Below are 72,089 nucleotides of genomic sequence, written 5' to 3' on the forward strand. Positions count from 1 at the left end.
ATTCACCTAAGCGAAGATGAAAACTTACCAGCAGCAAAGGGAAAAATGAAACTGCCTATATGTGAGATTAAGATGGACAGAACTATCTGCTGTTTACATAATTAAATGAGGCATAGGTGATCATCTCCATGGCAACAGGTCATAGGAAGACATTCAGAGTAGGGGGAGATCAAAGGTTTGGATTAATAGAAGGTTTGCATATGGAGATATTAAAGGATTGAACAAAATTGTAATGTCTATAACATAAAGGATGACCGCTAACACATATCCAGAGTAGTATTAGCATGGCTCTAATAGTGCTTATCAACTGAAACCTGCACTTTTCTTGAAATACACGGTTGAGACAAGTGCAGAAGGATCCTGGCAGGAAGTGCCAGGAAGCAGGAAGTTATAGGAAGTGCCTGAAAGATTGAAGAACTACTTTAAAGCCTGGTGTTTCATGTCAAGTTCACTTGTCAACTCTGGCTCAATTGTATCCATCCTCACTGTACTATGATTCATATGGACAGCCATATTTTACTGCTTTGTACCCAGCTATAACCTTCTGCAGCATTAGAGTGCCAAATTCAAGTTCACCTCACCCCAAGTTAGGAAAGCGCAGTGGATATTTATTGAGTACAATGGAACTCCACTTTTCATAAGTGAATCAGTGGAGCTGCGTAGACAGTGGAGACAGAAAGTTATGACTGGCCATCTCCACGGACACAGTGACTCACTGATTCAAGTCAACAAATATTCAGTGAGGGTCCTCAAGGTGTCAGGCACTATTCTAGGCACTGGGACTTGTCGATTAAAACAAAACAGATTTCAAGATTCCCACCCTATGAGAAGATTATAGTCTAGTAAGGGGAGATTGGGCTTCCCATGTGGTGCAGTGTAAACGAATCTGCCTGCAATGTAGGAGACACGGGTTCAATCCCCGGGTCAGTAAGATACCCTGGAGGAGGGCACAGGAACCCACTCCAGTATTCTTGCCTGGGATATCCCATGCACAGAGGAGCCGGGTGGGCTACAGTCCATAGGGTCACAAAAGAGTTGGACATAACTTAGCGATTAAACAATAACAATAAAAGGAAGATTAACAATCAACAAACAAAAGCAAATATTCATTGAGTCCTTGTGTGCCAGGCACTACTGTAGACAATGGGACATGGTAATAAACAAAACAGACAATGATCCTTGTTTCAAGGAACTTGCATTATAGTTGTAGGAGCCAGACAATAAACAAATTAGTAAATTATATATTAGGAGATGATACACACTAAGGGAAATTATAGAGCAGGATAAGGGGAAAAGAGAAATTTGGGGAAGTTTGGGTGACCAGATGTTCAAGCTGGATTTAGAAAAGGCAGGGGAACCAGAGATCAAATTGCCAACATCTGTTGGATCATAGAAAAAGCAAGAGAATTCCAGAAAAACATTTACTTCTGCTTCACTGACTATGCTAAAGCCTTTGATTGTGTGGATCACTACAAACTGGAAAATTCTTAAAGAGATGGGAATACCAGATCACTTTACCTGCCTCCTGAGAAATCTGTACGCCAGTCAAGAAGCAAGTTAGAACTGAACATGGGACAACAGACTGGTTCCAAATTGGGAAAGGAGTACGTCAAGGACGTATATTGTCACCTAGCTTATTAACTTATATGCAGAGTATATCATGCAAAATGCTGGACTAGATGCAACACAAACCGGAATCAAGATTGCAGGCAGAAATATCAATAACCTCAGATATGCAGATGACACCACCTTATGTCAGGAAGCAAAGAGGAACTAAAGAGCTTCTTGATGAAAGTGAAAAAGGAGAGTGAAAAAGCTGACTTAAAACTCAGCATTCAAGAAATGAAGATCATGGCATCAAGTCCCATCACTTCATGGCAAATAGATGGGGAAACAATGGAAACAGTGACCGACTTTTTATCGGGCTCCAAAATCACTGCAGATGGTGACTGCAGCCATGAAATTAAAAGACACTTGCTCCTTGGAAGAAAAGCTATGACCAACCTAGACAGCATATTAAAAAGCAGAGACGTTACTTTGCTGACAAAGCTTCATCTAGTCAAAGCTATGGTCTTTCCAGTAGTCATGTGTGGATGTGAGTTGGACCAGAAAGAAGGCTGAGTGCCAAAGAATTGATGCTTTTGAACTGTGGTGCTGGAGAAGACTCTTGAGAGTCGCTTGAACAGCAAGGATATCAAACCAGTCCATCCTAAAGGAAATCAGTTCTAAATATTCATTGGAAAGAGTGATGCTGAAGCTTAAGCTCCAATACTTTGGCCATCTGATGTGAAGAACTGGCTCAATGGAAAAGAACCTGATGCTGGGAAACACTGAAGGCAGGAGGAGAAGGGGATAACAGAGGATGAGATGGTTGGATGGCATCACCGACTCAATGGACATGAGTTTGAGCAAGCGCTGGGAGCTGGTGATGGACAGGGAAGCCTGGCGTTCTGCAGTCCTTGGGGTCGCAGAGTCGGACATAACCAAGCAACTGAACAGAACTGAACTGGGTAATGAGGAGCACAATTTTAGATGGAGTAGCCAGGTATGGCCTCACTAACAAAGCAGCTTTTGAGTAGAGACCTTAGGGAGGCAGGGAGGGAGCCATGAGGCTCTGTGGCACTCACTCAAACGTCTTTATTGGGGCAGGCATGTAATCCACAGTAAGCTGAGCACAGTGTCCCTCTGGGGCTCTCTGACCAGAGCTGACCAAAACCTACCATTTTTGCTCTATTTCCAAAGCTGTAGAGAGGGAAGCCTGGAGCTGCTAAAAGCCCTCGAGTTAATGAGGAAATAATGACGGAATACAGAGAAAGTGGGGCAAGAAACGGAGAAGGTAATCCCACAGGGTTGGAGACCCTCTCTCGTATGAACCCTGAGGCCAGCCCCTTCCTGTCCCTGCAACAGCTAGAATTTGTGAGCCAATGTTTCCCTTCTTTGGCTTAGGCTAACTCCAGTCTGGTTTCTGTGGCTATGAGCAAACAATGTGACCACAGGGAAGGGAGCCAAGTGGCCATCCTGGAGCGGAGTGCCAGGGGTACCATCAGCATTTGCTGGAGGTAAATCACCTGAGAGCACCGACTCTGGATGGCAGGTGCCTTGTGCAGGAAAGCTGAGCTATCACAAGCCCTTCTCGGAGTAATGCATCCCAGATGTTTACTCTTTCAGTTCAATTCAGTCGCTCAGTTGTGTCCGACTCTTTGCGACCCCATGAATCGCAGGACACCAGGCCTCCCTGTCCATCACTAACTCCCGGAGTTTACTCAAACTCATGCCCATCGAGTCGGTGATACCATCTAGCCTTCTCATCCTCTGTCGTCCCCTTCTCCTCCTGCCCCCAATCCCTCCCAGCATCAGGGTCTTTTCCAATGAGTCAACTCTTCGCATCAGGTGGCCAAAGTATTGGAGTTTCAGCTTCAGCATCAGTCCTTCCAATGAACACCCAGGACTGATCTCCTTTAGGATGGACTGGTTGGATCTTCTTGCAGTCCAAGGGACTCTCAAGAGTCTTCTCCAACACCACAGTTCAAAAGCATCAATTTTCAGCACTCAGCTTTCTTCACAGTCCAACTCTCACATCCATACATGACCACTGGAAAAACCATAGCCTTGACCAGACGGACCCTTGTTGGCAAAGTAATGTCTCTGCTTTTTAATATGCTATCTAGGTTGGTCATAACTTTCCTTCCAAGGAGTAAGCGTCTTTTAATTTCATGGCTGCAGTCACCATCTGCAGTGATTTTGGAGCCCAAAAAAATAAAGTCTGACACTGTTTCCACTGTCTCCCCATCTATTTCCCATGAGGTGATGGGACCAGATGCCATGATCTTAGTTTTCTGAATGTTAAGCTTTAAGCCAACTTTTTCACTCTCCTCTTTCACTTTCATCAAGAGGCTTTTTAGTTCCTCTTCACTCTGCCATAAGGGTGGTGTCATCTGCATATCTGAGGTTTTTGATGTTTCTCCTGTCAATCTTGATTCCAGCTTGTGCTTCATCCAGCCCAGCGTTTCTCATGATGTACTCTGCATATAAGTTAAATAAGCAGGGCGACAATATACAGCCTTGACGTACTCCTTTTCCTATTTGGAACCAGTCTGTTGTTCCATGTCCAGTTCTAACTGTTGCTTCCTGACCTGCATACAGGTTTCTCAAGAGGCAGGTCAGGTGATCTGGTATTCCCATCTCCTTCAGAATTTTCCACAGTTTATTGTGATCCACACAGTCAAAGACTCTTTAGGGTTTGTAAATTTTCAGGAAAATTTTTAAAATGTAAGTTGGGTTGCCAACTTTTTTTTTGGTCAAATGAGGGCACGAGAGAATAAATAAATAAGCCAGCTACCAACCACTTTCACCATCAGTTCATACAGGATAGGGACATCTTCAAACCCCAAAGAGGGAGCACAGAGTCTGGAATAAAGGACACATTGTGAAAGCTATGAAAGACCTGCTTTATTTTCCCTGTTTCATGAGGGACTGGAGAAAGCGCTTCAGAGACAAGCCCCAGTGATTGGGAACTACTGCCCTAGAGCACTTGGGAGTTAAATCCATGGCTGATTAAATCAATGTATGACAAAACCCACCGGAAAAAAAAAATAATAAAAAAAAATAAATAAATAAAATAAAATAAATAAAAAAAAAAATTTCAAGGAAGAAACCAAGACAAAAGGGCCGGATTACTCTTTCCCCTGAGGTGATTTGTTATTAGACACTAAATCCCATGAGTGAAAAGGTTTTGTTGCTGATCTTGTCTTGGCCTATCTTTGGAGAGACAGAGAGAACACAGGGTTTTGCTGCTGGGATACTTGTTCCCCACGGCTGGCCTTTTAGGAGTTTGTTCAGCCTGCTTGAGGAGAGAGCCCAAACCTGGTGAACTTCTCATAAGCTTTTACACTGGTCTGCAGGCCTTGGATAATTTCTAACAGCTATGCTGTGTTACTTCCTCAGAATTTTCCTTCTCCTTTTCCAGCTGTTTTTCTGAGCGCCACCTTGTGCGAGCCCAGATGTTGGCAAACCTCTTCTGTAAAGGATCACATAGTAAATGTTTTAGGGTTTGTGGGTCACCGGGTCTTTACTGCAACTACTCAGCTCTGTTGGTATTGTGTAAAAGCAGCCATAGAGGATATGTAAACAAAGGGACAGGGCTATGTTTCAATAAAACTTTATTTACAAAAATAGATGGAGGGCCAGATTTGGCCTTGAACCCCAACTCTGCTTATTAATTGTATGGAGTTGGACAAATTGCTTAACCTCCTTGTGCCTCAATTTACTCATCTGTAAAGTGGAAATGAAATAATATTTTTCTTAGAGGTTGTTACAAAAATTAAATGAGGCAATGTATATAGACCTGCTATTTGTTGGGTACTGGGTAGTGGTGACTCTTATTGATATTATTATCATCTCTCTGTTAGAAACTGACTAATAAATCAAGTATGTGTACTCTAAAGCTCATGGGAAAATGTCTCTTCTAATACTCTTAATGATTTCAGTTTGCTTCTGAAGTCTATCATTATTTTCAACTGTGTTGGTTTCTATCACTAGAGAGAAATTTGAGGGCATAATCTCTGTCCCCAAACATTATAATCCATTTGGACAGAAAATAGATGACACTTTGCTTGATGAAAGGCTGGACTTGGAGTCAGGAAACCTGTTGTAATCTCAGCTCTACCATTAACAAATTATGTAATATTGAGCAAGTTGTTATTGGATTTGCTTCAGCTTTCTCAGCTATCATAGAGGTAGCTGGACTAGATATTCTCTAGAGAATTTTCCAGCAGCAACAATTATTCATAGATCCAAACAATAGGTTTATCTGGGTGGAAAAAAGTGAACAAAATAGACAAAGCCCTGACCCCACGGAGGTTACATTTCAGTGTAACAGACAGCAGGTAAATACAACATGTAAGGAAACATCTAGTATGTCAAATGGTGATAAAGGCAGAGGAGAAAACACAGCTGGAATGGGGGAAGTCTAGTGCAGGTTGGGGAGTTGACTATTATATTGAATAGTGAAGACCTCACAGAGAAGAGGACGCTTCATCAAGTCCTTAAGAGACTGAAAGGAATCCAGCCATGTATTTATTCATGTTCCAGGTAACTCCCAGCCCTGTTGCAGGTAAAGAACAGGAAGCTGTTGTGTGAGGAGCACCCCTGGCAGGAGTTAAAGAATAGACAGAAGGTTAGTGTCACTGGAGCACAGTGAAGGAAGGGGAGAGGAGAGGAAGTTGGAGAAGTGATGGTGGGGGGCCCAGACCATAGTGTCTTGAGGTCATTCTACAGATTCTGGCCTTTGTTCTCAGTGAAATGGTAGCCACTGATGGGCAGAGCAGAGGAGTGATGTGGGCTGGCTAATGTTCTAAAAGAATCTCTCTGGCCACTATGTGGAGGAGAGTAGTCTCTAGGAGAGCAAAGACAGCAAAAGTCAAGATGAGACGTGGTGGCTTGGGCCAGGGCCGGGGCTGTGGTGAGAAGGAGTAAGTCCCAGGATTATATTCTAAAGGTGGAGTTGGTGGGATTTGCTGTTGGATTGGGAGTTGGGTGTGAAACAAAGAAATGAGTCAACAATGGATCCAAGACCTCCCTGCCGGTACAGTGGACAGGAATCTGCCTACCAATGCAGGCAGCACCGGTTTGATCCCTGGCCTAGCAAGATTCCATGTGCCATGTGCTTAGAAGCCCATCCACCTTGAGCCACAACTACTGAGCCCACGTGAGGCAACTACTGTAGCCTGAAATCTAGATCCTGAGCTCCGCAACAAGAGAAGCCACAGCAGTAGGAAGCCCACGCACCACAACAAAGAGTAGCTCCCACTCGCCTCAACTAGAGAAAGGCTGCCCACAGCAACAAAGACCCAGAGCAGCCAAAAATAAATAAAAGTTTTTAAAAATAGAATAGATCACGAGTTCTTGGCCTTGGCCTGAGCAACAGGAAGGATTTAGTTGACACTGAGTGAGATGGGGAATACTGTAGATGGAGCAAGTTTGTGGGAGAAGATCAGCAGTAGTCTGATTTTGGGAAAGTTACATTTCAGATGCCTGTTGAGCGTCTCAGTAAGCAGCTTGACATATGAGTCTGGAGTCCTGGAGAGACAGCACTAAATCTTGAAATTGTCAGTTTATAGCTGATATTTATGACTGTGAGACTGGATGGAAGCACCAAGGGAATGATTGTCAACAGATAAGGAAAGAAGCTGAATTCCAGGTCCTTCGGTATCTGATGATAAAGGGTCAGGAAGATGAGAAACCAGCAAAAGTCCGGAGCAGTGGTGACCCATGTGGTAGAAGGAAATTCAGGGGAGTGGTGGTGTCCTCTTAGAAGTCAGGTACACAAAGTATGAATCTATAATTTTAGGACATAAAACCTTCTGAAGAAATGAGTCAATGGCCATCACAGGTTCATGCACAGGCAATTAGAATCCATTGTTCCCCGGAGTTCCTGAGAGCCCAGGGCCATGCTGGTATTAGTCTGCAGTGGGTGGGGACTTGAGGATCTGGGTAGAAGTTGTTTATGGGTTTATCCTTCAGCCTGTTCTAAACAGGTTATATTGATACCTGGGACTGACAGACTGTGGTCTTACCATGAGGTATGTATGAGTCAGGCAGCAGAACAGAATTTGATGAAAGAAAAAAAAAATTCCTTTTGGATCAAAATTCATCTCTGATACAAGGTACTAATTTTTATTCCTGTGCTCTTTTATCCACACTGTTAATTATTTCTTGGTTGAAACATGCTTCTGGGATTGTACCTAGGAGGGTCAGCTATTCCCCAAATTCTTTTGAAATGCTGAGTTTCGAGTTCTGAAAGTTGTGCCTCATAGAAGGACATCTGAAGATTAAAGTCAGCCTCTCTCTCCCCCTCAGCAGTGAATTATGTGGGCCTCTCTTATTATCCCCTCATTTTTAAGAAATGGAAACTCTTTCACAATGTTTAATGGGCTCTTCACATGTTATTTCACGCACCATTAACATAACTGGATAATAAAATTGATGTTTAAAATAACCCTACTTATTTCGTGTAAGGTGAGACTATGCAGTGACTGTGATTAACCCAAGACAGAAGAGGAGGGCAGGAGCAAAGCCATCTGGTGGGAAACAAGGACAGTTCCGAAGCTCAGGATGTGGGTACGCTGCCTGCCCATTTGGGGGAAGACAGTAGGGAGAACAGATGTCATTCGTGGTCCATGTCCATCCCCTCGTCAGTCTCCACATGAATCCTATGAGGCAATGCTGTCCCATTTTCTTGAAGAGGAACCTCAGATTAAGCAGATCACTTGGATTCCCTGTCGGAAGGGGTATGTTATGCACTGATCTGTGTTCCCCCCCAATTCATATGTTGAAGCTTTAACCCCCAGTGCCTTTCAGGCATGCCTGTATTTGGAGGTGCAGTTTGCAGAGCAACTTGGCCATCCATGCAACAGCAGAAAAGACAGGCAGGAAGAGAGGGTGCCTGGTTTCTCCAGACCAGGGCGATGAACGACAAACACTACCCTGTGATGTCTGTTCTCCGGAGGCTCTGCTCTGCTTCCTGCCCTTGGATTCAGGGACGGTCTCTGTATCCTTCTCACAAGTCCCCTTCATTCTGCCTGGATTGAGTGGATTTGCCTTCCTTATAAACAGAGAATTGCTCACCGAATCAGTCGCCAAGGTCATGCTCTTTGCGGTAGGTGTAGCATGTCAGAGGCCCAGCGACATTCCTGAATGTACAGGATCGCTCTTTTTCACTGCAGCTTTATTCATCTTACAAATGTGTATTAGATGCTGCATTGGTCAGGGTTCTCCAGAGAAACAGAACCAGGAGGAGATCAGGGCGGGGCTGGAGGGAACTGTTGGCAGTCTATGGTTTGGGATTAGGTGTGACACAGCCTGAGCTATGAGGATGGTGGTGGGACTGAAGAGGAGGAGGCCTGGGCTGAACACACGCCTGAATGGAATGTACTCCACTGGTGACTAGGGGAGGAGCCCATGTGACTGGGGGCAGGGGGAGTGGGCTCTGAGGCCAGACTGAGTGATGAATACCAGGGCTGGTCACAGACCTGCACGATGGAGAAGAGAAATACCCGGTTCTGAGGGGAGCACAGTGCATTCTGAACTGTGTCCACCTGGTATGTCACACTGAGCTTCTTTCTTCACCAACATCATCACTACCAACCAACACACTCAGGTCTTCCATAATACACCACGGGCAGATCTGTGCAAATTGAAGCTTATACAAACTGAGGGGCCCTTTTTGAGAAAAAGAACCTGTCTGCAGTTCCTTGCAGGAAACCACCCTCAGCAGGAAACCCCATTCATTTCTTGTCACTTTAGCAAAGCTATGTTGTACCCTGACTTTTCAACCAGACCTCCCCACGCTCTACTCATCTCTGGCCCAAGCACACCTTTCAAATCTTTTAATCACACAATACCTTGCCTAACTTGTCAGTTCCTCCCGCAGATCAAATAAATGAAGAATAAGTAATTAATAGATAACCAGATCTCTGCCCTAGCTTCCCCTTCATCATCTCCTAAACAAACTCTGTGACCAAACTGTGGACAAGATAACTGGAGGACGGTCAAGAGGAGTTGACAAGCCTACACACAGTAGGGGGTGGTGACGACTCTGACCGGTGCCCCCCATCTTAGTGATTAGCTGAGATGACTTCCCTGTCTCCCTTTAAAGCTTCCATCGCCGAGCAGAATCTTCAGAGGTGGTTTTTGCGGGACACCGAGTCCACCATCTCCCCAGATTGCCAGCATTTTGACTAAAGGCACCTTTCTTTTGCTACCAACATTTGTGTGTATTGATTTTGTAAGGGGTGAACAGTGGGACCCCCGATTTGATAATTAAAGCAGATTAGGAACAGGGTCTTGAAAGGGGGCTGGTGCAAGCGAGAAGCTCTAAAGCTTTGAGTTTCTTATTTATTCTGTTCAGTCTGCCTTTAAATACCATGTCAACTGCTAAATATGTTCACTCACCTAGGCTCACATTATTTGGAAACTCTGTTTTTCTCTTAACGAGAAGTTCCTGTAAAGCAAGCAGGCCCCCCCCTGTGCTATATTTCAGGTTCATGGCTAATATTTTGTTCTAATCACCCCCAGACTTCCGTGCTTGAATCCGGACCTTGGTGCAGGCTTTCAGACCTTGAAAGTACTTGGCCCTTACAAAGGGGCTATGAAATCACAAAAGGACCCCTGGGCATAGTCCGGATCAAAAGGAGGAATGAAGATGACGAATGGCAGTGGTGACAGAGGCGGTGAATGCCAGTGAGGAAAGTTGACAAGGGGAGACAGAGGCAGAGGGAAAATCCTAAAGTGTCACAGAAACCCGGAAGTAATTGGGTTTACCTAAATTTGGTCAAGATAATATTTTTTTTTTTTTTTTTGGTCAAGATAATATTTTATTCAATCAGGCAGAAGGCAGAGATTGACGTTATAATTAAATTCAGGTGGCACTAGCAGTAAAAAAACCTGCCTGCCAATGCAGGAGATTTAAGAGACGCAGGTTCAATCCTTGGGTCGGGAAGATCCCCTGGAGAAGGGCATGGCAACCCACTCCAGCATTCTTGCCCGGAAAATCTCATGGACAGAGGAACCTGGTGGGCTACAGTCCACAGCGTTGCAAAGAGTCGGACACTACTGAAGCGAATTAGCACACACGCATGCTTGCACATGATTAAATTCAGTTATGAGAATGAAAACCAGGCTCCATTTCTTGCTCATCCAAGTATAAGGCTTGACAGTTTGTACCTGCTCTGTGTACTGAAACAATGCCCACTTCTCACAGGTACCACAAACGGGGTGGTGGTGAGGAGGATGCCTTGAATTGGCACTTTTGCCCGAGGCTGTGCTTCTCTCACTGGAGATTGCTCTGAGCTGTCTCAAATGACTTGTTCACCAACTCTCAAAATGCTCTAGAATGCCTTTTCTGCTAAGCAACAGGTGCAGCATGTTGAGGGGACAGATGCATGTCAGATATGATTCTTTCCTTCAGGAGTTCACAATCTGGGAAGTTAAAACTAATCTTCATGAAATGGAAACAAGACAAGACTGAAATGCTAGAGAACAGAGTGTAAATTTCCACTGGAATTTAGAAGATGGTGATGAACTGAGGGCTGGAATAATCCAGACCCTTGCCTAGTATCCCTGAACCAACAGCATCAGTATGACCAGAAATTGTTAGAAATGCAATCTCGGGCACTATTCCAAACTTGATCCACCAGATGTGGGGTACATGTTAACAAGATCTTCAGTCTACCTTAAAGATTCAGAAGCATAGCTCTGGAAGAGTTGATTCATGAGCTGAGCCTTAAAGAATGGATAAGATTTGTAGAAGTTTAATAAATTTATCGGTGTTTGATTTCTTTAGGGCTTCATATAAGGAATCCTCTCTGCAGCGTTGATATCAAAAGCCCTTTTGATTAGTAAGAGGAAGTTGGGATAAAAGTGGGAAGGGGGTATTCACACAGAAAGAAGATGGAAGTGCAAAGAGTAAGGTCGTTTGGAACAAGAAATTAGCTACCTATGAAGATGGAAAGTACATGAATGAAACCCTACTTGCTCTGCTGAGTGTAGACCCTTGTGAAAAAATTTATATTTGTAACCGTCCTGCTCTGCATTTGGTAACCTCCAAAGTATTCTTGCTTCGATGTGTATAGTAAGCCCTCTTGGAAACATCCAGACTTCTCACATTGTTTTATTTCTTACTGGATGTAACAGTTCATCTCAAATACTTGCATAAGAAGTGCCTCTCCTGGGTAACTAACTGGCATCTCTAACTCCTGAAGTTTTATAGAGCCTGGTAGAAGAACTTAAAGTTTTTATCTGTCTTATCTGCCTTTGGCCAAAGGGAAATAAAAGCATTAGTGATTATAAACTTGAAGGTTTAGAGAGGTTTTCTTCTTTGTCAGATTGTATCCTGTCTTAGTTTGACCCCAACCTCTTCCTTCCCCTTCCCCTCTCCCCTCCCCCTCCTCTACAATCTCCCTCCTTCCATCTGATTCTCCACTGTGGCTTCTTAAAGCATCTCTACTGCAGTCACACTGTCTTACACACACACACACACACACACACACACACACACAACTTGCGTGCTAATGGTCTCCCAGGCTGTAGTTGTTTTTTCACCCAGGTTGCCATTGCCTTTGCTTCCCTGAAGCTCAAATGTCACATTCCTGGCTGTTAGGAATTATCCCACATCTGGACCCTAAAGCATTTCTTTGTGCCTCACAGGACTTTCAAATCTGAAATACTCTGATGTGTGTCTCTGTCTTAAATGTCTCCTTAGACTATAAACTCCTTGAAAGAAAGGATTTTGCCTTATTTATATTTTGCCACAACATCTGGCAAGAATAGGTACTTAGCAAAGAGCAGATTTTTAACAAATTATTGTTGAATAAATGAATAATAATAGAAAGATAGCAAAAGAGATTCTTGACAGTAAAAGAATGACCATAGGTATGAATGCTGAGCGAGGTGAGAGGGATGACGATGTATATTTAAAACAGAGTTCCCCAGATGACTTCTGTAAAGGGCCAAATAATAAATATTTCAGCCGTTGTGGGTCATACAGTCTGTCTCAATTATTCAGCTCTGCCATTGTATTAATATGAAAGCAGCCACAGGCAATGTGTCAATGAATGGGTGTTGTTTGTTCCAATGAACTTTATTTATGGACCCTGAATTTTGAACTTGATATAATTTTCAAGTGTCACAAAATATTATCCTTTAAAGAAATTTTTCTCCAGACATTTAAATCTTTAAAGACTATCATTAGCCTTCAGGCAGTACAAAAGCAGGGTGGGTGGATCTGGCTCTTAGGCCACAGTTTGTTGACCTTGATTTAGAACAATAATTAAAACATTGCAATTAAAGAAGATTCACATCAAGGTTTTTATGTTGGTCAAAAGGATAATGATTGAGTAAATTATAGTACAATCACTTATGAAATTCTTTGCAGCCAATTAAAAGAATAAAGACTATGTAGCAACATGGAAAATGCTATGATAAATTGCAAGTTGAATAAGGCAGACTCAAAAATTATGTCTGATTATAACTGTGTTGAATGAATCAATCTTGAATAAGCTATCTGCAAATTATGTATGCACAAGGATTGAAAGGGAAAATGAAGGCTGTTTGATTTGTATAAAGCTGGGACTATGGGTAATTTGTTTTTCCCTACATGTGAGTATCAAGCTTTCTTCCAATTCTCAGGTTCTGTGATACCATTAGCATAGACATTTAGCTCAAATTAGTTCATCAAGCAAGTTCTCTTTGTAGACAAAGAAGGAAGAGGACATAATTTAGAGTGGTTCGAGGTCAGGAGAGGTTTCAACAGCGTTCCAGCTAATCACCGCTTCATTGCAAAGAGCCCCACACTTAGTGGCTTAAAACAATGACTGCTTATTGCGCTCATGGATCCCGTGGGTCAGAAAGTCAGTGAGGACACAGTAGCAATGGCATGTCTCTACCCCTAATGTCTGTAGTCTGTGGCCTAAGCTGGAAAGACCAGAAGGGCTGCAGGTGACTTGGATGTCTGGGGGCTGGAGGATCCACATCTGAGTGGTCCCTTTACTCCCCACCTGGACCAGAGGGAGGAATGACTCCAAGGATGCTGTGCTAGTCTTCTGAGGCTGCTGTTTAAAGTTCCACTAATAGAATGGTTTTGACAATAGAAACGTATTGTCTCACAGTCCTGGAGGCTGGAAGTCCAAGGTCAGGGTGTCGGCAGGGCTGGTTCCTTCTGAAGTTATGAAGCAGAATCTGTCTCAGGCCTCTCTCCTCATTTCTGGTAGTTCCCTGGCATCTTTGGCACTCCTTGGTGCATCACAGTGATCTCTGCGTTCACATTCGCATGGAGTTCTCTCACACACCTGTCTTTGTGTCCAAATTCCCACTGTTTATATGAACATGGGGCGTATTGGATTAGGCTCCACCCTACTGACCTCATTTTAACTGAATCATCCACAAAGACTCTATTTCCAAGCAAGGCCACACTCACCAGTACTGTTAGGATTGCAACATCCTTTGAAGTATGCAGTTCAACCCATTATAGCTGAGCTCAGCAGGGACTGTTCACAGCACCTACACATGGCCTGACCACACGGCCTGGAGCTTTCTGAGAAGGAGTACCCCCAAGCAGAGCACCCTAGGTGAGCTAGGTAGAAGGTGCATAGCCTTTTATGAACTGACTTTGGAAGCCATATTTTATTGGAAGGTGCAGTCAAAGCTTTCCTAGATTCAAGAGGAGGGCTGAGAGTTTGCCTCCAGATGAGAGGAGCAGCAAGGAATCTGAAGACATTTTTAAAACCCACTACTAGGAATGGTTTTTAGCCTAGGATTTAGGGACCCAGTGGAAATCCTCAGATGGCTTCCAAAGGGTCTGAAAAACCACAGAAGCTACACAACGTATTGCATGAGCTCAGTTGCATTTTTTCTGAGGCATGGGTCCACCGCGCGCTCTATGCTAGAGAGGGTGTATGACCTACAAAACGATCAGGAAGTACAGGAATATTGGGTCCATCTGCTGCTTCTAAACAGAAAAGGACACTCTTCCCTTTCTCTAACTCAGAGAAAATGTTTTCTCTCTGGCTTGGCAGCAGAGCCAGCCTTTCTCCTTCCCCCAGGCAGCTTCTGCCATCTGCCAAATGGCATTGTTCTGCAACCCTGGTGTCCTTGAAGTGGCTCGGTGGCCTTAGAGGGAGGGCCCCTTTGATCCCAGAACGCTGGGTCTCCTCAGTACACACGGATGGACTGAAGAGCTGCCCGTGGGCGCCATCCCCGTCCCCCTGGGAGGCTCTGCAGCACAGGAGACCCAGTGCGGGGGTGGGCTCCTGCCCCAGCACTGGCCCTTCCTGTCGTGCTAACCTTGATCATGCCTCTGTGCTCTTTGTGTACCTGCCTGTCTCCTCCACTAGCTAACAAACTCCTCTGGGAACTCATACTTCTCGTTTCTCTATCAGAAAATATTTAAGACCATGTTTTGCATATGATAATACTCAAAATGGTTGGCAGTTTAAAAACATCAAAGCTGAGCTTTGGAAAGTTAGACCAGGCCCCCAAGGACTCTGGAAGGCAGAGCTTCTCTGCCTCACGGCTCCCCATGCTCAGGAAAGTCTCATTTGGGGAAGGATGTCAGCTGCAAAGAGGAGGTAAGGAGATGGGAGAGGGGGCTGTGGGGAGTGAAACGTAGAGCTGCTCTGGGTCCTAATCCTGGTTCTGGGACTGACAACCCAAGGGCCCTGGAGAGGCATTTCTAGGCGGCATGGTGGAACTGCAGGGTGACCCTTGCCTCTCCACGTGTCGGCTGTGAGAGAGGCAGCCGGTGTACTGGGTCGTGTCCAGTCCCTAAAGCCAGACTCCCTGGGTTTGTGTCCTGGCTCCTCCTCTGTTGCCTTTGACTTTGGGCAGTCGTGAGCTTGGCGCAGCCTCCGTTGCCTTGTCTGTAAAACACCTGCTTCCTGAGCTCACCAGCCTCCGCGGAGTGGCCTCCGCGAGATAAGCACTGCACCAAGGATGTCACACGTATTCACTCCTTTCCCCCCAGTGCAGCCAAAGGGCCAGGTGCTGTCTCACCCATTTATCAGTGGTGCAGCTGAAGCACAGAGCAGGTAATCCCCCACCATCACACCTTGCCAAGGGGCATAGCTGGCAATTGAACCGGGCAGTCGGGCTCGCTGGGCCTGTTCCCACAACTGCTCTGTTACCATATGTTGTCCTGATGAGCCTAAGCTGCTTAGCATGTAAATGCTCAAGAAATGTTTGTGGTTCATGTTGATCATTCCGAATTTCAGTCTCATCTTTTAAGTTGGGGGTGATGGCACCTGATTCATCGGAGACAACAGAGATAAAATATTACACTGTGTGCCGGAGGCTGGGGTACCTGGCTTGTCATCTCTGGTGTCGGCTGCATGGTAAGTGGACGGGCCCCTGACCCCAAGGACATGGACTCAGGGACTTTCTAGCTTGCATAGAGCTTTGCTCAAGACAGATGCTCAAAAATAGTTTACTCCACTCTCCAAGAACTAAAGAATTCCCAACTGTCTTGTAGAGGCTGTTTTAGAAGAAGGTGTGAAAGAAAGGATACTAAGTATTGGGGCAGAAATCACAATCAATTCCACCCCCGGTTTCAGTCTCAACTCCAGAAAGAAACTCCCTCCATATGAGCTTTCCAGCAACCTGCTTCATGCTGGTTTCACTGAATCTGTGCATGGATGTCACTGCCTTTGTTCACGCATGACAGCTGTTGCCCTGTTCTCACTTTGCATGTTCAGGTCAATATTTTCTGTCTTTGCCTGCTGGCTGTCCACAGACTGGGGACCTTGTCTATTTACTAACTATCAATGGTGCAATGCCAAGTAGCAGGCTCGAAGTGGTTCTTGGCTGATTTAGCAGCTTGGATCCTGCTGGAGTTAGAGGCTAGTCCTGGTTATTTATCGTCTTGATTTCTTCTCTCTCTGCCCCTGTCTGGGGTGAGGCAGCAATTCTGGGTAATTGTGTCTGCTCTGCAGACCAGTCTTTTCTTTCATGTGGGCTGCCCAGGGTCTAGACGGGGATGTAGGATAGGTACTGGTATGATTGAAAGCATTCAGAGGCCCCTCGGTCACTGAACATAGCCACAAACTCCAACTGGGACTTCAGCAGGAGAAAGCTCACATTTTGATCTCCATCCATCTGATGCTATGTAGTTCTCAACTGATTCTGAATTGGGGTACCGAAGAGAGGGGTGTTATTGACTAATCCACTTAAAAGCCCCAACAAAATGCATGGGAAATGGGTCTGTGGTCTGGTTGGAGAGAGAAAGCCCCTTTTCAGACAGGAGGTGGTTTCCCAGGGCCCCTGCCAGAGGAAAAGGGAGGAGTGAATTGATAAGCAGGGGAAACAGGGGAATGGAGGGTGTTGGGGGTGGGGAACGCTGGTGGGTCTCTGGCACAAGACCACCCACGTTCGGATCTGAGCTCTGACCTTTCCGGCTGTGCAGCTGTGAGCAGATGAGTTTTTCCTCCCACTCAGTTCTCTCATCTGTAAAACAGGACAGACGAGAGCCCCCTCCCTCACAGGTGGGAGGCTTACACAAATTAATTCATATAAAGCGCTAGAAAGCACTGTAAACAGCTTAGACACTGAGACTCCTAGGGAGCCCCGGTAGATGTGAGCTATTATTTTCTAGAAAAACAATACAGAGAAATGGAGAAAACGAGGTTGCTATCAGACACAGATGTAAATTCTCTTCCTCTAGATGAACGTGGGTAAAACTCGGCAGCATTTAAGAGTCTGGCCTGACACTGCTTAGACGCCCAGTAATGACTCAAGGCCTGAGGAGGGTGAGGACAAAGGGAAGGACAAGGGACCTGCAGGAGGGAGCCTGAAAGATAAGATTGGAGATCTCATTCCAGCCGTTCAGGGAAACAGCTCAGCTTCCGCATGTGGCATTCCTCGGCTTCTGCTCCTGCTCTCACCTCTTCCTGGAGTGACATCCAACCCAAAGCCCGAGATGCAACATTGAGAAGCGACAGGCAGTGATCCCACTAGGAGACTGATGAAAACACAGTTTCCAGCGTGGAGGGCATCTCAGGCCCGCCCCCTCACCCTGCTGCCCCTCCACCGTCCTGCGGGTCTGCATGTGTGTGCTTCCTGTCTTGGTGCTGTGTTGGTAATTGTTTTGATGGACGTAAAAATAAGACCACCTTGAATAAAGTTGCTGTTTTCTTCTGAAGTCTGTTTGCAGCCTGTTCATTCCTCCAGAGACATGCTGAGCCTGATTCCAAGAATAACTTTGGGAAGTTAATAAAAGACTTCCCAAAAAACACTGGCAGAGAGAAACTGCCACAATAGCACACAACTGTATGGGACCGGTAGAATCCTGGCTCGAAGTGAAATCTTGGGTGGTGAGACAAAGATTCCAGAGGAAAACCACTCTGGGAGGAGAGTGTTTTACAGAGGAAGCACTAAATAAATTCTCACTCACGCAGTGCAAGTTTTGACCTGGAAGTTTGTGTTTATAGGGGATCAGGGCCCATAGGAAGGCCCTGTAGGTTTCCATTAGGCTGCAAGAAAGTGGATGTTAAATGAGAAGAAAGGGATGGGAGAGAGAAGAGAGGCCAAGTGGAATGAAAACAACCAAACAATAAGAGTAAGAAGAGAAGGATAGAAGAGAATGAGTGCTAGAGCATGAGAAAATAGAGTGGCAAGAAGGAATATTTGATCCTCCACCTTCCTCAAACTTTTTTTAAATCACAGTATATGCATCTTTAAGAGGCAACTTTTTCTTGAAAGACTGATTTCAAACAGCAAGGATACTCAGGTTGCTAACACAGCTAACTGACTAACACATTATATCGTTCAACACTGTGCTTCTCTTGTTGAGTTACTGCTTATGACCAGGCAGAAAGAAACCTTGTTAATTACCCCATGAGGATGGGATTGTGTGCCTGGAGGAAGGCAACATCTTTTGCCTTAGAGAAAATAATATGCCCTGTGTGCTGGGCACTGTGCAAAGTTCTGGGGATGCAGATGGCCAGCACTTGCCTTCATGGTGATTACCAGCTGGAGCAGATGACACATATTAAATGAACCACTGTGGTTTTTAAAGAGCAAAGTCTCCTGTTCATATGTATATTTTACTAAGATTTCTCTGGCTATATTGTGGAGAATGCATTAGAAAAAAGCAGAGTTGGATGCAGAGAGACTGGTTAGGGAGTTAGGAGGCTGTTACAGTAGGTCAGGTGACAGATGATGGAGGCCTGGGAGAGACAGTAGTAAGTGGAGCTAAAAGATATTTGGGGTAGAATGGAATAAATTGGGTATGGATCAGAGGACAGTGGGGCAGGGGTATTACTGCCAGTTTCAGACTTGACCAGGGAGTAAATTTACAGAAATATGGGACCTTAGGAGAGCAGCAGTCTGTTGGGAAACAAGGAACTCTTTGTTGTGAGGGACAGGGTGGATTGAATCAGGTGACCTCTATTCTACACTCTTTGTAGTGGCCCAGCCTGTACTCCAGAGTCTAGACAGCCAAAAGCTCCATGGTTCAGGTCCATCAATTGGTTAGACCCACTCGTGAGTTGTGAATTCAGAGTATAGGCTGCAGAACCCAAAGCATCTACCTGGCTAATGCAAATTCAGCAGCTGTAAGAGCCTCTGAAATAAGTGATTTTGGCCATGGCTGCCTGACAGATGCAGCAGAAGTAAGCTCGTATTTGGGACAGCAGGATTCTAACTCCTCAGCCTCTTGCTGCAGCAAAGATAGCATTTCTCCTAGAGGGTTAAATCTGCAGTATTATTCTGGTGTCATTCCCGGACACCTCTCCTGTCCTGGAGCCTTTGCTAGTCTTTCCAACAATTTTAAAGCATGCAATTTCCTGTAGAAACCCCTTGCTGCTTAAAATGTGTGGAATGCTTCTGCTAGCAGCAACTAAAATTTAACAGATACAGAAGCAGTGAGCATGTAGAACCTGCAAGTTATGTAGGTGTAAATACATGGATAACACGCAGATACATGGGTCTGGGGGCTTCCGTGGTGGCTCAGACAGTTAAGAACCTGCCTGCAATGCAGGAGACATGGGTTCAATCCCTGGGCCGGGAAGATTCCCTGGAGTAGAGAATGACTACCCACTCCAGTATTCTTGCCTGGAGAATTCCATGGACAGAGAAGCCTGGAGGCCTACAGTCCATGGGGTCACAAAAAGTTGGACATGACTGATCAACTAAGCATGCATGTGTGGACATAGGTCTGGAGTTTAGGAGAGAAAACTGGTCTGGTAATTGTGTGTTGTTGGCATACAGATAGTAATGGGTGAGATCACCTGCAGAAGTATCGCCAAGAAAGGATTTGAAAGATGAGAAGAAAGGAGGGCCTAGGACAGAAACTTTGGAAATACCAGTTTTAAAGAGTTGGTTAGAAATGTAAGTTGGTCATCGGAGGGAGATGTCCAAAAGGCAGGAAGACCAGGAGGTGTTAGTATCTCAGAAGCCAGGGGTGGAAAGTGGGTCTACAGAATGGCAGATGCTGGAGGTCAGGCAAGGTGAGGGCTGGGATGTGTACTGAATCTGCTTCTTGGTAACCTTGGCAACAATTTGATTACAGTGTTGGGAATAGGGTTCAAATTAAAAGGACTTGGGGATGTGGGAGAGAGAAGGAAATTGATACTGTTGCAATAGGCAGTCTTTTAAAAGAGGGTTGATGGGTTGACTTTCCCTAGGGGTGATGTGGGATCAAGGGAGGGAGTTTTTTTTTAATCTTTAGTCAAACTAAGTCACCTTTCCATGATGAAGCATCAATGAGTTTTGTGAAATTGCGACTCATTTCACCTAAGCAATGGGTCTTTCATGTTGGAGAAAGAAGTACATGTTTGGTGGTGATGAGATAAAGTTAGGAGAGAATTAGTGAGGAATAAAGAAGAGAATGCCTTCGAACTGTGGTACTGGAGAAGACTCCTGAAAGCCCCTTGGGCAGCAAGGAAACCAAACCAAATCTTAAGGGAGATCAACCCTGAACACTCATTGGAAGGACTGATTCTGAAGTTGAAGCTCCAGTATTTTGGACATCTGATGTGAACAGACGACTCATTAGAAAAGTCCCTGAAGCCGGGAAAGATTGAGGGCAGAGAAGAAGAGGGCATCAGAGGATGAGATACCTGGACAGCATCACTGATGCAATGGACATGAACTTGGGCAAACTCTGGGAGATGGTGAGGGACAGGGAGGCCTGGCGTGCTGCAGTCCATGGGGCTGCAAAGAGTTAGATACGATTGGGTGACTCAACAACAACAACAACAAAAGAAGAGGAGGGGTTTTCCCAGGTGGTGCTAGTGATAAAGAACCCGCCTGCCAATGCAGGAGACATAAGAGGCTCAGGTTCAATCCCTGGGCCGGGAAGATACCCTGGAGGAGGGCTTGGCAACCCATCCCAGTATTCTTGCCTGGATAATCCCTGTGGACAGAAAAGCCTGGCAGGCTACAGTCCATAGGGTTGCCAAGAGTTGGACACAACTGAATGCAACTTGGCATGCATGTACACATACACAAAGAAGATAAGATACATATGTACTTTAATAGCTGTGCAAATATAGGAGTGGGTAGGCTTCCCAGGAGGCGCTAGTGGTAAAGAACCTGACTGCCAATGCAGAAGACATAAGAGGCACAGGTTCAATCCCTGGGTCGGGAAGAACCCCTGGAGGAGGGCATCTTGCCTGGAGAATCCCATGGACAGAGGAGCCTGGTGGGCCACAGTCCAAAGGGTCGCAAAGAGTCGAACACAACATAGTGACTTAGCACACACGCACACCATCCTGATGCTTGGATGGTTTTAAGCAGAGAAAGGGGTGCAGGTTGGGGGAGGGCCTCAGACAGAGGAAAGAAGGGACAGAGGGAGGAGGTACATCAGGAATTAGCTGTTGTGAGCAGGAAGCCCAGGACTTGCGTTGATGGCATTTACTCCCTTTGTGCAATAATAGACAACGTTCTCTTTGGGGGGATTTATGGGGTGCTGAGGACTGGAGATTTCTAGAGAGTCAATAAGGCCTTAATGGTCATCCTGTAGAATGAAAGAGCAAGCTCACTAGCTTTCCATCACTGTCAGGAGACTGCTTGGATTTAATAACAAGGAGCTGATGAATCAATCCATCTAGGCGAGATCGGTTCTAAATATTGTCCTTCTGTCCATGATACAGACAGAATCAGGGGGAAGCGAGGGGAGAGTCACCCAGCAGACAGGGTCAGATGCTCTACTAAATGGGTTGTTGGGTAGGGGAGCAGGAATGTGGGTGGATCACGGCTGGAGCAGGATGAATTTCACCAGAGTGAAATCTCACCCTGGAGTCATGTCTTGTCTGCCAGGAGGAGAAAGCCGCTTGCTTTTCCTAGTGAACAAAGGCTGAGCTTGCATGAACGTCTCTGGAGAGAAATGTGTTTGTACATTAGGCTGGTAATTAAAGGCTTCTAATAAACCAAGTCTCATTACTCAGCTTAAGGAGCTGCCTAGAGAGCGTCTGACATGGTGTCAAGTGTCGGCTCGGCACAGTGCTGAGCTGGAGGTGGCCCAGCCCTGGGGGAGGGCATGGGCTGGGAGCTCGCCTGCTAGGGTGCCCCGCACCAGGTTGCACTGATGGGGAACAAGCAGATCCTTACGCTGCTCAGGCTTCCTTGTTCTCTTTTCCAAATATTGAAACAGGCTGTAAAGCACAGGGCCGTGTCAGCTGCCTGATTCAGTGAACATTACAATGGTTAATTGTTGAGACCTCAATTGTTGTTGGGAACCCCATGCAGGTTACACTCTCTCAGCTGTGAGGAAGGCTGCTGCCAGCCATTCTTCACTAGCTGGCAGGAGAGCCTTGTTAGCATCAAAGTTCAGATAAGGTAACACCATCAGTTCCTTCTCCACAAAATAGAGCCTGTGGTTCGCACTTCACAAATGTTTGTGTAATTATACTTTCACTGGGGCACAGGGATAATAATACCTTGGTTCTGAAAAATACTTTCTAGTTTGCAAAGCACTTTTCACTCCTATTATCTAATCCCCTCTTTGCTGTCGAGTGTTATTTCTTATCTAGAGTAGAGATAGTATTAATATTATCCTCCACCACCACAACAATAGCTGCTAGCTTTTCTGGACAGTTTTCTAAGTACCGGGCACTGTTTTATATGCATTACAAGCTGCATGGTCAGTGGCAATAGGGAAGCCAAAGAAGGAAAAAAGACTGACTTTGTTGTGCATAGATGACGTTTTATATGTTAGCCAGGGGACCCAAGGGTGGCATGCATTTTCACACAGTTCCTTGCTAGGAAAAACCTTGCTTCCTACAACCTTGCTTCCTACAACTAACCTCATCATTCATTCTTTCTATAGCTTTGAAGATGGTCCATGACGTAGGTCCTTCTCCATATTATTCTGAACGAGTCAACTCATTCTAATGAATAAGAAGAACTAACACTTACAGGACACATCTCTGTGCTGGGCTCTGATGTAAGCAGTTTCCAGGCATCCTTTTATCTCATCCTCATAAGTACCCCATGGGGTGGGTAGAATGACTAGCCTTGTTTTCAGATTAGACAACCAAGGCATCAAGAGGTTACCTGACGCGCCCTAGGTCACTCAGAGAGCGGCAGGCCGGGAAACTGAAACTGGGTGGTCTGGCTGCAGCACCCACACTCTTGGTCCCCACACTGACCACACGGTTGATGGACCAGTGTGTTCCTTTCAGTCAAGCTTGACCCCAACTTGAGGAACAGGGCTTGCTGAGCCAAGACGAAACTTATTTGCTCTTAGCAGAGGTCAGGCGACTGCCTGAGGAAGCTACTTCTCAGTCTTCAATGTCCAAGTCCATTGCTGTTCTCGCTGGATCATGTTGTCACACGTCTCAGAAAAACTAGAACACCAAAATGTATTTATTGCAAGAGGCAGGGGGCAAGAGGTTTTTGTTTTTGTTTTAAATTAGGCTTTTGCAATTTGGATGGCCACCAATTAAAACTCTTTTTTTTTTTTTTTTCCACTTTCCTCCAAAGAAATGCGTATTTCTCTGATCTAGAAAGGAAGAAACCACAAGAAGTTGTAATCTGCTCGGCCCTCCTGCCCTACATGTCAGCCAGCTGTCCTTTTATGTGAGTGTCCTGACTCCTGGGGGCAGGGCCCTCTTTTCCACGCTCTACTCCACCGCCTGCCCATAGCCCCACCTTCTTGAGCTTCCTGGGGTGCTGGTTTGGGGTGTGGATGGACCCAGAATTGAGGTCAGGCACCTGCTCCTAGGCCTTCACCTGGGGGCCCTCCTTACCACCCGAACCATTCATCAGCAAGGGCAGGGCCCCTTTTATTCAGAACAATGGAATGAGACGCACTATCACACGTGTAGTACATACAACGGGGTGAATGTTTTCCCTTTGCCAGCAGAGCATGAGACAGTTCTTCCACTGTGAAAATGTTGCTCAGCCTGAGAACTCCTGGCTGGCACCCCTGGACATGGAATTAGTGGCTTGTAAAAGCAGAACATTCCTGAAATCACCCCTGAAAGAGCATCACTCACCATCTTATGGGCTACATCTTTCATCTTGCCTGCCTGCCTCTCTTTAGCTTTATATGTTCTTTGTTGTTATTTATTTTTTTTTAGTCACAGCTTCTCACCAGTTTTAAAACATGCCTAGAAGGGGAAAAGGGCTTTGCCTTATAAGAGACTGTCAGCATCACCAAAGGTGACCGTCACTGTCCCTGCAAACAGAACTGAAACAGCGGGCCACAGTCACTTCTCAGCGCTTTTTAGGGCTTAGTAAGTTAGGCCACAGTAACCCCTTGGTGCCATACTCCACAAATGCTAAGCATTTTCAGATGATCATACATGATGTGGTTGCTAAAGACACAGCTTCTCTGAGACTTGAAATGTCACAATTGTTTAAACAGTCCTGAGAAAATGACCCTGAAATCACAGGTACTGAGAAGAACTCCATTTCTCCTCCACTTTGTAAACCTCCCAGTATGTACACACACACACACACACACACACATGCATACGTGTGCTAAGCCGCTTCAGTCGTGTCTGACTGTTTGCGATCTCATGAACTGCAGCACGCCAGGCTTCCCTGTCCATCACTATCTCCCTGAGTGTGCTCAAACTCATGTCCATTGAGTCAGTGATGCCATCCAACCATCTCATCCTCTATTACCCCCTTAAATCCAGATGCCCAGGCCCATCCCCAGACCACTTAAGTCAGAATCTCAGGGACTTGGGAAGTAGGCAGTACTTTCTGAAAGCCCCCTCAAGTGATTGTAATGTGAAGCCAGAGGTAAGAGTCACTGCTTTGATTCTCAAAGTGTGGGCCCCAAACTAACTGCATTAGCATCACTGGAGAACTTAATTAGAAATGCAGATTCCCAGGCCCCACCGTGAACCTACTGAATCAGAAACTGTGGAGATGGGCCCCAGCAATCAGTTTTAATGAGCCTTCTAGGTGTCCATCCTATAGGAAATCAGTCCTGAATATTCACTGGAAGGACTGATGCTGAAGTGAAACTCCAATACTTTGGCCACCTGATGTGAAGAAAGAGCTGACTCATTTGAAAAGACCCTGATGCTGGGAAAGGTGGAAGGCAGGAGAAGGGGACGACAGAGGTTGAGATGGTTGGATGGCATCACCGACTCAATGGACATGAGTTTGAGTAAACTCTGGGAGTTGGTGATGGACAGGGAGGTCTGGTGTGCTGCAGTCCATGGGGTCGCAAAGCGTTAGACGCAACTGAACTGAACTGAACTAGGTGATTCTCTGCATGGTACAGTTTGAGAACCAGTTTAGACGATAAGGTAGTATTTTTGCAAAATCCACTGAGATACTTAAGCTGTTAACTGTTGCCTCTAATTTCCTTGTCTGCAGCAAAACCCAATTCCCTCTTTCTGATGATTCTCATCTTGGCTCATCTGGAATGAAAAAACACAAAAGATACACCTGAGGCCCGACTGTTATTTCTGGATTGGAACTAACAAAGCAAAATAATCTTACGCATGGAGACAAATTCTTTGTTCTCCTATAATTAAGGCATCTGTTTTAGTATTGTTTTATAAGGAGCAGGTTTCTAGTCTTTACTTATTGTTTATCTATCAAGCTTGGTGCAGCCAGAAAAAATTATGCCCCAAACAGGTTTAATTAGAGAGATATGCGGTTGGAGTTCCCTAGGGAAATCTATGATATTGTAGGAAGATGTGTTTGTGGTGCAGCGCAGAGAGCTTAAAATCACTCTGAGAGGGCCTAGTTGAGGCAGCCACCAGAGGAGGGAGTAGAGGGAAGGAGGAGAGAAGGGGGCGATCAGTAGTAATTTGAGTCAAGAGTTATGAAAGCAAAGATGACTTGTTCTCCAATCTTGAGAGTTACTGAAATTTCAGGATCTGAGACCTTCTGCCTCAAGAGTTACTGAGGGGCACAAACGAGTGATTTTGAATTGGGGAAGTTCAAAGACCTTCTCTTACTCCTGACTCATCCACTCTCATTTATAGAACTAAACCACAGAATCAGCATTTATAAGTTCCTACAGTTTGGATATCCAGAATGTTATGTTTTTCTTTGCAGTAAAAATCAAAGACTACTAGGTGGTGAATTGATACTTACCCAATTATATCTATTATGTATGAGAAAAGTGAAAGTGAAAGTGTTAGTCACTCAGTTGTGTCCGACTCTTTGTGACCCCATGGACCGTAGCCCACACCAGGCTCCTCTGCCATGGGATTCTCCAGGCAAGAATATTGGAGTGGGTTGCCGTACCCTCCTCCAGGGGACCTTCCCGACCCAGGGATCGAACCTAGGTCTCTTATATTCTCCTGCATTGGTAGGCAGGTTCTTTACCACTAGCGCCACCTGGGAAGCTCATCTATTACATATTTTAAGGCTCAAAACAACACTTATGTGAATATCGTTGGCTCATTTTTCCAAATTAGAAAACTGAGAGAGACCCTAAGCAAGTAACCTAGTCATTAAATGATAGAGCCAAGATTCTAATCCAGGTCTGTCCAACCCTAAGACCTTTGTTTGCTTCCTTGGTCTGGAAGGATATTAATTGGAGCCTAGAGCTGTGCCCCTACCTGACAGGTCTACATTCAACTGCAAACAAAAAGATGAGCCCAGAGTTTCACTCTTACAGGTGGACATTATTGAGGGCAACTCTGTATGGTGTTTCTATACATCTTGTGACCTTTTCTATCCCAGAAGGATGCTGGCTTAGCAAAGATCTCTTTAGCCTGGTTCTATTTCTCACACACACCCTGACCTTACAAGCCTCCCGCTCTCCCAGGAGCGGAGTTCAGTCACCGGAGCTGGCAAGGCTGTGATTACACCAGCCTCACCCTCCTCTCAGCTCCATCCTTTTCAGATCCTCTTGGGCCCCGAGGGAACCCATGAGCACCAGACTCTTGCTCAACCAGTTGGACTGGGCTAGACGGTTATGTAAGATTTCCCACCTGAGCTCATTGCTGCTGGCTCAATATGGATCTTGATTGTTTTTCTTAGGAAAAATCCTTGGAGGCAAAGGCAAAGGGGAGGAGGGTGAGCACGCTAAAGGAAGAAGAGGAGTGAGGCAGTGGGGATACAGTTACCCTGGACTTTTTCATCTTGACTCCTCCAACTCAACAGCCAGGAAGTTCCCTCCCCATCACCCACAGAGTGAGAAAGTCTGGGCCCTTCTGAGATCTAGGAATGGGGTATGTGCGTAGGGGGGTGTGTGGCTAGCTGTTTGCAAACTAATCTGCTAAAATTTCTAAGGATTAGAAGAGTTATTAGAATTAAGGAAAGTCTATTACAGCACTTCACATGCATTAATGCACATATTTACTAATTACCTGGGATCTTGTTAAAATGCAGACTCTGGTTCAGTCCCTTTGGTTGGGTTGAGACCCAACATTTTGCATTTCCAGCAAGCTTCCAGGGGACGTGGCACTGCTGGTCCGTGAACCACACTGCTAGTTGCCAGGGCGTATCATATCTGAGTAAGCTATGATTGCTGAAGCCACTGTGAGGGCCATGGCCACTACTATGGACTAAATGTTTGTGTCCCCCCCACCAAATTCATACATCTAACTGCAGATGTGGCTGCAGATGGGGCCACTAGGGAAGTAACTAAGATGAAATGAATAAATAAATCATTTTTCTGTATACCTGAAACTAACACAATATTATAAATCAACTGTACTCCAATATAAAATGAAAATTTAAAAAAAAAGATGAAATTAATCATAAGGGGCCCTGATCCAATAGGATTGGTGTCCTTTTGTGAAGAGATTAGTGTTCTCCCCCTCTCTCTTTCTTCCTCTTCTCTTTTCTCTCCCTCCCATGTCCTCCCCTGCCCCGCACCCAACTCCAGAGGAAAGGCCGACTGAGAACACGACAGGAAGGCAGCCATCGACAAATGAGTAAGAGCACTCTCACCAGAAACTGGCCATGCCAGCGCCCTGACCTTGAACTCTCTGCCTCTAGAGCTGTGAGGAAATAAATGTGTATTGTCTCAGCCCCTTAGTCTGTAGTATGTTGTTACAGTGATTGGAGTGGATGAATACAGCCGCTATGGTGTCTGCTCCAGACATTCAGGAGTTCAGGAGAACCAGATACTCTTGTGCCCTAGGATTTGCTGTGTTTAGTTGCTCAGTCGTGTCTGACTCTTTGTGACCCCATGGACTGTAGCCCGCCAGGCTCCTCTGTCCTTGGGGATTCTCCAGACAAGAATACTGGAGTTGGTTGCCATGCCCTCCTCCAGGGGGATCTTCCCAACCCAGGGATCAAACCCAGGTTTCCTGCATTGCAGGCGTATTCTTCACCATCTGAGCCACCAGGAAAGCTCTAGGAATTCACAAGGGACAATCTCTAAACCCAGACAACCTGGATGCTCCCTCCTCTATACTTTTCTACACTCTGATGCTTCAATTCACAATTTCATCAGTCAGTGTATATCAACCTTAGCTCCACGTGGGTATAATCTGAGAGCATTAAAACACTAGCCATGCCTGAGCCTTACCCACCCAGGATGCCAGTTTAATTGGTCTGGAGTGTGGCCTGGGCATCAGGATTTTTTAAAGCTCCTCAACAGATTCATTCTGAGATCGAGAGCCACTGTTCCAAGTAAACACTTCAGGTCCAAGAAAGGGGTTGATATCAGCCTCAGCTCTAGGGGAGAAGAGTGAAGCCCTCTCTGTGTGGGTGGGTATGTGAAGGGATTGGCAACAGCAGGAGAGAGCACAGGAATAGAAGCCGTCACTCCTGAGCTGCAAAGGGAACAGGAAATGGTCAAGTTAATTTCCTGCAAAAGTTTTGATCTGCTGCAGGGGTCCTACCCCCTCTATGATGAAAGGTTAAAGAATCTTCAGAACCAGTCTGTGGAATGAACTGAATTTCAGTTCAGTGAGAAGTGAAGCCCTGCTGGGTAATTTCAAACCCTGTTCCTTCAAGAAGGCTCCCCAGATGTCAGTGCCAGCCTCCTGATCAACACAAATCTCCTCTTCTGCTTTCTTCTGGCATAAGCTTCAATGTCCCCTAAAAGTGCAAAGCTGTACTTAAGCTATTTCAGTAGACAGGGTCTCGCAAAGGCTAAGACTTCTATTCTACTTCTCCTTGGAGCTCTCTGAGTTCCCTCTCCTATCCTGAGTCGCCACAGTCAGACGGCCCTCCAAGAGCAATTTTGAACTGAGACACTAAAGGGAAAACAGGAACAAATGATGTATCTCTTCTTCCTTCATTTGTTCATTTAGTTTGTGTTTACATTTACCAGTGTTGAGTTATATTGCTTCTACTGTATCACACTGCACTTCACTGATTTCTGGAAAGAAGTTAACTGCTCTGTGGCTGGGCTGCATTTTCATCCATAACCCGAGGATGGATGATTCAGGTTATGGATGGTGAATCACCCACTGGTGATTCAGTCCCCATCTACTTGTGGATTTAACTGATCCTACTTGACAATCTCAGAGGCATCACACCTGTGTTTACTGTGCTGGATGAAGCAGTACATCTAGGTAGTAGGCATGTCTAGGAGTTGGATCAAAGACTTAACGAAGGCAAACGTCTCTAATTTAGAGGTGCTTTATCTTGTATGTGGTGGGAAAGAACATTGCATATCCTATATCAGATACAGAGAAAACATTAAACACATTGTATCTTTTTAAATTCTCACAGCAACCCTATGAGAGTAGACATTATTACAATTTCATTTATAGATGAGGGAACTGAGGTTCTAAGACATTCAGTAGTTTCTTTGCCCAAGGTCTTGGCAGTATTAGAACTGGAATTTATGGTCTGGGCATTACATTCCACTACTCCCAGGAAGTCTGATCATCTCCATTTTATTGGGGAAGGAATTACACTCTGAGTCTAGTTAAGCTGCGGGAGGTTTCCAAACAGGAAGCTTATAGCTTGCTCAGCTGCCATACATCTTTCCACTGTCTTTTTTTTTCTCTCCAAGACAGTCATGAGCCTCATCATTGCTGGAAAGTATCTTATCGTTTATGGGATCCGATAGGGCTGATGGGTTGGTTACTGGAATTTCTAGTCATTATTGGGCTCTAGGATAGAAACTTTTCTTTTATTCCTTCAAAGATCTTTTTAGGAAGCAGTTAAGCAAGCCTGAAATTATATGTGAAATCAGAAGACTTAAAAAAATTTTTAAGCTTTTATTTTTACATTTTACATTTATTTTTACATTTTCTTGGCAGTGCCATGCACAACTTGCAGGATCTTTTTCCCCTGACTAGGGGTCAAACCCAGGCCCCCTATAGTGGAAGTGCAGAGCCCTAACCACTGGACATCCAGGGAATTCCACCCACCTCTCTCTTTTAGCAGAAAAATATAAATGCCAGTCCTTTTCCCTTTCCTGAGGTTTACTGCACCTTCTCATTAACTTCTGGTGACAGCTTCACAGTGATTCATCTTAACACGTGGATGGTTAGAATTCTACAGCAGCGGTCCCCAAGCTTTCTGGCACCAGGGACCAGATTCATGGAAGACAAATTTTCCAAGGAACGGGGTAGATGGTGGAGATGGTTTCAGGATGATTCAAGTGCATTACATTTATTGTGCACTTTATGTCTATTATTATTATATCAACTCCAACTCAGAAAGTGAAGTCGCTCAGTCATGTCCGACTGTGACCTCATGGACTGTAGCCTGCCAGGCTCCTCTGTCCATGGAGATTCTCCGGGTAAGAACACTGGAGTGGGTTGCTATTTCCTTCTCCAGGGGATCTTCCTGACCCAGGGGTCGAACTCCGGTCTCCTGCTTTGCAGGCAGACTCTTTACCCTCTGAGCCACCAGAGAAGCTCCTTATTTCTCTTATTGTATCAATTCCAACTCAGATCATGAGGCATTAGATCCCAGAGGCTGGGGATCCCTGTTCTATAGTATCTCATCATCATTTCTATTTAAGAACACAATGAAAGTGCAGCTATCTTAAAGTTACACAGATTAAAATAGGATGGGATCTTTTATCACTATGGAGGCCTCTGTGACCCAATTCACTGAAAGATTCTTGGCTGGGTTTATCCAGTGGGTGGGATGGGTTTCTCACTGGCCTCTCTGACAGGTCCTCCCTGGACCATTGTTCTTGTTATCTCTGTGACAAAGTGGCTGAGGGTTAGGCTTGTAGGTTGGATCAAGTTGTTCTGAATTAAGATCAAATTTTAGCCTCATCAGTGATACTATCTGTTCCATCAGTAGAGATAATTAGGCAAGAGTAGGTGAAGTTGGTACTTACTATTTAATAGGCCCCACTAAAGCCCCAGAGGCCTCAAAATACCTTTCATTTTGTATCACTTTGGCTCATCTTGCCATCGTCTCTGGGCTGAAATTATTCCAATTACCTATTTTTATGATAGATCTCAGAGTTTCAGCCACAGGATTTCACTTTTTTCTCCAAAATATAAAGATGCACATGTTATATTGAGAGGTCTTGAGGAAATTGTCAAGGTTTCTTCTATTAGCATTTAGAAGAAATACTTAAAGGCATCATAACCTTAGACAGTGTTATGATTTGAACTCTGTTCCCCTCCCCCAACTCCTTCCTGGAAAATAGGTTGAAGTCGTAATCCCTGGTACCTGTGCCTATGACCTTATTTGGGAATAGGGTTATTGTGGATGTAATTAAGATAAGAAGAGGTCACACTGGAGTAGATGGGTCCTAATCTAATATGTTGTTTTTGTTTAGTCACTAAGTCACGTCCGACTATTTTGGGACCCCGTGGACTGTAGTCCAGTAGGCTCCTCTGTCCGTGGGATTTCCCAGGCAAGAATACTGGAGTGGGTTGCCATTTCCTTCTCCAGGTGATCTTCCCCACCCAGGGATCAAATCTGAGTCTCCTACTTAGCAGATGGATTCTTTACCACTGAGCTACCAGAAGTCCAATCTAATGTGACTGGTGTCCCTGTAAGAAGAGGAGAGGAGACACAGACACACAGGAAGCAACACCATGTGAGGACAGAGACAGAGACCACAGTGATGTGTCTATAAGCCAAGGCATGCCAAGGGCTGCTAGCAGAACAAGAAACTGAGAGAAAGGCATGGAGCAGATCCTCCCCTAGAACCTTCGAAGAGTGTATGGCCCTGCCAATACTTTATTTTCGGACTTCTGGCCTCCAGAACTGTGAAAGAATCAATTTCTGTTGTGTGAGCCCACCAGGCTGTAGTTATTTAAGGTAATCCTAGGAAACAAGTATAAGTAGGAAGGAGAGGCCTGCCTTTATGTAGGGGCAGTGAGTTTCTGTGGAACCAGAAAGCAGGGCACCCTCTCCCTTGATGGCTATGGATCAGAGGAAGGAGCCATCAACAGCTCTGTGTGCATAAATTTTCAGGCCTGGGATTCATTCCTCCAGGGAGACATTCCTGCAAGCCAACAGAGTTCTGCTAAGCCTCTGGACATCATGCTCAGGAGGAGTCTGAGATTCCTGAGCACAGCCACGCAGTTTACAAAGGATCAGGTGCTTGGACAGGTGCCTGAAGAAAGACGAGATGGCTCAACTTAATCTATTGCAAAACTGAGCCTGGGGTCATTTCCCTAACAGGAGACAGAGCAGGCTGTTTCTTCTTTTTGCAAAATCTCAGAGTTAATAATCCCAGTGCCTGAGCCTTGCCTATTTGATCTTAGGGAGAACTTATGTTCTCCATTGTGATTTTCCATCTCCAACACTACCTATCTTTGTGTTTATGACCTGTCAGAAACATGATTCCGGAAGCCAACTTAGATAACGTCTGTCTACTAATTTTACTAGGTGCCCAATAAATGTTGGTTAAGAGATTTTTATTTTTCATCCAGAAACAGATGTCCTTTGAAGTGAATGCTTCTGGAGAAGGGGTACCTTCTCCAGAATCCCCATCAGGACTCGGGCAGTTCTTCTTCCAGCTGCTGAGAGCTAACTGGGGAACCCCTCTCCAGGGACTCTGCCTCTGCCTGAAGCAGGCTGCCTTGCTCAGTTATTTACTGAGTGGTTTGTGCAGGAGTACAAAGGCTCGCCTCCAGTCAGCATATCTCTGAAGGTCATCCCAGCTCCAGGGCTCCCCATAGGATTGGTGAAGGCTTTCAACACAGCTGCCTCACTGTTTGGCTTCTCCTTCTGTCCAGGTCTGCTGCCCTCATCTCAGATAGGTCTTGTTCCTGACAGTACTCTCCACTGAATACCCCTGGCACACCAATCTCAGTGTGTTTTCCAGGGAACCTGATCTAAGATATTTCAACGTAGAGAGAAGAGAAATACATTGACCGGGCTTACAGGTATCGATTTGGAATCTGGAATGCATATAGCCATCGGCAGGAAAATAGAATGCTAGCGTGTCTCTGTATTGTCTCTGTCCTCAGCCTAAAGGCTGGGTCATGAAGGTTCCACTGCTCCCCAGGGGCTTATGAGTTCTAAGTACAGTGTGGCTGCTTGGTATGTGTTTACGGAATAGGCAATGGATGAGTGTTCATGGAATTCAGCTTGGTCCTGGGATGAGCTAAATAGGTCTTGCACACAGTTTTCCTCTCTTTGTGATGAGAAGAGTCATCTTTGGAGGGTGTATTAGTTCCCTAGGCCTGTTGTAACAGGAACACAGTCTGAGTGGCTTAAACAATGGAAATGTAATGTCTTACAGTTCTGCAGGTCTGAAGCTGAAATCAGGATGTCAGCAGAGCTCTGATTCCTCTGAAGGACTTGGGAAAGGGTGCGTTCCATGCCTCTCCTCTAGGTTCTGGTCATTTTGCTGGCAATCATTGGCATTCCTTGACCTAGAGACACATAACCCTAATCTCTGCCTGTAGTGTTCCTCCGATATGTCCAAATTTCCCATTTATAAGGACACCAGATATCGAACTAAGGGTCTATCTTACCCTTACCCCAGTACAACCTCATCTTAACTGATTATATCTTCAATGGCCTTATTTTCAAATAAGGTCAAATTCTGAGGTCCTGGGCCTTAGGAATTCAGCATATGAATTTGGAAAGGGAGATAATTCAATCATTTTCTTGGAGGTTCTATTTTTGATTTGGGGATTCCAGAATTTCCAACATGCTCTGTGTTAGAAGCACTGGGGCTGCAGAGGAGCTACAGGAAAGAAAGTGTGACCTGTAGCTGTGGGGTCTGAGCCAGGGGAAGTCAGGTTCTAGTTAGCAGAGGAGTGGAATATTGAAAAGCCCCTGAGGCCTGAGATCTGGCTGGGTTGGGAACAGATTTCGTGCATTTGATTGGGGGATGCAAACAACATAAAAGATGCACCATGCAACCTAGATATTGTTGTTCTGAGTGAAGTAAGTCAGACAGATAAGGAAAAATATCATATGGCACCCCTTATGTGTAGACTCTAAAGGAAAATGATGCAAATGAACTTACTTACAAAAGAGAAAGAGACTTAGAGAACAAACTTATGGTTGCCTGTACAGACTGCTATATTTAAAATGGATAACCAACAAGGACATACTGGATAGCATGGGGAGCTCTGTTCAATGTTATGTGAAAGCCTGGATGGGAGGGGTTTTGGGGGAGAATGGATACATGTGTGTGTGTATATATATATATATATATATTTTATATTGGGGTATAGCTGATTAAAAATGTGATAGTTTCAGGTGAACAGTCAGTAGCTGATTAAAAATGTGATAGTTTTAGGTGAACAATCCATTCACCTGAAACTATCACATTTTTAATCAGCTATACCCCAATACAAAATTAAAACTTAAAATGTTTAAAAAAAAATGATACCCCATCCTTTAATTGATGCAGTTACTTCACCCTCAAGTAAAGGAGTATAACTCCTCACTCCTTAAGGGTCAGCTGCACATACTGATTTCCTTCTAACGTGCACTGTGTGGAATGAAGAAAGTAGAGAAACCTGACAAGCACCACCCCAGCGAGGTGATCCACGTCAGCATCAGCAGTGCTAAGGGATGTCGCTCCTAAGTACAAGGACATGACATGATGAAAATGGAACTTCACTTCTGTGATCTTTCTCCCCAAAACACAAGTCACAGTCTCATAACAAGAAAGGCATCAGAGTACCCCAACTGGGGGACAAGCTACAGGATACATGATCAGTACTCCTCAAAAATTAAGATAATATAAAATAGGAAAAGCTTGAGAAACTCACAGCCAAGAGAAGTCGAAGGCGAGAAGATGATTAGGTGTCCTGGATGGGATCATGGAACAGAATAAAAGAGATTAGGTAAAAACTAAGGAAATGTGAGTGAATTACGGACTTCAGTTACTATTAATGTATCACTATTGATTCACTAATGACAACAAATGTACCATGTTAATGTAAGGGGTTCATGCAAAACTGGATAAGGGATATATGCAAACTCTATTTTCACAATTTTTCTGTGAAACTTCTAAATAAAACTTCTTAATCTTCTAAAATAAAAACTTTCTTGAAACTGAATTTAAAAAGTGTCATCCTCTAACAAACACATGAAAAGATGCTAAACATCACTCATTATTAGAGAAATGCAAATCAAAACCACAATGAGGTACCATTACACACCAGTCAGAATGGCTGCTATCCAAAAGTCTACAAGCAATAAATGCTGGACAGGGTGTGGAGAAAAGGGAACTCTCTTACACTGTTGGTGGAAATGCAAACTAGTACAGCCACTATGGAGAACAGTGTGGAGATTCCTTAAAAAACTGGAAATAGAACTGCCATATGACCCAGCAATCCCACTCCTGGGCATACACACCGAGGAAACCAGAACTGAAAGGGTACAAAACATGCACCCCAATGTTCATCGCAGCACTGTTTATAATAGCGAGGACATGGAAGCAACCTAGATGCCCATCAGCAGACGAATGGATAAGAAAGCTATGATGCATATACATAATGGAATATTACTCAGCCATTAAAAACAATACATTTGAATCAGTTCTAATGAGATGGATAAAACTGGAGCCCATTATACACAGTGAAGTAAGCCAGAAAGATAAACACCAATAAAGTATACTAACGCATATATATGGAATTTAGAAAGATGGTAACGATAACCCTATATGCAAGACAGAAAAAGAGACACAGATGTATAGAACAGATTTTTGGACTCTATGGGAGAAGGCAAGGGTGGGATGATCTGAGAGAACAGCATCAAAACATGTATATTATCAAGTGTGAAACAGATCGCCAGTCCAGGTTGGATGCACTGGGATGACCCAGAGGGATGGGATGGGGAGGGAAGTGGGAGGGGGGTTCAGGATGGGGAACACATGTAAATCCATGGCTGATTCATGTCAATGTATGGCAAAACCCATTACAATATTGTAAAGTAATTAGCCTCCAACTAATAAAAATAAATGGAATAAAAAGTGCCATCCTAAACTTCTAGTTAGAAGATAAATAAGTTCTAGGAATATAGTTGTAATATAATGACTACAGTTAATTACTGCTGTCCTTTCTATATGAAAATTGTTAAATAAGAAAATCCTGAGTTTTCATCACAGGGAAAAAAATTATCTTCTTCTTTTTTATTGTATCTGTAAGAGATGATGGAGGGCTTCCCTGGAGACTCAGTGGTAAAGAACCCACCTGCCAATGTAGGACACTCAGGTTCATTCCTGGGTCAGGAAGGTCCCCTGGAGGAAGGCATGGCAACTCACTCTAGTGTTATTGCCTGGGAAATCCCATGGACAGAGAAGCCTGGAGGACCCCAGTCCACAGGGTCACAAAAGAGTCGGACATGACTTAGTGACTAAACAACTACCTTAAAAACTAGATAATTTGCACTTCAAAAACATTAATAAACTTTTTCTTCTTTTTTCCTAGCAAACAGTTTTGTCTCACAGTTACTCAAAAACAGAAAGCAGGTAAAAGGTTGTTTCATTCTCAGGAGAAATATTTAAAAGCAAGCAGTGGCACTGATCAGTCAGACCATTGGTGGAGGTGAATAATCAATCAGGGACTTATTGGTCAAATATTGTCTCTGTTTATTCCACCCTCACCTCTACTTAACCAGAGAACTAAAAGGAAAGGCTATGGCCGGAAAAGAAACAAATGTGATTCTTACGTATTCTTGGCTTGCTTTGAGTAATGGAAGGACTGAGGACCCCGGGAGATAAAACCTGAGGTTCTAGCAGCTGTTTGGCCCCCTCAGCAGAGGGGAACAACAGGTGTGACCCCAGAACTTTGAGAAGAAAGTGAGATGGGAGTTACTCCACCTTGAATTAATTTGCTCCAAGTTTTATCCACTTAGATTATAATCTGTGCCCCTCTGATGATTTCAGGAAGTTGTGGCTTCTGGGAAACATGTCCGAGGCTCCCCTTTACTCTGTAACAGAATCAAGGCTGAATCCACAAATTTAATCTGTGACTGTCTCCAGCATGACATGAGAATAAAAGGGTCCAGAGTCCAGGTCTTTCATTTTTTTAAACCTGGATCCTGAGAGCCAAAGGACAAACCTGCCCAGGTTTATCTTCCTCCATTGCTGGTCAATTGTTTTGACCTTTAACCTTGCATCTGGACAAGAGTCCATGGGGCAGCTCTAGGTTTGCCCTGTGGAGCAAATGTTGATTTAACCTTTTGGGTCTCCTGACATTATTGCGAAATCCATTCCATCAGAAACTAAGTTGTTAAAAGAAAAAGAAATTTGTTTTTGTTTACTGTCTGTTGTTCAAAGAGTATTTGTAGGAAATGTCAACATTATGCTTCCACAAGGCTCATTCCATTTTACCACTTTTACAAGCTATGAGTGGAGAAAAGATATTCTTTGTTTTAGAAAGAAGTTTCTAATACCCTACTCCCTATTCCTCTTTTTCAGTTTTTTCCTACGTACTTAAGAATGTCCATTAATTTTGCTATAAAATATTTACAATAAATAACTTAATTTTGTAGACATAATGCCTTTCCTCATGATTTCAAATAATTTTTAAAAAATGAATCACAGAGATTACTTGGTGATCCAGTGGTTAGGACTTTGCCTTCCAATGCAGGGGTTGAGGGTTCTATCCCTGATCAGGAAGCTAATATCCCACATGCCTCTCGGCCAAAATAAAAAACATAAAACAGAAGCAATGTTGTAACAAATTCAATAAAGACTTTAAAGATGGTCCAAAAAAAAAAAAAATCTTAAAAAGAAATAGAACCATATATGTGCACAGGCTTGTTTGGCTCATTTTCTTTTTTCTTTCAGTCTTTAAAAACTGTTTTGATAAACTAAAAACAAGTTTCCAGCACTAAATATCTTTAAAAGTTAAAAGGCCAAAACAAAATATGATAGCACAATAAACAAATGCAATGTTTATTTCAAATAAACACATCATCATACTTTGTGTTTTTCATTGTGATCTACCTAAGTATTTTAACTGCATTTTCCAATATTTTTGCAGTCTGAATGTATCTGCTGACTAAAGTTGATTCTGTTAAATGTTGTTTTCCCAAAATTTTTCTTTTGTTTCTAATTTGGTTTAATTTGGAGAAAGAACATTTGCTGTAGCTAGAACGACAATGAAAAACTAGTTTAGTAAAGCTTATGTATATACTACTTTATTTTATAATAAATGTTTCAACAATCCACATATAATCTTTTTACTATCACTTGTTAATGAGTTTATGCAAAGCAGTAATACTTTCGTAAATGATTCATTATTCACTTGAAAATTTTTGTGCCTTTTATCATAATGAATTGTTTAAATAAGTACTTTACTGACAATATATTCAACTGAAGAATAATTTTGCTTATTTGGAGTTGCATGTTACAAAATTGCCATGATACTGACTTGATGAAAATTTTGCTTTTCTGATTATTTTTTAAATTAGGAAAGTAATATTTGTTCATGTTTTTTAGAAGGTTTAAACAGCTCCCCAGTTACTCTCTTTTATTAAAGTTAAAAAATTTTTTTGAAGTATAAACCATACAGAAAAATTTACAAATCATAGGTGTACAATTCATTGATTTATAGCAAACACCCCTATGGACAACCGTGAAGATCAACGTAAAATCATTACAAGGACCTCAGAAGAGCCCTCTCCCAATCACTACCCCTTCCGCTCCTCAAACACAGCCGTATCTTGACTTTTAACACTAGAGATGATTTTTTTCTGTGTTGTACTTGATATAAATGGAATCACACTATATGAATTCCTTTCTGACTTCTTCACTCAGCATAATGTTTGTAAGATGCACTTGTACCATCATGTGCAACTAATGACATCCACTATCACTGCTTTCATTTCCTTGTGTGACCCTACCACAAGTAAGCTCTCCTACTACCTACAGAGCTTGGTTGCTTTTAGTTTGGGGCTGGGATGGTTAGTTTTATTTGTCATTTTACTAGGTCATTTTACTGGAAAAGGGAATGGCAACCCACTCCAAAATTCTTGCCTGGTGAATCCCATGGACAGATGATCCTGGCAAGCTATAGTCCGTGGGGTCACAAAAAGTCGCAAAAGGACTGAGAGACTAACACTTAGTAGACCAGGGGATGCCCAGATAGTTGATCAGACATTCTGCGTGTTTCTGCGAGGGTGTTTTTGGATGAGATTAGCATCTAAATCTGTAGATTGAGTAAAATAGATCGCCTTCGTATTGTATGTGGGCCCCATCTGAACAGTTGAAGGCCTGAATAGAACAAAAAGGCTGACCCTCCCCTAAGTAGGGGAGAATTCCTCCTGCCTGACTCCCTTGAAACTGGTACATCAACTGTTTCCTGCCTTCAGACTCAAGCTGAAATGCCAGCTCTTCCTGGATCTCAAGCCTGTCAGCCTTTGGATTCGAATTATACCATCGACTTGCCTAGGTTTCCAGGCTGCTAACTCACCCTGCAGATCCTGGGACTTGCCAAACCCCAATTTGGCATGAGCCAATTCTTCATAGTAAAATCTCTTTTTATATATATTGTTGATTGACCTCTCTCTCTATATATATATATGTGTGTACATATATATATATATTGCCTATTGGTTCTCTGGTGAACCCTGACTAATACAGGACTCTTACTAATAATATCATTGGGAACTTCCCTGGCAGTCCAGTGGTTAAGACTTTGCCTTCCAATGTAGGGGGTGTGGATTTGATCGCTGGTTGGGGCACTAAGATCCCACATACCTCAAGGCCAAAAAATCAAAATATAAAGCAGAAGCAATATTGTAAAAAATTCAATAAAGACTTTAAAAATGTCCCACATAAAAAAAAAAAACTTTAAAATGATAATATCACAGAACATTTTTTAACATGTCTTTTATTATACATATGCATGTATTTCTCTTAGCTACATATCTAGGAGGGTAATCGCTCAGTTGAAAGGTAAAACATATTTCACCTTTATTAGATACTGGCCAACAGCTTCCCAAAGTAAATGTTCATTTATTAGAGGTAGTATTTTGATTCCTCCTTATGAAAGATGAAAATTTTAGCCTACCTATACTATCTCCAAAATGTTCTTCCTCTACCTCACAATTTGTCTTAGTTTTAATTGTTCTAGTTTTTGCCTTAAAATTTTAAATGTACTTAACACTTCCATCTTGTGATCAAGTTTAGAATCTACTGATTCATCCCTTTATAAAATAAGTTGCTTAGAAAAGCCTTGGGTTTACAGTAGATGTTCAGCAAAGTCTTACTGAAATAAGGAAGAGAGGTGGAAAGGATTTAGAGGCTAGAAGGGATCATTACCTTCATTACATCACATTCACCTCTGACTATTCTACATACTTCTGCCAGTAATATCATTTTGTTACATTTTCAAGGTTTATTGTACTCACATTGTGCTCTATATTATGGTTGTCTTCCTCATTTTATTCATAGGTTACTTTTAAAAATTCAAAACTAATAAGCATTGAAACCATGCAAACTTCACTGTGACAGATTACATTTCTCCAAAATGACTGCGACATTATTTTCCAGTCTGACAGGCTCTTCTAGAACTTTCCTATTCTCCCATCAAGAGGTGGAATCTATCTCCAGTTCCCTGGAACCTCAGTGGCTTCTGTTGACTACATTGCCTAATAGAGTGCAGGGGAAGCGATGCTCTGTAGCAGCCAGTACTTAGTAGCCAGTACTTTTTTAAAGGATACAACTGTTTCTCAAATCTTAGTCCAGGTCATAGTAGCAACAGAGTGTTTGCCTGGTTCTTTCTTGGAACACACGCCTTTGGAACCGTGAACCAATCTGAAAGGAGTCTGGCCACCTTGAAGCTGCCATGCTGGAGAAACCACCTGGGCAGCCTACCTGGATATAGAGAGAGATGCCAAAGATTTCTCAGTCCTCATCTGTCTCGCCCTCTAGTCTTTCCAGCTCAGGGACCAGACTCGTGAGTGATGGAGCCGTCAGGATGACCTCAGGCCGGGCCACCATCTGACTGCCATCTCACAAGATGCCTTGAGCGAAATCTCCTAGCTGCTGGCTGCTGCTGCTACTGCTGAGTCGCTTCAGTCGCGTCCGACTCTGTGAGATCCCATGGACAGCAGCCTACCAGGCTTCTCTATCCACGGGATTCTCTAGGCAACAACACTGGAGTGGGCTGCCATTTCCTCCTCCTAGAGGCTGCATCTGTTGCAGACATTATGTTCCAGGGAAATTCAGTCAGGAGTCAGTTCTTAAGTCCAGTCTCTCCTCGTGGGATGGAGGCTCTATTTTAAGTGAAGAATACTGGGGCCCAGATCACCCATACTTCAGTTTGCTTGTCCTCAAACGTCTCCTAGCTGAGCCACCCTCAAATTCTTTTCCCCTAGAAACGATGAGTGATAATGACTGCTGCTGTTTTAAGCCATAAATTCTGGGGTGAATTGTTATGCGGCAATAAGAGCCAGAATAATCACTTATTGTAAAATCAGTGAGGGTGACTGAACCCATAGGAAAAGTGAAGATAGCTGTATTTCATTAAATTGTCTTACTCAAAGAAAAAATATTCCAAACACTAAAATCAAATCAATGCTTTCTTTTTCTTCTCTACAGCTACTTGAATGATGCATATTTTAGTTTGCTTCATATCTGAGAAAAGATTTTTTGTACAGATTTAATTTTTTTTTTTCAGAGTCCTTATCAGGCATTTTTTTCTTATTAGCACAAAAGATGATTGCTTTATATTTCATATTGAAACTGAGTTTCTTCTTGAAGACATTCTTCACAGAGTCCTCTGAGTTTTGGGGCTCACTGCTTCCTAGATTTGCTGCACAATCATTGAACTGGGATTTCATTTCAGTAATCTCTGGATTTGTGTTTTATGCTTTGAATCTCATACTGTCCTTTCTCTTGGGTTCCTTAAGAATGCGTGAAACATATTTTTCTGCATCACTGTATATCTGTAGTCTTCTCAATTTTGCCCTCACACTTGATTGTCTAGGCTCCAAATTGCTTTTGCTGTGTTTCAGGCATTATAGCGTTGTTTTCTAGCTTTCTGTGTTGCTAGAGATGTGCTATCCATCTCATACTTGTTCTATATGGCAGTCATCCACTTTTCTCTAGAAAACTTTCAGATTCTCTCTTTAGCCCACCTGTTCCACAATTTTTTCAGATGTGCCTATGTACAACTGAGGGTTATTTTATTCAAAGTCCTGTGCTATTTATTTTTTCAGTTTTTCAGACCCAAGTCTTTTCAGATCAAAGCACTTTTCTATATTGTCTTTGATTACATCTTTCCTTTGTTTTTAGACCTGCTTTTAAATGAACACTGAATCTTTTAAAAAATCTATTTCTACTGACAATTTTTCTCATATTATCCATATCATTTTCTATTTTATCTAGCTTTCTGGGAGATGCCTTCAACTTTAAAAATCATGTCCCTAACTGGGTCTTCAACCATTTCCATTTCACTATTTAGCTCTTTCACTAAGTTCTCAAAACTTCTGATAATCATTTCAAATTTCCAAATAACTTTCTTGCTCTCTAACTGATCCACTTTGTCCCCATAGCAGCCAGTACTTTTTTTTAAGGATGCCTCTTGAATCTCTATTAAGATAATTAGATATTTTATAAATTATCTCCCATTATTTTTTCTGTTTCTTCAGAAGCCAGTCTATCTTCACCTCAGTCTTTATCTTGCCTTTTGTTGATTTTCCTCAAATGTTTGGTGATCCTTTGTTGACTATTCATATATACTAAGAACTATATTGATAAATATAGGTTGATTGAGTGGATTTCACTAATAGGTGTGTTTACTCAGAAGGTGATTTTTTGAATGGGAAAGCTGGTTACAGCCCGTGTAAAAGTGGATAGATTTGCCAGTCAAGCTTGCAATTCACTAGCAAGTCTACGACCATCACAACTGAACAAGGGAATAGCTTTATCCAGGGGTAGAACTCCACTTCAGAGTGGAGCTGGATTTATGTCCACTGTGGAGGCTCTAGTGCCCTGAGGCTAGACAATACTTCTTTCTGCCTCCATCCCAGCCCCCAACCCCTTTGGGAAGATTGTACTCTCTTCAGAATGCAGTCTTTGGTGGTCTACCTGAGGATAAAGAGCTTCTCTGTACGTGGAGTGTGGAGGGCAGGCCTGAGTGGCCCAGCTGTTCCATGGTTTTGTCTGTTCTGTGGTTAACTCTCCTGATCACTGACCCAGGCCCTTGTTTTTTCTCTCACCGATGGGCTCCAAGCTCGGAGCCTCTCAGGATGATGATCCTGGCTGAAGACTCCACACTCACATGTTTCAGCTTGTGCATTACTCTGCTTTTGTACATCAATATGGTCCCATCTGCTCTCTGACTCCCAGAAATTTATCCAAGTCATTGAAATTTCTGCTGATGGCATTCAATTTGTTTTCAGCATTCTAGTTGACTTATTCTTTATGTCTTTATTGACATTTCAATGGGATCTTGGGAGAAAGGGTAGGCAAATACACATGTGGTATCTGTCATCTTGGACTGGACCTAAAATATTTTATTCAGTCAATAAAGCATTTATACATTTCCCTAAAACTAAAAGAGAGGGTATAATTAAATTTTCTAATGGAAAAACTGCAGGTCCAAAAAGTCATAAGAGGGAATTTCCTGGCAGTCCAGAGGTTATGATTTTGAGCTTTCACTGCCCAGGGTGTGAGTTCAATCTCTGGTCAGGGAACTAAGAGCCACACAGCAAAAAAAAAAAAAAAAGGTAAAATTTAAAAAATATTAAAAATGACAATTAAAAAAAAAAGTCAAAAGAATCATCTTGTCCATTATCACCTTCCTAACAATTAGAGTAGCATAGTTATTAAAAGTCTAATCTTTGAGTCAGACAACCTGGGGCAGAGTCTACTTACTAGCTAGGTAACAATGTGCAATTACTTGAACTCTCTGGACTTCTTACTTAAACTCTCTGGACTTCAGTTTTCCTATCTGTAAAATGGGGATAATCATACCTTTTTGTGGGTATTGTGACAATCTGAGTATTCAGCTAAGTGCCTGGAGTGTGGTAATCTATTAGTGGTAACCAGTAGCAGCAACTGCCATAATATCACCATCATCCCAGTCGTGAGCCATCCTCCCTGTTATTATATCTTCTCCTAGACACTGTTGTTCTAATCAATCAGAGTTATGAGACCTTTGTGAGTCTGAGTTTTGTTTGGCTAACCTTCAATCACTACCTCTGGTTTAATCTCCCAATTGCAGGGAGCATGGCTAAGATAAGGGAGTAAAAATTAAATACAGACGATGGAACAGCATGTTTTTATAGCAAAATTTTCTACCATTTATCTCATTTATTCTTTCAAAATATTTTGATGTAAGTAGTTTAGGTATTTCCTGGACATTTATCATATATATATATATATATATATATATATTAGCAAGTTAACTTTCTGGGTGTCTGTTGTAGAATAACAGGGGATTTTGAAAAGACTCATTGATATCAAACATATTTTTCTTGATACTGGGGCCTTTGTTCTAAATTATAGCAATATTTAGTTTTAAGAATTAAGACAGGCATGCCTTGGTAAACAGAATAAAAGCATTGTGCTACTCTAACAGTTTAAAACTTTTTGAACTCTTTTATTCTTCAATGAGTCAGTCCTACACAGAGCTCTAATATATAAAATAGAGCCAAGTAGAGCTCTCTGGTTGAAGAGGGCTTGGGGGCTAGAGCTCTGCTCACTCGGCAGTCCCTTCGTCTTCAGCTGCTGCCAGCATGGAGGCTGCAGTATCTCATCCTCATACTTTTAGGATTCTAAGGAACAGAGTTTGGAAACTACTGATCTCACTTATTCCAAGGACAAGTTTTCCAGTTTCTATGAAAAAACTACTGTTTTTGAGTGCCTTCTTGTTGTGCCCACCCAGTAGCCACAATAGTTTTAACCTCCCAATAACCAATCCTGGAAGACATTTACTCTCCCATTATTATACTAAGAAAATCAAAGTCCAAAGAGGAGAGCAACTTATACAACATTTCACAGCTAATAAGCAGAGGATTTGACTTTTTACTCATGACCGACTCCAAATTCTTCCTTCCACCTCCAAATGAGCAAAGAAATCTAAAGTTCCATGCTAGCAATAAAATTTCATAATTTCAAGATACCTTTAATGAGCACAATACAAAACATTGATCGAAACAATAAACCCTGAGCTAAAACCCAGTCAGAGAAGGAGCTATGAGTACAAATGAAATAGAACATTTGAGTGGAGATAGAGAAATCAATTTTAACTGGTTGACCAGCTTACTCTAGTCATTGCTCTTCCTAAACTTCTTGCAGTGAGAAATGAAATTTTTGATGTTTTCCTCCCAAGTATGTTTGCTTGATTGCCTCTTTTTCAATTGAAACCCTCACTACTTACTTTTAGGCTCGTTGCCATTGGGTTGATGATCATGTATGGTGGATGATCTACTTTCAGACCTATTCTATTCTTTACTAAATTTCCTGAATTTTTTGGGCTCTCTTAATGGGCAAGGCAGTGCACCAAGTGCCCAGGGGCATAATCCCTGGCCTTGAGGCACTCACTGTCAGGTTGGAGTAAGGGAGCCGTACTTGTGTGAGATACCAAGGAACACACACGGCATTAGGCACAGAGATTATGGTAAGAGATAGGAATGCAGAGGAGGAGTGCCCTGGTCCAGTCAAGACAGGTTTCCTGCAGAAAAATGAGCTTGAACTGAGCCTCCAGGATCAGTGGGGCCTTTAGTAAGAGGAGAGGGGAGGTGATAATCTCAGGTGGGAAACAGACAACCAACAGGACCAAGTGGCTGGAGAAGAGGGTTTGTGTCAGTACCACTGCCTATTGGCAAGAGTGAGGGTGCTTTCTGCTGGCTCTATTTCACTATGGGAATGGAGGCGCAGAAATAGCACCTCATTGATCTTGAGTCTCTGGAGAAATAAAGACTTGTGTTTCACAAAAAAAAGAGTAAAGGGTACATTGCACATACAATGTTTTTCTTTGTGTCTGCCTTCCAGGGCAGGCTACACACCATATCTGCTATCATATCTGATGACATAATTAGATTATTATGTTCAACCTGATTAGTTCAACCTGAATCCAGAGACCAAGTTACAAAACCAGTCCTAATGGAAAGATGCCTTATTGTCAGGGTGTCCATAAAAAGAACTTAGCAGAATTATCCTGAGTAACTGTGGCACATGTGTCCTGTCCTGGTTAAAAATCTCTGATGAACAAAGAACCTTAGCTCCCTGAAGACACATCATAAGAGCTTTCAGAACAACCACAGGCTTTGGAGGAAGGTCCTGCAATCAACATGCAGAAACAAGCCTGAGACAGACATATGTTTCCCCACCTAGGACAAGAAGTCTTTGCTCCCACCCGCTGCTCCCCAACCACTGTTATTTGAGGTGGGGTAGGTCCTCATTACTTGTCAAATACTCAAAACCTGACTTCAATAAAAATAAAACAGGCTGTGCACACAAAGGTAACAACAAAGAAACAAATCAGCAAAGGGCGGCATTTTACCTACAAATGTAGATAACTATTGTCCTCTCATTAAGCATGGAATAAGAATGAATACAAAGACAAATAGAACAAAATTAAAATTATAAAAAGAGATAGAAGAATACACTTATGGTATGAAAACAGTGGTATCTCAAATAAATGGGGAAAGTTGGATTTTTTGGAAAAAGATGTTGGGACAACTGAAAAGCCATTTGGAAAAATATGAATTTGCATCCATACGGTACACAGAATATCAGGAAAAACTCCAAAAGGATTAGAGATCTCAACGTAAAAAGTGAACCCATTCAGTTTTCTAAGGAAACATGGGTAAATTTCCAACCTTGCAATTGGCAAGGCTTACTGTGACTCACTATTCAGAAGAAATAAAGGAGTAGGTTAATAAACTTGTCCAAGCATTAATACAATCTTTTGTGTGGCAAAAGTCAAAAGACAGATGACAAACTGGGAGGAATATTTGCAGCTTACATCATTAAGGGACTAAAATCTCAAACAGTTAAAGTTACTCTTTAAATAAAGTATCAACAACAAAAGAAAAATTAATAGAAAAATGGGCAAAATGCACCTATAACCCAATGAGAAAAGGACACGACCTTTAAAAATATAAAACAAGATATTCAAATAGACTTATAATAAGAGAAATTTATATTAAAATTATAGTGAGATATTTCTCACCTATCAGATTGGTGAAAATTCCAAGAGTTGAACAATACATTCTGTTAGCTGGGCTTAGAGCATCTGGCATTTCACATATTGTAGGTGGGAGTGCAAAATGGTACAACCTCTATGGAAAGAAGTTTAGCAACAGCTCACCAAGGGCATGGCAACCCACTCCAATGTTCTTGCCTGGAAAATCCCATGGACAGACGAGCCTGGTGGGCTATAGTCCATGGGGTTGCAAAGAGTTGGACACAACTGAAGAAACTTATCACATACTATGTTTTAAACTTCCAAACAGCTAGGTTGCTAAGATCTTAATTGTTTCACCACAGAGAAGAAATGATAATTATGTGACATAATAGAAGGGCAAGGTGATGTTACTGCTATATGTTGCAATACATGAATTTATCAAATCAGCACAGTGTACCTTGAATCTTAATCTCTGAGTCTGTTTCTTCTTCTGTAAAGGAGCTCAGTAATAGCTTTCACACAGGCACCACATGGATTAAGAGAAATATTGCACAACACTGCTCCTGCCTCACACAAAACGAGCCCATCCCCACTCATTATGGAAGGTCTACAAATGCCAGGGACAAGAGGTGACCATGTAACTGAGTAGGACCACCCCCACCCATGTCCTTTGTGTGCCTTTTGTCCATAGAAAAACTTTAGTCACAGAATAAAATTTAATCAGAGAAGTGAGAAAATGCAGAAAGAAAGGAAAACAGTCAAACAAGACTAAATAATAATACTTCAGCCAGTAAACAAAGTCAAGGACCTTTAGATCTCCCTCAAGGACCAGAGATAACCTGAACCAAATCCTTTGAGCTGTTTTGCAGATACTGAAACCCCCACCGGGAGGAAGAAGTGAACTATATGCTGCCCACATGCACGTAGACCCCAGACCAGTTGTAACCAGAAGGTGGATGATGCTGACTCCCACTTAGCTCACCACCAACCACTCAGAAGAATGTCCATGAGCTGATCACAGCCTGCTCCTTGGACACTATATAGACTCCTTACTACCCCTCTCCAGGAAGGGATGCACAGTTTTGAGGGCATTAGCCCACTGGGGCCCCCTTTGCCTGGGAAAGCAATGAAGTTATTAATATTTCTATCAATATTTCACCCAAAACTCTGTCTCTGAAATTTAATCAGGCACCAGTGTACAGAGGCTGAATTCCAGCAACAACCATGAGGTCAGGAGACCCATAGCCTAGGGAAGAGAGGAAATCCAGAAGAAGTGCACTTTGCTTTATGCACACCTGGCAGTTAGGGGCTGGCCTCCCAGACCCTGCAAACGCAGGAAACAGAAAGATCTCCTGGAGGGCAGGGCACTGAGAATGTTTGTCCAGGGATCTAGAATTTAAACCCAATCACTTCTGCTTCCTTCTCCCCCTGCAGCGTGGTGAAACGACTGTGAAGGAATTTAGATTCCTCTGTATTCTTTTGACCTTTGACTAAGAAAAGTGATTCAAAGTCTGCTACGGGGCAAGAAATGAACTTTGAGAAGTGCCTGCAGGAGATTTCAAAATCTTTGAACTCAGTTTAGCTGTAACTAAGGACCAGACCTTGGATTATATTTTTACTCATACAATTTTGCCTCAGGAAAGGGCAGAGACACAATGCACCTTCCAGTTCCGGGGACTGTCAAGGCTTGTGCCACTGAGGGACCAAGAATGGCTGGGGATGCCAACAGAAATCAAGGAGCCCCTAGTCTTGGCTCCAAAGCCTAGTCACTTTCAGTATATACTGATTCCAGCAATGGCAATCACTTTCTGAGTCTGGCTGATTTAAGGAAGAAAAAAAAGAACCCCAAAATTATAATGTTTAGGTAAATCAGTCTTGAAGGTAGATTGACTGATCATTAATTCATCCATTCATTTTACTCATCAAATAAATATGTATTGAGTACTTATTACACTAGCTTGCATGCTAGTTGGAGAAGGTAGAAGCAGAGAAATCTGATTAAGGTATTTGTCATGAGAGGAAAATTAAGTTCAGGAGGGATTTCAGGTTCTTAGGTTTGAAAGGAATCTTAAACATCATCTCACATTACTCCTCAAGATCAGGTCTAGCAACTGAGGCTCAGAGTAGTCCTACCCAAAGCCATATAGCTGATTAAGGGCAGAGCCAAGAACAGGCTTGGGTTTCTTAACTCAAGTCCAGTGCTATTTCCATCACCACTTACTGGTCCAGAGGATAATTCTCAGGTATGTTGGAGAGAAAGAGAAAAAAAAAAAAAAAAGAAGGCTAGAAAATATGTATTTATTTGATATGGTGAAGAAGTTGATGGCTTAATTTTCCTCCTTAAAATTCTAGAGGAAGAGAATTCCTTGAAGACAGGTGCTGGGTGGGTAGGGAAAATGTACTTAATTAATCATTTCAAGATTCACTCACAAATATGGGCTTCTTGGGATAACATCCATTAAGATCCTGAAGGAAGGCTTCAGCGTGATTTGCTGCACTAATGAAAGATGAGTCACCTTACTATCTTACATATTGGCTTCCTCTTCAGAATACGTCGCTTTGAAAGGCCTAGTTATCCTGGTTGAACTCGGATTCACTTGGTCTCTATGGCAACCACAGTGAATTCCCACAAGTCACCGGAAAAGGGCACTTGACATCTTGAAGCACAATAGACAGACCCTTTATATTATAGCCATCCCTCTCATTGCTAGAAGGGAAGGAGACACCATCAAACACACATTCCACAACTGCAGAATAAAAACCTCTCTGCACTAGCCTGATTCTTGAAGCTGTTGCCAAGTTCAAGAGTCATTCATGACTATTACTACTTGTAAGCTGACAATTTCAGATGGCTCTCTGACACTCTCCTCCACCACCCTGACCCCAAGCACAAACAGAATTCAACCTAGTTATAATTTAGATCTATCAGAAATTGGTTTGACTGCATAAGACAGACCACCCAAATGAGCAGTGGCTTAAACACACAAATACTCTTTCACTTTAACTTTAAAAGTCTGGAGATAAGCAACCTGATGCATCCACAGCTACTCAGCAAAGGCTTTATGGTAACAAGGCTCCCTCCAGTAAACAGCTCCACCATCCACCCCTAGGATGGTGCACCTCTCTTCCTCATGGTGCAAATCCATCAAATTTCATTGTGTTGGCAGATGAAGGAAGGAATGATGTAATGTATGTGGGCCAGCTATCTTTCTAGGAGGTTCTACTGCAATTGCTGAAAAGCTTTTGTATTAATAGACTGCCTGGTTCCTCTGTTCATGGGATTTCCCAGGCAAGAATACTGGAATGGGTTGCCATTTCCTTCTCCAGGGAATCTTCCCGAACCAGGGATAGAACCGGTGTCTCTGGAATCGGCAGGCAGATTCTTTACCTGCCTGCCACTGGGGAAGCCCTAACATCTTGTTGACAAGCACTTAATTATATGGTTAGAGCTGGGTGCACTGGAGGTAGGGGCTTGATTCCTGATATCTAGAAGGCAAAGGCTCTATTAAAAGGACAGAAGGGAGGCATAACAAGTAATCAGGTCCTTTGAAGCGTTACCTAAGTCCTTTAATGCCTTTCAGGACAAATTGGTTCCTAGCTCTGGTTCACAGGCTCAATGGCTAAAATGGTCTTTACCTAATTATGGGCTAGTGATCCTCAGGTGATGATGTTGGTTGGAGGGTTTCCCTCTTAGTGTAGAAGCAGTGATGTAATGAAATTACCAGGCAAGGGGGTCTGGGAGTCTTCATGCATGACTAGAATTTGTGGGTAGACGTGTCCCCAGGTGGTTGTGTTCCCCTGTTCCCTCAGCAGCATGCTCGGGCTGGAGGCTCAGGAGTGTGGACACTGGATTCAGGCATAGCATCTTTTGCTGGGTGATTATGGGATAATCCTGCACGCCTCTCTCCAGAATTAGAGAGGGTCATGTTTTCAGGGTTGATAGCTTCAAGGAGGAAGTGCTACAACAGAACAATTTGGAATAAGACTTTTCAGCCTTTGAGATACAAAATAGAGTTTCAAACTCCCAGCAGATATAATACGTTGTCAGAAAGCACTTTTGTGTCTCAGTGTTTGGCTCCTGGGTACTGAAATGTTTCTGTCATAAACAACAGATTTGGAAAAAGTGCTTGATCCTATGACATAAGAATCAGTGTGCTCAGCTCTTTAGCTTTGATTCTGTCTGGGGGACAAGGAGACAAAGAACGTCAGGGAGGAGAATAATAGAGAAGCAATGGTGGGTGTTGGGTCTGCTCCCTCCTGCCTTTGGCCCAGTCTGGAAGGCAGGGTGCCTTGGATCCCTGCATCAGTTTGGGCATGTGGTGACCTGAATTTCCCTTGGGGTTCTGAGTGGCGGTAAGCGCCCATGTTGTTTCCTGCTTCACTGTGACGGAGGAGAGGCGAGATGACAGCACGGGACACCCGGGGAGTGGGGCCCAAGGTGCTTTCAGATAAGCCCCAGAGACCTGTGGCACCCAGGAGCTGCCATGTTTTCTCAAGGGTCCTAGAGTAAAGACGTGCGTGACAGAGGCCTGTGGGGGAAGTGTACTGGGAGGATACATGTCGTGTGTACCCAGGTTAGCCGAGGGGTCATTTGACCCCCTCCATGCCTCATGTTTCCATAACCTTCTCAGAAACTAGATGGAGCCCTGCAGAAAGGGAGGGGCAAGTTCTGCAATGACTCAGAGTACTCTGACTTGTCACGTCAACTCACTTCTGCCATCAGAAGACATCGGCTCAAGACAAAAACTAAGTACAGTTATGACAAAAAAATAATAAAAGAACTCTCCATATCCGGCAGTTCTGAGTCTGTGGCCTGAGAAATTTGAACCTGACACAAAACTGTATACCAACCAGCTTATTTAAAAAATTGGACTTCATTTCATATCACCTGAATGAAACAGTAAGAGAAAGATATTATTTTTGGGAGGGCCTCATGTGATTAAATACTTACTGGGAGGTTTTCTTACAATTCTTTATAAATATTTTTTTTTTGCTAGTCAACACATTTAATCAAATACTATTTAATCAGGCATTATTCCTATTTGTGGATAAGCAACTGGATAGAAACCTAATAAAAAAAAAAATTTCTTCCGTAATCAGCTTATCAAGGAGACCCTGCTCTGGATGTTTACAACCTTCCAATTATCCCCCAAATCTTACTGGTTAATCTCCGAGAAAGGCCTGACGCTGTTTAGTGGCTCCTGCAGCCTCACACAATCTCATCCTGCCTCCTCTTCACAGTATCCTCAGGAAAAGTTGGTACCGGGGCTCTGGATAATTATGGGCATGGTACCCAATGGGCAGTCTTAGAGGTTCGCTTACTTGTGTTATGGCACCTCACACTCTCATTGCATTTTTTCATTTTCTCGTCATGGGAAAAATAAGCTATCCATAAATGTCACAGTGGAGGGTCTTCCTGGGCCCGTGGGCTCCGACTCTGGGATGATTCTCTCTATCCACAGACTATGACATTTGAACTTGTTATTCCCCTCTCTTAACTTCGATTTTCTTGGGATATACACACATTCTGCATGGGAATGTGGGAATGAACATACACCTCAACACCCAGCACATAGTAAGTGTTCATTAAGTTTCCTCCCTTTCTTGACATCTCTTCTAGAGTGAAGAAGAATGAGAGTTTCTTCTGCCCGCAAATCCTATTGGAATTTTTGGATAGAATTTGCTGAAGTTCTGCTATAACCATTTTGAGGCCATTCACAAACCTGTCTATTCAAGCATCAATTTTTGTTTTTAAGTGACCTGAATATTTGACTTCTCTTTAGTAGGAATACTGGAAAACCTTAATGTTTCTCAAAGGGGAAAGTGATTTGGCTGTCAGATAACTGTGTCCAAGCTAATTGACATACAAAAGTCCATTGTTTCAATGATAAGTACTGAATTATGTTAGACAAAGATCAGAATGCTTCTTATAACTTCCCAATGGATGCTAAAAATAGCTGGGATCCTGCTGTTTCAGTATGTGGAGCAGGGGTGAGGAGACTGAAAAAATAATTGAGCTGAGGGCCACTCAAAATCAGTCAAGGTCTAATTCAATAAATAGAAGCTAAGTGTAGTGGGTTTATACAAAGAAAGAAAAAATAGAAATTACTTTCTATATTGGCTATTAAAATGAAAGACACTGAACATAAAACTCTAGTCAAGAAATACAGCAAAATATAAAACCACATACTGTAAGATTTTGATTATCTGGAGCCCTTTAGAAAGCAGCTGATGGCTGACTTTTCTATATAGCTCAGGATTTATATTCTCAAGCAATGAATTTTTAGGACTTTAAATGGAAATCTCTCTAAAATAAATCACACTGTTTTGTGCATTCTTAAACAGAGTGTGAAGAACGTATTGTTCTTCCTGACTTGGGATTTCAATTAAGTGTTTTTAATATCAACTATTATTTGGCCCTGTGTTAAGACAATGCATGCATGCGTGCTAAGTTGCTTCAGTCGTGTCCGACTCTGTAGCCCTATAGACTGTAGCCCGCCAGGTTCCTGAGTCCAAGGGCTTCTCCAGGCAAGAATACTGGAGTGGGTTGCCATGCCCTCCTCCAAGGAATCTTCCCGATCCAGGGATCGAACCCACGTCTCTTACATCTCCTGCATTGGCAGGCGGGTTCTTCACCACTAGCTCCACCTGGGAAGCCTATGACGACCTCAGAGTCAGCTTAGACACATGGGACTGTTTACATCTATATTAGTCCCAGATTTCTGTGTTTGTCAATATTTTATCTCACTATCTGCTGTCACTTCTCACTGCTGTCCTATGTCCATCTTAAGTGGACATGACACTTCTTCCCTCATTATTGCTTTCAGTGATTGGTAAATCCAATTCAAGTTTGTTAAAGCTATTTGTAAACTAGGAGTAAATTGATACTGAATGAACATTTGAGGGTTTGAGAAGAAAAGATATGAGCCTTAGTGATTGAACTTTATGGATACATTTTAGGGACTTTCCTGGTGGATAATAAGTGGATAATAAGAATCTGCCTGCCAGTGCAGGGGACGTGGGTTCAATCCCTGGTCTGGGAAGATTTCACATGCTGTGCATCAACTAAGCCCATGTGCCATGCCTACTGAGCCCGAGCACCTAGAGCGTGTCTTCTGCAACACAGGCAATGAGAAGCCTGAGCACCACAGCTAGACAGTAGCCCCCACTCCCTGCAACTAGAGAAAGCCTGCACAGCAAGAAGACACAGAACAACCAAAAAAAAAAAAAGATATTTTATTCAGAGATTTATTTATTTATACTTTATGAAAGTGAAATTTGCTCAGTCATGTCCGACTCTTTGTGACCCCATGGACTATACAGTCCATGGAATTCTCCAGGCCAAAATACTGTGGTGAGTAGCCTTTCCCTTCTCCAGGGGATCTTCCCAACCCAGGGATTGAACCCAGGTCTCCTGCATTGCGGGCAGATTCTTTACCAATTGAGCTATCAGGGAACTCCATTTATACTTTGCTGGTCCTCAACTATATCTGGTTATTAGTTGATGTGTGATACACTAAAACTTTTTATAAACTATAAAGTACCGTACAAACAGAAGGTAGTGTGGATATCTTTAGAGTCTTTTGTACAACCTGGCCCATAGCCATGCCCAGTCCTTTAAGACCCTGAACTGATCATGCTTGTCTGTGTACTGGTGGTCAAGTTATTATGATGTGACTGAGCAAACACAGAGAGATGGTGCCGGGAGCGGATCTTATACTTGGGGCCTCTAGTTGGCTGATGATTACTTGTGCAACAAGCACATCAGGCCACCTTGGCTACCAGCCTGTCCCAGTCAGGGTTACTGGTCCTGCCAGATGGGTGAGATGTGCTGCCAGGCAGAGCTCTGTGGCCTCTGCAGGCTGTGGGAATGGGGGCCAGCTTCTTTTACCTCGAGCAGACTTAGGGTTTATCTCAGTTTACTATACAAATATTATCCCTTTCTCTGTGTGTCCTGGTGTGAAAAAAAAAAAAAGTGTCAAGCAGGGCTGGTATTAGGTAGTTATACTAGATTGCAAGGCGCCAGGTTCACGGGTATGGATGGCTCATGCTTTCCCCAACCTGCTATCTCCTGGCAATGCTTTGTTCTTGTCACAGTAATGGGGACATCAATGTAATTGGGTGATCCAAGAGGACACTGTCACTAACTCACTGACCCAGCCCTCTGTGAGACAATGAAGCTGGTCTGAAAATGTGGGAATTGTTTAAAATGAAGTTCATTCATTCAACATGTATTTATTGACTACAGACGCTGTGATAAGCTCTGGAGACACAACGGTGGGGGGCATAGGTCCCCTACCCCAATGAACCTGAGAGGGAGACAGGTGTGTGGTGACATGATGAAGGAAAGCCTACCACAGTTCTGACCTTCATAAGGGGTCACCTGTCCTTCCTTTATCTCCCAACCCAAACAGGAGATGACAGCAACAACATCCCATGGCAGGTCTGAATTCCTGGGTTATATAACTGCTTATTGGGACTTTCCTGGTGGTGCAGGTGGTTAAAGAATCTGCCTGTAATGCAGGAGACCCAGCTTCGATCCCTGGGTCAGGAAGCTCCCCTGGAGAAGGGAATGGCTACCGTGTATTCTTGCCTGGAGAATCCCATTGACAGAGGAGCCTGGCCAGCTATAGTCCATGGGGTCGCAAAGAGTTGGACACGGCTGAGCAAATAAGAACATGACAAGCTCGTAACCGCTTATTACGCCACTGAAGAATTACGGGTTCTTAAAGTTGCTAGTCTGGCCAGACTACCTGCAGGCCTCTAATTCCAGTCTCTGATGGCCCCCAGGGCATCCAGCACAACGGACCACAGAGCTGGAGGGCAGGTGTAAGGCTGGCTCCTGCCACACCGCAGCGGCAGCCGTGAAGTCAGGGAGGAAGCAGGGCACAGCGCGGCAGTTTTCCCCTGAGCCAAACACCGTCACAAAGAGTTTGTCAAGCCTGAAAACTGCATTCTGAATTAAGCTGAGATTTTTTTGATGTTGAGAACAATTTGGAGTGGGACAGTGTGATCCAACTAAACTTGAAAAAATAATCTTAGTCAACCATTAGGATAATAAATTTTGACCTACAAGAATAGGAGGAAACCAAATAAGTAAACAAAGTCAGTCCAATGATAGCATTCTCAGTGCCTCACTTTACAAATCCAGGAATATTTTCAGCTTCAAAAATAAAAGTATGTTTACGTACAATTCGAAGGTTGGAGTTTCCTTCTTAAAATGATTTGAGATTTTGTCCGGTTAAAACCTGAGGGCTTTGTTCCTGTGAATACCTAAACTCTTTTGATGAAGCTGGGGTTTATCCTTTCTGTCCAATAATAAGGACAACTAATGGTAATTAATAATTTGCTGGGGACTATGCCAATAGTTTATAAGAATTATCTCTTGTTAATCTGAACTATAGGACATTTTTCAGTGAGTCACATTTTATATTGCTTTAGTGTTTCTCACAAACATTTTATTGCATGATAAAAAATTAAAGGGATACAAGAGAAAGAAAAATGGGCTATCTCTTAATACATGTGTGGCAGCTCTGTTGTCTTGGTGATTATCTGAAGCTCAAGAATTACTTGTGTGAACATGATCGTCATTCCTTCGAGACCAGGTATATTTTGAAGAGTTCATGTGATTCAAGGACAGAAGCTGTGTTTGTTATAAATTTGAATTCCTTCTTTGTACTTTACAGAACTCTATAACGTACCAGCAATGAATCCCCATATTGAGAAAAATGGGGATACTCTGGCTGTGAGGAGGTTTCTTGAGGCAAAGATTTGCAGACATCCCAAGCAGAATTTTGTGATTTTTTTTTCCAGTAAAGGTTCCTGTCTGCCAGTAAAGTTTCAGATATCTGGAACATCTGAAGTACAGGCACTCCTGGGTTAATGAATATTCCAAATTCAAGTAATTAAAGGGTTGTGTTGAAAACAGGAAGTCTCCTCAGGGGCCTGGAGACCAGAAAGCAATTGTTCGGCTCTGCCTTTCCTCCTCCCAGGGCAGCCAGCTCACTGGGCTCCAGTCCCACCAGCCTCCTTCAGATCATACACTGAGCCTTCTCATGCCCCAGGGCCTTTGTACCTGCTGCCCTTTCCACCTAGAAGAAGGTACCCCAGCTCTTTTAAAGCCTGATTATTATCATTCTCTAGGTCTTAGCTCAAAAATCAAGATGCTTTCCTTGATTCCCTTATCTAAGGCCAAGTGAAGGCATTTATTCTAATCTTTAATTATCCTGTATGTTTACTCGTTTACCATCTGACTCCTTTCATCTTCACATAAGATCCATGACAACAGGGCCTGGGTCACGTTCACGACTGTATCCTCACTGCCCAGTAGTGCTCAGCACAGTCATTGTTTGTTGCTATTTAGTTGCTCAGTCGTGTTCGACTCTTTGCGACCCCATGAACTGTAGCCCACCAGGCTCCTCTGTCCATAGGATTCTCCAGGCAAGAATACTGGAGTGGGTTGCCATTTCCTTCTCCAGAGGATCTTCCTGACACAGGTATCAAACTTGCATCTCCTGCATTGGCTGGCAGATTCTCTACTGCTGAGCCACCAGGAAGCCCACAGAGTCATTACTTCATGTATATTGAGTGAATGAAAGAATGGATGAATGAGTAAATTAATCAGTAAGTAAATGAATAACATGGAATTTAGCTATTTTAACAAGATGGGGAATTATGAAACATCACATAAGCCATCCTACATTTATATTTTTGTTTCTCTGAAAGATGCCTGCACCGAGCATGCAACTTGTAAGTAATCGATAGATTATGTGTAAGGGTGAAAATGTACTTTTTAGGGCATAAAAAGTAAGAATAACACTATGGAGATATTAAATTTGCCTCTGAAGAAGTATAAGGAAAGACTGTTTGCCTTGAATAATCTCTAAGCAGATCTGAAAATATTCCATCTATCAAAATCTCATCACCCATCACTGTTTCCCACTCCTGATACAACTTCTCCTGAGAAAATAGAAATGTCCACCCACATTCCTGATTGCTTCATGCTTCCGGCAAAACTGGGGGTGGACAAGCAGGAGAGAGAGTGCATTGAGGAGGTCTTAAAAAGCCTCCTTTGCTGCTGCTGCTAAGTCACTTCAGTCGTGTCCGACTCTGTGCGACCCCATAGACGGCAGCCCACCAGGCTCCTCCGTCCCTGGGATACTCCAGGCAAGAACACTGGAGTGGGTTGTCATTTCCTTCTCCAATACATGAAAGTGAAAAATGAAAGTGAAGTTGTTCAGTCGTGTCCTACTTTTAGCGACGCCATGGACTGCAGCCTAACAGGCTCCTCTGTCCTGGGATTTTCCAGGCAAGAGTACTGGAGTGGGGTGCCATTGCCTTCTCCGAAAAAGCCTCCTTTAAGACCCCCTAATTCCATGGTCTGTTTAAGGCAGAAATTCCTACCTTAGGCTTTTGAATCTGTAGAAAGCTACAGCTGACATAGTTAACTGTTGTCTACTAGGAAATGAAGTAAACACATAAAATGCTAATTTGATGGATAGAGGAAGGAGGATATTTATTATGAGCAGCCCAGAGTTGCCTGCAGGCTGTGAGAGAATAGGGGTTTCTGGAAGAGGGAGAAAAGACTGGAGGAGTTAGAAAGGGGAAAACAAAGTCCTCTGGTCCTGAGACCCTCCCCATCCAGAGACTCAGAGGCTGGAGTGCATGTAGGGGGTTAGAGGGAACAGACAAGAGCTGCAGATGGGAACGTTCTGCAATCAATGCTCCTAAACCCATTTGTGGCAAAGCTATTGGAATTCTCCAGGGCATAAGAATAGGAGAAGCTCTGTGGCCCAGAGCTGAAAGTGGCTTCAATTGTGTAGAGAGAAAGATGTTGGTGATGCTTAAAGGTTCTTGTGTCAACCTAAGAGTAAGCAGGAAACTGACTCCCTGCCACTGAGACCCATCCCCAGGTCTTGGGAATACATTTTGGATTAAAATCTTACCAACATAATCTTCAACGAGTTGTCGTCTCTTCTAATATGCCCTAAGTACCACTTAAGGGGCAGCAGGTACCACAGAGCTCCAGAGAAAGAAAAGTGCACTTTTGGTTGTGGGCCAGAAAGGCTTCAGGAGAGAGCTGGCTCTGAGGGACACACAGACCTTTGGTAGATAGAAAGGCATTGGGGGAGGGGGGCTAAAACAGCAAGAGCAGAGATACAGAGGAAGAAGCGACAGAAAGCAATGTAAGGGCTAGATGTTGATGTGGAGATCTGCTGTGTTTGGATGGGAGGAGAGGAAGAAGTCCAGAGGCCACTGCCCACCATGGAGGGACGGAGCGATTTCAGGAAGGAAAAGAGTGAAAAAATAGAGGCTGAGTGAAAAAAGGAGACATGCTTGAAAACTATTGCCTTTGCCAAAGATTTGTGGGTCTTACATCCTCTGAGTGAGGTAATCATGTATTTACCAACTGATACTTGTTGAATTCCTAATATGTTGCCAGGTACTGTTCTAGCTTTGGGGAGAAAGCAAGGGTTGTTAGAGAAAATAACAAAAGTCCCTTTCTCCATGAAGTCTGGATTCTAGTGGGAAACATAGATAGTAAACAAGTAACAGAGTAAGTCAGAAAGTGGTAAGAACTACAGAGCAGGCCAGGGCCTGAGGTGTCGGGTACAGTCAGTGGCATGGGGACCACTGTATCTCATGCCTGGAAAAGCAGACGTCTCCTTCCCAAGAATTCACTTACTCATTCATTCATTCATCATTTATTCATTCCCTGTGCTGCTGCTGTTTTTTTGGTTTTTTTTTTGCCAGATATTGTTCTAGGCACTGAAGCAGAGCTATATAAAAGACAAGCAAAATCCATCCCTTCAGGAGCTCATGGTCCAGTAAACATGCAGCAGATAAAGAAATAATATAATTGTGTCGATCAGTGTGATGAGAAAAATAGCAGAGCAATGGGGTAAAAAGTGATGGGGGTAGTGAGGAGATGGCTAACAGAGAAAGGATGAACCATGCACTGATGGGTGAAAAATATTCCAGAAGAGAGGAAAGCAAGGGCAGAGGCTCAGGACAGGCTGAGTTTTGAGCGTCATGGAAGTAAGTTCATGGGTTGTGACATTTTTGCTCTCATCTCCCCTTGGCTTCTTTTCCTTCTCTTTTAAATACACTCTACTTCTCCCTAAGTGTTAGTCGCCAGTCAGGTCTGACTCTTTCAGACCCCATGGACAGTAACTCCTCTGTCTATGGAATTCTCCAGGCAAGAAGACTGGAATGGGTAGCCATTCTCTTTTCCAGGGGATCTTCCTGACCCAGGGATCAAACCTGGGTCTGCTGCGTTGTAGGCAGATTCTTTACCATCTGAGCCACCAGGGAAGCCCCACTTCTCAGTAAAGACCTGCATAAATCAGGGCATCCTCTTACTACCAGTGAGGAGACAGTGTGACATCTGGGGGAAAAAACACTGGGGGTTAGCTAGTAAACCTGCCTTTGTGTGGGCTTTTCCTGCCTTTGTTTTCTCATCTGCACAATCAGGGTTGGAGTCCATGTGTTCCAGTCTCTTGTTCACATGCTTCCACCCTTTCTAATAAAAGAGGCACCAATGAATGCTTTTAAGAGGGAAGGAAGGGAACTTTCTGCGCCCTGCCTGGCTGGCTTCCCCCACACCTTCTGGGTCCTCTCCAGTTCCCTGGCTACGTGTAGTGATCACGGAGGGGAGAATTCTGTTGGACTGCCTCAGGGCCTGTGGCACAGAGTCGAAAGCTTTGCTAATGTACATGGTAGTGATCAGCAAAGGACAACTGGACAGTTGACTGGTACCCAGGGAGAGGCACAGAAATTTGAAAGCTAGGAGCTGGAAATAGTCAATCTGGGGTCCCAAGAGGTGACTTCTCAGTGCACACAGCAGGGGCATATTGGTGACAGGCAGGGGAATCCCTTCATGACTACAGGCACCATTAGCGGGTTCGGTTTCATTAGGTTTCCCCCGAGCCCTGACTACGCACTGCGGCGCAGACCAGGAGTTCTAACCCGGGAGCCTGGTCTGCAGCGCTGGTGCCTGGTGCCATGTCATGGCTTCATGGAGTGGAGCCTGGAGTTTTCACAGACGAAGAACTGAGGCTCAGGCTGAAGGAGGGACTTGCTCAGTTAGGCAGTAGTTGCACAAAACCTTGAGCAGAGCTTTCCTGATATATAAGGGAATCTTAAGGGAAGAGAGTTAAACTGAAAGAAGAGGTAGAAGGATCTTAAACATCCAAAGACAGTGCAGCCCATGATGGAGACTTTCACCCTGATTGCCCAGAAGGATCACCAGGAGAGCTTTTAAAACTCCCAGTGCCCAAGGCTTACCCCCAGGTCACTTAAAACAAACCTCTGGGGTGGAGTCCAGCCATCAGTATTTTTTAAAGCATCCCAGATGGCGTCCATGCATCGCCAAGGTTGAGAAGCACCGTCTAATGGCAAATTCAGAGACAGCTCTTAAAATTAAAAATGCAATAATTTAGGAACTCTCTAAAAAAACAACAACAACAAACTGATAATTTGCTCCTTTTTCATTTTCTGGTCAATTCAGAGCAGTCGTTTTTCAAGATAAAAACCTGGGTTAAGTGGGTGTAAAAGCAGGAATGAAATTTGAAATAAATTACTAAGTGAGAAATAAAAGCCATGAATAATGTAAGAAGGAGAAGAGCTGGAAGAACTAGGGCAGGAAGCAAAGCCAAGAAAAGATAATAGGGAGAGGTCACCCGGGGAAGCTCTGTGGGTCTGAATACCAATGGAAGGAGGAAAGCTAGTGAGCGGGTCCTGCCTTTTGAAACTTCGGAGCCATAAGCACCTTGGATACCTGAGGGAGCTCAGCCCTTACAGATGATTGACAAGCAGGGGAGCTGTAAAGAGCAGTGGAAACACAGTGACACTAGCTTCAGCCTTTGCTCAGCTCAGAGGTTCCGCTGGGCGAAGTGTATCAGAATCCTTGGGGGAGGAAGAGGGGCGAGGGGCCTTGACAGCTTGAAGAGCTCAGTGATTTGACACACTCCTCCCCCTCCTGCTCTTCTCTCCTCTGTCCCTCCACTGAGGATCACTGTCCCAAAAGGCTCCCCTGGAAGCCCCAAACATTCAGGAGGTTTGTGATTAGCACCTTGTTTGCACTTTCCTGGTGGCTCCCTGGATGACCAAGCCGGCAGGGGTGGCAGATAATGATTTCAAGTCATTGTCACTCAAGAAACGACTTTTAGTCTCCGTCATGGTTCCAACAGAACCTCCCAAAGGGAGGAACATTAGTCACTGTTCTTTGATCAACAAACAATAAATTCTCTGAGCAGATTTGCTTCTGACGGATTCCCAGCAAGCTCAGGCTGTAGAGTTTCATAAATTCCAGGTATTTTTATGAAATGGTAGTCATTTATTTGCTTTATGGTTTCAGGATAATCCTTTCTCTCTTAGCCAAAGTGCAAAGAAGAGAGGGTTTCCTAATGTAAGATTCACTTGTCTGGATTGGTGATTCATCAGCAATTAATTATGGCTGAAAGTTGAGATGATGCATGCAATTGCCAGGTATTTGGGGACAATTGAAAGTCACTGAGTTTTGTAAATGACCTTGATGAAATTGCTGAGCTGGGGCAAGACAATTTACGTATTTGAATCAACTTTGTTGTCAGGCATTGCAAGAGTTAATGTGCGTTGTGTGTGGTTCCCTACGTCAACCTCTGTGACCTGCAGAAAATCTTCTTGAGAAGATAGAGTTTAGATTAAGAAGTACTCATTATGCTAGCAGAAGACCTTGTCCCCAAGTCTAGAATATATAGTTATCCCTTGTCTCTAAGTCTAGAACATGTGAATAGTTACTACATGAATCTGGCTGAAAAGGAAAAGTCTACATGGAAGATTTGTCTACCTCCTTGGTATATTTTTATTCATTGTCAAGTGGCATCTTTCTCTGCTGTGTAATGTGCTATTGCTATGGACCTGAATGTTCACATCCCCACAGATGCATATGTTGAAACCTTGCCCCCAAATGGGATGGTATTAGGAAGTGGGGCCTTTGGGAGGCAGTTAGGATTAGAGGCAGTCCTGAGGTTAACTGTCATGAATGAGATTAGCATCCTTAGAGGGGTCATGAGAGAACTGGCTTCCTCTCTCTGCTCTCTGCCATGTGAGGATGAAACAAGTCAGCACTCCAGAAGAGGAGCCTCACCCGAGTCCAGGCAGTCTGGCACCCTGATCACAGACTGCAAGGCTCCAGGTCTGTGAGAAATTTATTTGTTGTTTATAAGCCAACCAGTCTATTGACTTTGTTATAGCAGCCTGAACTAAAACAGGTACATTCTAGAATGTTCTAAAAGCATTGACTGGAAAGGCAGATACTATTATCAAAGTGTGGTTAAACAGATATCAACACCTTCAGTGATTCACAGAGTTACTATGGTTTCCTAAAGAAAGGGGGAAAAAAGTTCCAAATTGGCAGATTGGCATAAATGATGCATAATGAGATATCCTTTTGATTGCCTAGCTTAGCAAATGGGTGCCTTTGATGTGAATGTGTGTAAACGTGCTTTTGACACCTGTGTGCAAATGCATAAAGCAAATATTGTGATGCCAGGCTCAGCAGAAATTGCCACAGACACAAAAAATTCCCAAACAAACATTTAGCCTAACAACTCTACCAAACTAATCACGCTGTTCCCACTGACTCATCTGAAACAGGAGGAGATCTCTTTTGTCTGCACAGAACTAGTCATGCTTCCCTTCTGCGTGGTTACATCTCTGACAGAAGCTCCTTTGGGCCTAACCCACTTCTTTAAGCATGGCTAATGTTGTGTACTGGTTAATGGGAAAGGAATATCACGTACCTCTTAAAAAAAAGGACAAGGTTGGGAAAAGGAGAAACAGTCACAAGTCATTCAATTGGCAGCTGGGAGAAAAGTAAGCCATAGGCTCAGCAGTTGAGTCTGTCACTGACCTCTGGGCTCATTCAGAAGATCCTGGCAAGAAACATGCTCATTGACCAGATGTTCAGACTCCCTGAAGCTACCCAACCCAAAGTCAAGCCATGTTCTAGGAGTCCCAGTGATAGCTGCTAAACAGATTCTAGCTGGGCAAGATCATGCCTTAAGGAGAAATAATATGAGTTGGCAACCTTTTGGATAAAGGACCGGATATGGACATTTTAGTATGGATGAGTGAAAGGTGGACATGTTCACCAGTTACAAAGTATGATTTATAGAGGCAGACTAGCATGGTGATTATGAACATGGACTCTAAAGCCTTATTTTATATGCCAGCTCTAACACTTCCTTGCTGGATGACCTTGATTGAGCAAATTACTAAACCACTCTATGCCTTAGTTTATCCATCTATAAAATGAGGATAATAATAGAACTCAGGGCTTCCCAGATGGTACAATGGTAAAGAATCAGCCTGCAATGCAGGAGATGCAAAAGACCTGGATTTGATCCCTGGGTTGGGAAGATCCCCTGGAGAAGGAAATAGCAACCCACGCCAGTTATTCTTGCCTGGAGAATTCTATGGACAGAGGAGCCTGGCAGGCTACAGTCCTTGAGGTCACAAAAGAGTCGGACACATTTTAGTGACAAAACACAATACTAGAACTCAGTGTTGTAGCTTGGGTGGTCCTATAGCAGATCCTGGGGAAAGAACTAAGGTGCAGGTGATAATTTCAGATGAGATCCCAGGAGGCACAAGTGAAGGAGGAAGGCAAGTGAAATGGAGAGAAGGTCATGAAGAGACATCAAAGAGGGGGTCATCCCTGAGGGCAATGGGCATAACCATGCTGGGACCTTTGGAGGTTCTGTGTAAGGTGGGATGACCAGGATGTTTACAACGGACAAGTAGTCCTCACTGTCCATCCTCACGGGACTGTCCACTGGTACTGCAGGAGTAATCGGGTTGGAATGGGGGCATATGAGCAGGGCAGGAGTCTCTGCCACACTGCTGTGAAGGTGTTAGTTGCTTCAGTCATGTCCACCTCTTTGCGACACCATGGACTGTAGCCTGCCAGGCTCCTCTGTCCATGGAATTCTCTAGGTAAGAATATTGGAGTGGGTAGCCATTCCCTTCTCTACGCTATGTCATGGGGTTATGATAAAGATGATATTTATGAAATATTACCGTGAAATAATATTTGTAAAGCACTTTAGAAAAGTGCCTGAGGGACCTCCCAGGGAGTCCAGTGCTTCCACTGCAAGGAGTATGGATTCAATCCCTGGTTGGGGAACTAGGATCTCACATGCCATAGATGTGATCAAAAAATAAATAATTGATGCAAAAATAAAATCCATGATGAACAGAAATGTTGGGAAGCATGTAGGCAAATTATAGGCAGTGGCCGCTCCCATTTGATAAGGCTGTGAGTTAGCACTAAGAACTGCATTAGCTGATGGCAGTGATGTAGAGTAACTCTAGGAAAGCTGAGGGCACAGGCTATCAGATAAAGCTTCAGTTCAGTTCAGTTCAGTTGCTCAGTTGTGTCCAACTCTTTGCGACCCCATGAACTGCAGCACGCCAGGCCTCCCTGTCCATCACCAACTCCTGGAGTTCACTCAAACCCATGTTCATTGAGTTGGTGATGCCATCCAACCATCTCATCCTCTGTCATCCCCTTCTCCTCCTGCCCTCAATCTTTCCCAGCATCAGGGTCTTTTCCAATGAGTCAGCTCTTCGCATCAGGAGGCCAAAATTTTGGAGTTTCAGCTTCAACATCAGTCCTACCAATGAACACCCAGGACTGACCTCCTTTAGGATGGACTGGCTGGATCTCCTTGCAGTCCAAGGGACTCTCAAGAGTCTTCTCCAGCACCACAGTTCAAAACATCAATTCTTCGGCGCTCAGCTTTCTTTATAGTCCAACTCTCACATCCATAAATGACCACTGGAAAAACCATAGCCTTGACTAGACAGACCTTTGTTGGCAAAGTAATGTCTCTGCTTTTTAATATGCTGTCTAGGTTGGTCATAACTTTCCTCCCAAGGAGTAAGCGTCTTTTAATTTCATGGCCGCAGTAACCATCTGCAGTGATTTTGGAGCCCAGAAAAATAAAATCAGCCACTGTTTCCACTGTTTCCCCATCTATCTGCCATGAAGTGATGGGACCGGATGCCATGATCTTAGTTTTCTGAATGTTGAGCTTTAAGCCAACTTTTCCACTCTCCTCTTTCACTTTCATCAAGAGGCTCTTTAGTTCTTCTTCACTTTCTGCCCTAAGGGTGGTGTCATCTGCATATCTGAGGTTATTGATATTCCCCCCGGCAATCTTGATTCCAGCTTGTGCTTCCTCCAGTCCAGTGTTTCTCATGATGTACTCTGCATATAAGTTAAATAAACAGGGTGACAATATACAGCCTTGATGTACTCCTTTTCCTATTTGGAACCAGTCTGTTGTTCCATGTCCAGTTCTAACTGTTGCTTCCTGACCTGCATACAGCTTTCTCAAGAGGCAGGTCAGGTGGTCTGGTATTCCCATCTCTTTAAGAATTTTCCACAGTTTATTGTGATCCACACAGTCAAAGGCTTTGGCATAGTCAATAAACTGTATTTAGTGTGTTCAGAGTTTTTATGGGGGCATGGTAATTAAGCACAAATAATATGCTGATTATATGAACTACTATAATTTGTATTACTTTTACATAATACAACCAAATAATAGTATTGCTCTTCTCACACTGTTAGTCCTCCAGGATCCAAAACCAGGAAGATATTGGCTGTTTATCCTAATAGGGTTCAATCATCACAACCAACTGTGTTCAAGGATGAGGGCCCTGAATTGTATCCCATGTAGTGTGGGCTTCCGTCATTTACAAACTTCCTGACTTTGAATTCCACTCATTTTCACCCTGCAGGTCTCTCCCAACTGCTCCAATCTATGGAGCTCACTTTTCCATGGAGCTCACATTCGCATGGGGTTTTAAAGCATATCTCCTTTTCCTGAGTGTTCTGGCTGCTGATGGCCTCTGACTGGGAAGGGGGCCACAACCTTGTTACCATGTTACCTTGTTGGTAACTTCTTATTGGGACTGATCTTCTGTCAGGGATCACTAACTGAGGAGATCCTGGAGCTTTAGCATCTGAATACAGATGGTTGGAAGGTGAAGGGTTGGTCTTCACGAGAAATAGGCAAATGAAAAGACAGAGCTCATACAAGCTGGTTCTTGTTTCCAGGATCCATCAGCAAAAACCTGGGCAACAATCTTTGGCACAGATCAGGAGCTGTAAAAATAAGCCCCTGACTACTTCCAGAGGCTGGAGGAATGACCTAGAATGGGAAGAGGAGGAAACAGCCATGCCTCCTACTTAACCTTGCCAGGCATCCATGTTACTAATGCAATCTTCACAGGCATTTCTAGACAACAGTGTGTGTCTCAGTCAAAATGCTTTTGCTTGCAAAAAAGAGAAACAAAACCAACTGGAAGTGGCTTAAACTACCAGGAAATTTAGTGTTCCACAAAGAAAATGTCCAAGACCACTAAATTCATCACTTTGAAAAAAGGTCATCAAAGATGCAGATTCGATTCTGCCACCCTGGGTAATCGTCATGCTTGGGCTCACTCTCCCCATGGATTAAGATGGCTGCTGCCTCTTTGGGCAGACACAGACACATCAAAAAGAAGAGACTGCGTATTCCTAAATCCTCTTTTCAGAGTGAGGAAACCTTTCCCAGAAGCCCCCCAGAACATCTTCTCTCTCAACTGATTGGTCACGATGGACCACAGCTCAGTCCTAAATGATCCATGGGCAAGAGAAGTAGGAGCACTGAGGTTAGCTTAAATGAGTCAGGATTTGCCCCTGGAGCTGGGCTAGGGTTGGGATCAACCTCCCCCACGTCACCTGAGGGAGAAATAGATCCTAAACCAAATTTTGAGCTCTGCCAACAAGGAAGCAGGTGGATGGAATGTTACCTGACAACTGACATTAGGAGTCTAGAGATATCATGAAGGCCTAACTGATACTAGGTAGAACCAGTGGTAAAGAACCTTCCTGCCAACGCAAGAGACACGGGTTCATCCCCGGGTCTGGAAGATCCCCTGGAGTAGGAAAAGGAACCCACTCTAGCATTCTTGCCTGGGAAATCCCACGGACAGAGGAGTCTGGTGGGCTATAGTCCAGAGGGTTGCAAAATCGTCAAGACACAACTGAGCATGCACCTGATACTCTTTTACTTCCTGCAGCCTTTCCTACTTATCTGAAGGTGGTTAAAACCTTTTCATATGTCCCAAGGCTTTTAATCCACAAATTCAAATGAAAAGCACAAAATACGAACGTAACTGGAAAATATAGGAGTTGGATGTTGTTGTTCAGTTGCTCAGTTGTGTCCGACTCTTTGCGACCCCATGGACTGCAGTACTCCAGGCTTCCCTGTCCTTCACCATCTCCCAGAGCTTGCTTGAACTCACGTCCATTGAGTCAGTGATGCCATCCAACCATCTCATCCTCTGTCATCCCCTTCTCCTCCTGCCTTCAATCTTTCCCAACATCAGGGTCTTTTCAAATGACTCAGTTCTTCGCATCAGGTGGCCAAAGTATTGAAGCTTCAGCTTCAGCATCAGTCCTTCCAATTAGTATTTAGGGTTGATTTCCTTTAGGATTGACTGGTTTGATCTCCTAGCAGTCCAAGGGACTCTTAAGGGTCTTCTCTAACACCACAGTTCAAAAACATCATTTCTTTGGTGCTCAGCTTTCTTTATGGTCTAACTCTCACATCCACAAATGACTTGGAAAAAACATAGCTTTGACCATATGGACCTTTGTCAGCATAGTGATGTCTCTGCTTTTTAATACACTGTGTAGGTGTGTCATAGATTTTCTTTCAAGGAGCAAGTGTCCTTTAATTTCATGGCTGCAGTTACCATCTGCAGTGATTTTGGAGTGATGAGTTTCCACTCTCTGTGCCCATTATGGTGAAGAGACTATAATTCATTGTGTCTGTAGCAAGGAGCACAGACAGTTATTTCCTGTCTTCCCAAGCTTCCCATGTGCCCATCTTGTGGGGAACCATGATGAGACACACTCAGTTCAGTCATGCATCCCAAAGAACTCTGGCTGATTCTGGTCTAAATGATTCCACCCCCAGGCTGCTTGGGTACCTAGTCTTGGTCCCAGTTCTTGATAGCATCTTTTTTGAGTGAATTTATCCAAATCTAATAACCACACATATACCTGCCCCTTAAATCTGAGCTATTGCTTTTCTCCTGCATTTTTAGTTATAGCATCTCCATTAGACAGCATGTTAAAAAGCAGAGACATTACTTTGCCAACAAAGCTATGGTTTTTCCAGTGGACATATATGGATGTGAGAGTTGGACTATAAAGAAAGCTGAGCACCAAAGAAATGATGTTTTTGAACTGTGGTGTTGAAGAAGACTCTTGAGAGTCCCTTGGACTGCAAGAAGATCCAACCAGTCCATCCTAAAGGAGATCAGTCCTGTGTGTTCATTGGAAGGACTGATGCTGAAGCTGAAGCTCCAATACTTTGGTCACCTGATGCGAAGAAATGACTCATCTGAAAAGACCCTGATGCTTGGAAAGATTGAAGGCAGGAGGAGAAGGGGATGACAGAGGATGAGATGATTGGATGGCATCACTGACTCAATGGACATGAGTTTGAGTAAACTCTGGGATTCAGCGATGGATAGAGAGGCCTGGCGTGCTGCAGTCCATGGGGTCGCAAAGAGTCGGACACAACTGAGTGACTGAACTGAACTGAACTGATCTCCATTCTCCTTACCAGTGTCAAGTTCCAGAAGACACTTCTCTCCTTTATCTTTAACCAAATAACAGTCTACAGATGAGTTTAATATCTCTTGTTGTTTTATCACTATGGTTTCACTTTCGGTTGAATTTATCATTTCCTCTTATACCTTCTTTTCTTAGGCTCACATTTCCTGCTTCCCCCACCAGTCAACTCCTTGTCCTGAGACCCATAATCCCCGCTGCTCAGTTTTTGCCAATCATCATCTATCTATTCGAAAGGAACATCCATCAAGCTCACATTTCCGTCAACATGCAAAAGATAACCTATGTGTCTACAAACACAAAAGAGGAAGTCCCAGATGTACAAACATCTCATACAAATGGCCAATTTGTATTTACACCATCCCCCCCACTCCCATCACCTCTTTTAGTACATATTAAACTAGGAACTGAAACGTGTAAATTCAGCAAATGCTTGGAGAAGTCTTCCAAGTAGAAACCTTAAGTTATTTTCCCTTCTACAGCTGATCCCATTTTGTATCCATGGAAATGGATACTGGTATTTACATAACTTTAAAGGGCTTATAAAGTCCACAAAGGAATCTGTTATCCATATTAAAACTGTATCCTTAGTTCACCTCACTGTGCAAAAGTATTGCAAAATATTTGGTGAAGTTAATTCCCATCTGGCCACCTCCACAATAGCTAACAGCAGCAGGAGAACTTAGAGAAATGAATTGCAGGCTTGCCTGATGATTTATTTGCTGTGTGAGTTTAAGCGAAAGCCTTAACTTTCAATATATATTTGATTTTCAAAATAGGCTTCAGAAGAATAAAAGTGAAAGTAACTGTTCCACTGAGGTGTGACACACCATCTCAGGCTTCTTGGAGTCTGCTCTGGTTTTTATTGATTCATAGTACAAGTGTTAGTCGCTCAGTCGTGTCCAAATATTTGCAACCCCGTGGACGGTAGCCCACCAGGATCCTCTGTCCATGGGATTCTCCAGGCAAGAATACAGGAGTGGGTTGCCATTCTCTTCTCCAGGGGATCTTCCTGACTTAGGGATAGAACCTAGGTCTTCTGCATTTCAGGTAGATTCTTTACTGTCTGAGCCATGAGGGAAGGTTGGGTTATATTTTGCAAATTGTCATTAACAGTGTTTATACATACATGTGTATGTATATAAATATACATATATATATTTATATATATATATAAATATACACACATATTTATATATTACACATAGCTTTTTTATGTGTAAGATCTTTTTTATTCCATTGTGGAAATTACTGTATAGGCTGTAAATGTCTTTCTGTCCTGGATACAAAGAATGAGCTGATCAGGAATGGGGTGTTAGAGCAGATTTAAAGGCACAGAGACCAGTAGTATGAATGAGCTTATGGAAATACTTGTAACAGTCCCTAAGGGAGTAATTACAGATAGACTTTGAAGCTGCTTAAAAACTGGCAGCATCATAGATTTGTATAATCACCCTAGTAGCTGTACTAGATAAGCCTAATATAGTTCTAGGCACATAAAAGATGTACAGTAACCACTTGTTGAATTGAGCTGAAGCTTAAGGACTGAGGCTTAGTGCATGTAAGAGGGGAGGAGCATCTAACCCTTTTTCAGAAATGAACTAAATTTCAGTGTCCTATTATCCTCTTTAGAGTTTGAAGTCTATTTTCCTAAGGTCAATGCTTAAAGGAGAAGCTAAGTGGGTAGCAGAAGAAGATAAAGAAAGAGTTTATAAAGAAAATATCTCACATTTATAGGGAACTTACTATAGACCAAATATTATGATGATGACTTACCAGGGCATTGGGGGAATAAAATGAAACTCTGAACCTATTAGCTTTGAACTAACTCTGTTCCTTAATTATGAAATTAATTTCTAATGTGTCTTCATAGTATTCCAATATACCTGGGCATTTTAAAATAAAGCAAAGCATTTTAGTTTGCTCTTATACTAGAAAACTCATGATGAAACAATAATGAAGGATTCATTATGTCAATGAAATGTAGGCTGTGGATATAGCCAGACTGACGTTGATTTATAAAGAAAAAAAAATTGATGGGCCAAATTTTA

Source organism: Cervus canadensis, chromosome 28, assembly GCF_019320065.1.
Source record: "Cervus canadensis isolate Bull #8, Minnesota chromosome 28, ASM1932006v1, whole genome shotgun sequence".
Lineage (NCBI taxonomy): Eukaryota > Metazoa > Chordata > Mammalia > Artiodactyla > Cervidae > Cervus > Cervus canadensis.